Source organism: Xylocopa sonorina, chromosome 10 (assembly GCF_050948175.1).
Source record: "Xylocopa sonorina isolate GNS202 chromosome 10, iyXylSono1_principal, whole genome shotgun sequence".
Lineage (NCBI taxonomy): Eukaryota > Metazoa > Arthropoda > Insecta > Hymenoptera > Apidae > Xylocopa > Xylocopa sonorina.
Window position 1 is genome coordinate 1,489,257 of NC_135202.1, and position 66,464 is coordinate 1,555,720.

Below are 66,464 nucleotides of genomic sequence, written 5' to 3' on the forward strand. Positions count from 1 at the left end.
AGTATTCATTGCGAAGTGTTATGTATACATATTATTCACTTCAAAAGAATGTAAATGCGACACTTCCTTACAAGGAAATAGCGTTTGCAGATGTCTACGTATCGAAACAATAGAGTTCAAGTGCTTCTTAAAGCGCGATATCGCATCTCATTTCTATGTTTCATGGTTAGATATAATATGATTTGCGAAGTGTTATGTATTCCTCGTCTACAATTCAAATGAATGTAAATGCGACACTTCCTTCCAAGGAAATAGCGTTTGCAGATGTCTACGTATCGTAGCAATAGAGTTCTAATGCTTCTTAAAACGAGATATCGCATCTCATATCTATGTTTCATGATAAGATATAATATTCACTGCAAAGTGTTATGCATTCCTCGTCTACGATTCAAATGAATGTAAATGCGACACTTCCTTGCTAGGAGATAGCGTTTGCAGATATTCACGTATCGTAGGGATAGAGTTCTAATGCTTCTTAAAACGCGATATCTCATCTCATTTCTATGTATCATGATAAGGTATAACATTCATTGCGAAGTGTTATGTATACCTCATATTCACATCAAAAGAATGTAAATGCGACACTTCCTTGCAAGGAAATAGCGTTTGCAGACGTCTACGTATCGAAGCAATAGAGTTCAAATGCTTCTTAAAGCGCGATATCGCATCTCATTTCTACGTTTCATGACAAGGTATAGTATTCATTGCGAAGTGTTATGTATACATATTATTCACTTCAAATGAATGTAAATGCGACACCTCCTTACTAGGAAATAGCGTTTGCAGATGTTTACGTATCGTAGGGATAGAGTTCTAATGCTTCTTAAAACGTGATATCGCATTTCACTTCTATGTTGCATGATAAGATATAATATTCATTGCGAACTGTTATGAATACCTCGTATTCACTTCAAAAGAATGTAGATGCGACACATCCTTGCTAGGAAATAGCGTTTGCAGATGTCTACATATCGTAGGGATAGAGATCCAATGCTTCTTAAAACGTGATATCGCATCTCATTTCTACGTTTCATGACAAGGTATAGTATTCATTGCGAAGTGTTATGTATACATATTATTCACTTCAAATGAATGTAAATGCGACACCTCCTTAATAGGAAATAGCGTTTGCAGACGTTTACGTATCGTAGGGATAGAGTTCTAACGCTTCTTAAAACGTGATATCGCATTTCACTTCTATGTTGCATGATAAGATATAATATTCTTTGCGAAGTGTTATCAATACCTCGTATTCACTTCAAAAGAATGTAGATGCGACACATCCTTGCTAGGAAATAGCGTTTGCAGATGTCTACGTATCGTAGGGATAGAGTTCTAATGCTTTTTAAAGCGCGATATCGCATCTCATTTCTACTTTTCATGACAAGGTATAGTATTCATTGCGAAGTGTTATGTATACCTATTATTCACTTCAAAAGAATGTAAATGCGACACTTCCTTGGTAGGAAATAGCGTTTGCAGATGTCTACGTATCGAAGCAATAGAGTTCAAATGCTTCTTAAAACGAGATATCGCATCTCATTTCTATGTTTCATGGTAAGATATAATATGATTTGCGACGTGTTATGTATTCCACGTCTACACTTCAAATGAATGTAAATGCGACACTTCCTTGCTAGAAAATAGCGTTTGCAGATGTCTACGTATCGTAGCAATAGTGTTCTAATGCTTCTTAAAACGCGATATCGCATCTCATTTCTACGTTTCATGACATGGTATAGTATTCATTGCGAAGTGTTATGTATACATATTATTCACTACAAAAGAATGTAAATGCGACACTTCCTTACAAGGAAATAGCGTTTGCAGATGTCTACGTATCGAAGCAATAGAGCTCAAGTGCTTCTTAAAGCGCGATATCGCATCTCATTTCTATGTTTCATGGTAAGATATAATATGATTTGCGAAGTGTTATGTATTCCTCGTGTGCACTTCAAATGAATGTAAATGCGACACCTCCTTACTAGGAAATAGCGTTTGCAGATGTTTACGTATCGTAGGGATAGAGTTCTAATGATTCTTAAAACGTGATATCGCATTTCACTTCTATGTTGCATGATAAGATATAATATTCATTGCGAAGTGTTATCTATTCCTCGTCTAGACTTCAAATGAATGTAAATGCGACACTTCCTTGCTAGGAAATAGCGTTCGCAGATGTCCACGTATCGTAGCAATAGTGTTCTAATGCTTCTTAAAACGCGATATCGCATCTCATTTCTACGTTTCATGACAAGGTATAGTATTCATTGCGAAGTGTTATGTATACATATTATTCACCTCAAATGAATGTAAATGCGACACCTCCTTAATAGGAAATAGCGTTTGCAGATGTTTACGTATCGTAGGGATAGAGTTCTAACGCTTCTTAAAACGTGATATCGCATTTCACTTCTGTGTTGCATGATAAGATATAATATTCATTGCGAAGTGTTATGAATACCTCGTATTCACTTCAAAAGAATGTAGATGCGACACATCCTTGCTAGGAAATAGCGTTTGCAGATGTCTACGTCTCGTAGGGATAGAGTTCTAATGCTTCTTAATGCGCGACATCGCATCTCATTTCTATGTTTCATGGTAAGATATAATATGATTTGCGAAGTGTTATGTATTCCTCGTCTACACTTCAAATGAATGTAAATGCGACACTTCCTTGCTAGGAAATAGCGTTTGCAAATGTCTACGTATCGAAGCAGTAGTGTTCTAATGCATCTTAATACGCGATATTGCATCTCATTTCTATGTTTCATGATAAGATGTAATATTCATTGTGAAGTGTTATGCATTCCTCGTCTACAATTCAAATGAATGAAAATGCGACACTTCCTTGCTAGGAAATAGCGTTTGCAGATGTCTACGTATCGTAGGGATAGAGTTCTAATGCTTCTTAAAACGCGATATCGCATCTCATTTCTACGTTTCATGACAAGGTATAGTATTCATTGCGAAGTGTCATGTATACGTATTATTCACTTCAAAAGAATGTAAATGCTACACTTCCTTGCTAGGAAATAGCGTTTGCAGATGTCTACGTATCGTAGCGATAGAGTTCTAATGCTTCTTAAAACGCGATATCGCATCTCAATTCTATGTTTCATGGTAAGATATAATATGATTGGCGAAGTGTTATGTATTCCTCGTGTACATTTCAAACGAATGTAAATGCGACACTTCCTTGCAAGGAAATAGCGTTTGCAGATGTCTACGTATCGAAGCAATAGAGTTCAAATGCTTCTAAAACGAGATATTGCATCTCTTACCTATGTTTCATGGTTAGATATAATATGATTTGCGATGTGTTATGTATTCCTCGTCTACACTTCAAATGAATGTAAATGCGACACTTCCTTGCTAGGAAATAGCGTTTGCAAATGTCTACGTATCGAAGCAGTAGTGTTCTAATGCATCTTAATACGCGATATTGCATCTCATTTCTATGTTTCATGATAAGATGTAATATTCATTGTGAAGTGTTATGCATTCCTCGTCTACAATTCAAATGAATGAAAATGCGACACTTCCTTGCTAGGAAATAGCGTTTGCAGATGTCTACGTATCGTAGGGATAGAGTTCTAATGCTTCTTAAAACGCGATATCGCATCTCATTTCTACGTTTCATGACAAGGTATAGTATTCATTGCGAAGTGTTATGTATACCTTATATTCACTTCAAAAGAATGTAAATGCGACACTTGCTTGCAAGGAAATAGCGTTTGCAGATGTCTACGTATCGTAGCGATAGAGTTCTAATGCTTCTTAATGCGCGACATCGCATCTCATTTCTATGTTCATGGTAAGATATAATATGATTTGCGAAGTGTTATGTATTCCTCGTCTACACTTCAAATGAATGTAAATGCGACACTTCCTTGCTAGGAAATAGCGTTTGCAAATGTCTACGTATCGAAGCAGTAGTGTTCTAATGCATCTTAATACGCGATATTGCATCTCATTTCTATGTTTCATGATAAGATGTAATATTCATTGTGAAGTGTTATGCATTCCTCGTCTACAATTCAAATGAATGAAAATGCGACACTTCCTTGCTAGGAAATAGCGTTTGCAGATGTCTACGTATCGTAGGGATAGAGTTCTAATGCTTCTTAAAACGCGATATCGCATCTCATTTCTACGTTTCATGACAAGGTATAGTATTCATTGCGAAGTGTCATGTATACGTATTATTCACTTCAAAAGAATGTAAATGCTACACTTCCTTGCTAGGAAATAGCGTTTGCAGATGTCTACGTATCGTAGCGATAGAGTTCTAATGCTTCTTAAAACGCGATATCGCATCTCAATTCTATGTTTCATGGTAAGATATAATATGATTGGCGAAGTGTTATGTATTCCTCGTCTACATTTCAAACGAATGTAAATGCGACACTTCCTTGCAAGAAAATAGCGTTTGCAGATGTCTACGTATCGTAGCATTAGAGTTCAAATGCTTCTAAAACGAGATATTGCATCTCTTACCTATGTTTCATGGTTAGATATAATATGATTTGCGAAGTGTTATGTATTCCTCGTCTACACTTCAAAAGAATGTAAATGCGACACTTCCTTCCTAGGAAATAGCGTTTGCAGATGTCTACTTATCGTAGCAATAGTGTTCTAACGCTTCTTAAAACGCGATATCGCATCTCATGTCTATGTCTCATGATAAGATATAGTATTCATTGCGAAGTGTCATGTATACCTCGTATTCTCTTCAAAACAATGTAACTGCGAGACTTCCTTGCTAGGAAGGAGCGTTTGCAGATGTCTACGTATCGCAGCAATACATATCTAACGCTTCTAATAGCGCCATTGGGCATCGCATTTCTATGTTCCATGATAAGATATAACATTCATTGCGAAGTGTCATGTATACCTCGTATACACTTAAAAAGAATGTAAATGCGATTCTCTCTTGCTAGGAAATAGCGATTCCAGATATCTACGTATCGTAGCAATAGAGTTCTATTGCTTCTTAAAACGCGATTGCTCATCTCATTTCTATGTTTCATTGTAAGATACAATATTCATTGCGAAGTGTCAGGTATACCTCTTATTCACTTCAAATGAATGAAAATGAGAAACTTTCTCGGGTAGGAAATAGCGTTTGCAGATGTCTCCGTCTCGACGCAATAGCGTTCTAATGCTTCTTAAATCGCGATATCGCTTTTCATTCCTATGTTTCGTGATAAGGTATAATATTCATTGTGGAGTTTTATGTAAACCTCGTATTCAATTCAAAAGAATGTAAATGCGACACTTCCTTGCTATTAAATTGCGTTTGCAGATGTTTACGTATCGTAGCAATAGGGTTCTAATGCTTCTTTTAACGCGATATCGCATCTCATTTCTATGTTTCATGATAAGATATAATATTCATTGCGAAGTGTCATGTATACCTCGTATACACTTAAAAAGAATGTAAATGCGACTCTCTCTTGCTAGGAAATAGCGGTTCCAGATATCTACGTATCGTAGCAATAGAGTTCTAATGCTTCTTAAAATGGGATACCGCATCTCATTTCTATGTTTCATGATAAGATATAATATTCATTGCGAAGTGTCATGTATACCTCGTATTCACTTCAAATGAATGAAAATGAGAAACTTCCTCGGTAGGAAATAGCGTTTGCAGATGTCTCCATCTCGAAGCAATAGCGTTCTAATGCTTCTTAAAACGCGATATCGCATCTCAATTCTATGTTTCATGGTAAGATATAATATGATTGGCGAAGTGTTATGTATTCCTCGTCTACATTTCAAACGAATGTAAATGCGACACATCATTGCTAGGAAATAGCGTTTGCAGATGTCTACGTATCGAAGCAATAGAGCTCTAGTGATTCATATAACGAGATATCGCATCTCGTTTCAGAGTTTCATGACGAGATGTAATATTCAGTGCAACGCACGGTGTATATCTGGTCTGCACACTAGCGAGATGTAAATGGCACACGTCCTTGTTACGCAAGAGCGTTTCTATTTGTCTACGTATCGAAGTAAAAGTGTTCTAGCAAGAACTAATGGACTTCGCAACCCGGGGAAACCTTGGGCAGAACAACCATCGAAACTTAGAAATGCTCCTTCTTTGGGCTACGTCTAGCCGAATGCACAAATTCGGGTCGCGGGATACTGAACTTACGGCTTCTCTTTATATTGCCTCTACGCGGAATTATTAATAAGGACTACTAACTATTACGCGGTTCGCCGCAAATGACCGGGGATCACGACCCGTTATACGATATAAAATACAATACACAATATCAAAAATGCGGCAGGAAAAATGGGACGCTTTAGCGTATAGAAACTCACGCTCTCTTTTCCAGGCTTCTGATCCTCTCTCTCTCTCTCTGTCTCTCTCTCTCTCTCTCTCTCTCTCTCTCTCTCTCCTTTACTTTCTCTCGTTCTCAAAACCGTTCGCTTATCAAATCCGGCTCGCCGCTTGCTAACTTGCTCGCTCAATAAATCCGCTGGTGGTCCTTGGATCTCCTGTATCCTCCTTATGTCTCTTTGGTGGAGTAGGCTGTACGCTTCGGTATTGTTCGGGGCATCGATCAGTGGATTTCGGGGATCTTCTCTTCTCGCTTCCTTGGGTGTCTCTAGGGGGGGGGGTTCCTCCTGATCATTTGAACTGCGGCGCATATCGCACGCTGCGCTTTCCACGGCTCACCTGCAAGTCCGCTGTACTCTTGAACATCTCTTTTAGTGTGTTCCGCCCCCCCCCCCCCCGGGGGGAGGGGAGATTCTTCTCACACCCAAAAACCATCCTATGCGTCTCCATGGAAGACGGCAGCGGTCATATCTTCGCAGGGCCTTGGATAATATCCCTTGGATTTTAGGGTCTTCTTCTCTTACTCACTATCCGATTCCTGCACCGTTGAGCCCGTCCTGCTACCTTGGCGCTCAGCCCTTCCGCGATCCCGCGATCTGCTTATCCGAAGGGGTGTCTTCTGGGTCGTTTCTTCCATCAGCTCGCCAGTCTAATCCTTAAGATAGAGAGAGAGAGGAAAAAGAGGGGGGAAGGGGAAATGGTTATACCATCGCGTACCTCACACTTCTCGCAAATATAGCTATCGAGATGGTCCGCTTCACGCTTCTCGCATGGATGGTGATCAGGGAGCTAAGCTAACCGAAGCTGAGGGGGGGGGGGTTAAGGGAGTCTTGTGACGTCACCACATCGCAATATATTCCTTATAATATATTTGGTTTTCTGTAATTTAGGCAAAAAACAGTGTTCACGATATCGGCAGATGAATGTATTATATTTGCCTTAGAATTACAAGAGCCGACAATATCGAAAGTAGAATATTTTTTTGCTCTGCTCACCGAATCACTGGAAACGTTAAGTAAAGTGCGTGCCTTTCAAAACAGTCACATGCAAATTACGATACAACGTTTCCAAGAAATGGTACATTTCACTCTTTTTTCATGTCCGTTTTTTTTAATCAAAGCAAATTTAATTGAAATATCCGCAAAATTTGAAGACAAAAAAGTTACTATAATCTTATGCAACATATATGATGGTGATAAAGGATAAGTATATGGAACTGAGAATAGAAAGTAGCAAGCAGAAAAATAAACTGATAGAACTGCAAAGTACATCGATACATCCCTCAAATGATGCTTCTACGTCTATAAAATCTGTTAAATAAACAACTATTGTAAAAATCAGGTATAATCAATATTATTCCTGCTCAAAAGCTATAATAAAATTGGACCGAGATGGATATAAGACAGGCATTAATATCTATACGTTCCATTCTATGCAAAGGCAAATATTTCAAAGAGAAAAATTGTATTACTTACAAATTACTTCTGTTCGCAGAGATCTCACTAATTCAGGCTTCTCGTCTTCCAGATATAATCATTCATTTAACATGGAAAGGGGCCGAGGAATAGTAAAAGGTTTTCATATTTCATAATCTCACTCGATACGTCGAATGGATCACGTAAAATATCGGACAGTAATTCCACCTACACCTTTAGACCTTAAATATATAATTGCAAGAACATATTTAATACCGTTTTGATAACATTTTTCTAATTATTTATAACTATTCCTAATAAATATATGTTAATCGAATAAGTTGCTTTACCAAAGAATAAAAGAATCTATGGATTACAAATTTGAGTATTGCATAACAAAAGTGCATTACATATACAATGTTACATGTAACAAAAGACGAAGACCAAAATATCATACGTAAGTAGAATCCATAATGCGGACATAGAGATACAGAAACGGCAAAAATTCCAAACAATAGTTAGCAAAATTCAAAAAGGGGGGAGTGAAAATTTATCTCCTTGACGATGATAAGAAACAGGTCTGCCTCATGCACTACAATCTCCCAAACAACCAGCGATTGGCACGTCAATGACAACAGATGGAACGAATTCCGAGGCATAACTGTGCTAAGACGCTGCACCTACTCAGCTCTCGTAACGGCATACTCTTAGTACTGAGGCGAAACTCGTATTACGGCACTATTAATGCACCGCGATATAGCACACGGGCTACATGGCCGTGGCAATGACACTATTCGCTCATCATAGCTACACGTGTGGTAGTGGCGTAGGCTGACATTTACTAATAGGGAAGCTGTTTCCACAAAAATTATAAGCGAATATGAAAAATGACTAAACCAAGCAATTTATTTATTTTGATTCCAGAATAGATACACCGGCACGAAACTAAATTGTAAGAACTCGATTTTATTATTTTCTGTAAACTAGCTCAATACGGCGATTTTTTCGATAAAGTTGTTAATTACTTTATCATAAAACTATATACATTTATTTTATATGTATTTTTTTCAATTGATCGTTACAAATTCATGGAATTGAGGGTTATATTAAATACGATGACAACATGTTACTTAAGCAACTGCACAAGATGATACTAGGGACGCAACAGCATGTATTTTTATTTTATAAGTAATATTTTATTTTATAAATTATGTTTTTAGTTTACGACAGGTTGAAAGAAATATATATGACTCTCTCAATAACTATAAATATTGGAAAACAACTATCAAAATGTCTGTGAGTACTGATATGTTGAACATCTAGTGACATCTAACGGTTTTAATTTGTATGAAAGCACAGATTCCCCATTACCAAATGTGATCCAACGTCATTGCTGAGCAGATTCATGAATTGAGCGATGACACGTGTGTCACGATGGTGCTGGCGCTGTGCGATTCACACGGCGTGTTATGTTAGTCCAGGACGTGCTGGTTACACGTTCTCACATTTTAACTAACGAATCCGGTCACAGATGGTTACGGATCAACTGACATTCCTCGGAAGTGACAATATAGTGCTGGTATGGTGTCGCCACCATTTTCCCGTTTGTTATCTTGGATGCTTTTTAGAGCATTACTCGGAATTAAATTTGAACACATAGCTACTTAATCGCGAATTTGTACGAATGCATACAATAAAAAATGACTATTACATGGATAAATTGTGGAATTCCATTTGTAATTGATAAGTAGATTATAAACATTTATATGCTTTTATCAGAAATTTAAATAAATCAAGATTGCAGCACGCAGGTGTGTAAATATCACATTGCGATCTCGTTTCATTTTGGCCGTTATACTTATATATAAGCATCCATCCAGGCATAAAGCTTGATAATCTTTCAACTATAAAATAATTATAAAACATTAGACCTTTTCCTGGCATTGGTCTATTTTATCATTTTCGGAACTTGTGAAGCAGCTACAACTATAACAACAAAATACTATATATCTTTGCTCATTGTTTCAAAAAAAATATTAAATATGAATAACTATGTTCATTTTATTATAAATATATGAAGTAAAGATCAATCTACATAATAAAATATTTTCAAACCTAATTTGTTCAATTTTTATCATTTAACGTTACAAAATATATTAGAAAAATGTATAAAAATATATTTTATTTTAGTTTTTTTAGTATTTAAAATATTTAATATTATCATATTACACTTTTACGAAAAGTAATAAAATTTTTATAAGTAGGAATGATTTTTCCTTAATTAGTTAATATGTCAGTTTTTTTTAAGAAGACGGTATTCAATTTTTCAAAGTAAGTTTCGACTTTAAATTGACCATTAATTTCTCTTATTTCGTTGCTTTTCGTAGATCACCGCTAATTTTCAACTTTTCCATTACAACTTTGCTGATGAAAGTATTAATTCTCCGAAAGATATATAATATTATATTACTAGTAAACTTATTTTGCAATTCTAATTAATTTGAACGTAAAAGATATATTTCTTTCATGAGAAAGCATTGCGTGAAAATTTTGAGAATCCATTGTTAATGTTGTACCTAGTGGTTGACTAGGTTCTCCTCTCCCTGCCGCACCTTTTTACCATTTTTAAGATCCACGAACCGTGTACCGGCTTCGTCACCTTTAAAATTTACGAAATTTACATATTGTAAATTTTTGCAAATGTGATATTAATAAGCTTCTGAATTATAGTTGCTTGGACAATAAATCAGACTGATCTATGACACGCTGTAATGTACGAAGACCAATAAATTTTTTTAACATAATGAACAATAGATAATATTTGAGCTTATAGTTTTGTTAACGAACTAGCTGTTTAAATTAATTTGAATGACAATTAATATTTGCATGACCATTTCCTCTGATTTATCTGTACAATTTGTTTGTTCTTTTAAATTTTCATACATAATTATCCAAATCTATCTGTTTCAAATTCTCCTTTAGGAAGGAATCAGGCATCAATTTATCTTATCAGTAATATTTATATTCTGGAAAATAAATTGATTTGTTTACTAAAATATAAATTATACATTCATATATTAATTGTAAACCTTTATTTAATTATTCACATCTAGATTACACGCATAATGGATAAAATCAGACATTCCTTCAGTCTTTTGATATCGCCTCATCGATTAAAGACTGATTAGTAACAGATTTACTGTCTTCGCAAAATAAAAGTGTACATTGCATCACCCATTATTTCCAGCTTCCTACTATAATTTTGTGATTCTTGCTGGTGTTGCTCGCAATTAATAATCCATAAATTATCAACGACTGGAGTTACCAACAACCGATAACGTATGCTATCACACACGAGTGGTGTAACCAATAGTAGGTAACTCAAGACTTATCAACGACTGGAGTTTCCTGCGGTCTATAACTCACGATATATCAACAGTAGGTGATGCGTGAGGTCGATAACTCATGATATTATAACGGCTGGTACTACCAATAGTCGGTAATTCAAGAACTATCGACGGAAGACATTGCCAGCTATCGGTAATCCATCTCTTACTTGGCATAACTTAATCTATCATCCCCTAAAATTAATTTAAACCAAGCTAACCCCAGTTACACCTAATCTGACTTAACCTGCCTTCACTCAAATCTAACCCAACCTAACACAATCGAACTTTCCCTCCTTTAAAAATAAACAAATCAAACCTACGCTTTCTTAAATCTAACCCAACATAACCGAGCAATCTAACAATCATTCCTAAACATAACCCAACCTAAACTATCCTAGCGTAACTTAAGTAAATCTAACGTAACCACACTTTCATCTCGGGACGGAAGCAACCTTCGGAACTTTCCCAGGGATGAGACTATGCAGTAAGCCTTTCGCAGTTTTGGAGTGACAGAGATCCGCTCCGATGGAATGCTTATTCACGTAACGTAATGTAATGATCGGTGGGTTCAATCGGAGCGGATCCGCATCGAATACAGGAGCGCCTTCGGCGAAATGAAAACGAATCGTCGGAATGGAATAAAACTTTACTAAAAAAATCGTACGGAAATCCGATATTTCGAAGCGTTTCTAATATACATCTAACTAAAACGTAATTCGAAAAATACAAAGGATAAGAGGAAATATTCTCCAATATTTGACATATATATATATATATATATATATATATATATATATATATATATATATATATATATATATATATATATATATATATATATATATATATTAACGGATGCAAGGGAGAACACTCGATCTCGGGATAGCGAGGCCGGAGCGCCATCGTGAAGTAATCGTATAACGCCGTTTCCGGGGTGTAGGAAGGGAATGTGGAGGGTGGAAAACATAAAATAACAACAATGTAACTAAAGAGAAAGAAAAAGAAAATCTGCGGAAACATTGCATTTATTAAGAGGAAATCCTAGTAATGCTAAACAACAAATTATATACCATACCGTAAGGGCAAGGTATAACGAAATAGACGGTATCGTGAGAAAAAGTAAAAAAATCGAGAAACTTAAAAAGAAAATATTAATTTAGATTGAACGAATCAATATCACTCATCGCGACAAGCTTAATGGAAAACGCGTGACTACGAATCTGTTGGAGGATAAGATAGATGCTGGTCGCGAGTCGAGTGGCCCTACGAGTTCCTCGCCCGCATCAGGGCAGACAGTAGGATGACAGAGGGTCTGCAGCCCTCACCCCCGTCGTGAGCGAGGCTGCTGGCATATGCTGCTGAATCGTGCTGCTGGCTCGAGATTCGGAATCAGCGCCCTCGGAGCCTGGCAGAATATTAAAGGTTGGGCAGGCGGTTCGGAGCCCCCTGTCGATGACACAAAAGGATGGGGAAATAGAAACGAATACGAAAAGTGTATATAAAGGAGAAAAAGAAAACCTCGAAAGGAAGCAAAGACATGGAAGGAGAAGCATGAGGAGCCGAAGTAAGTGCAGGATAATGGAAAAGCTACCGATAAGAATAACGCTTACGCTTTTAAATAGCAGAATAGGCAGCCACGCATCAGACGTAATGATAGATATTCTGAGCAAGGATACGGCGAAGCTAATAACATATTAGAAAACATATTAGGAATGATATGAAATTAGATAGGATTTTAGATGTAATGGAGTATCTTAAGGAGATATTATATTTACAATTAACTGAAATATAAAATATGTATTAATATTTATACCAATCTGAAATATTTACTGGAGAAATCATGAAAGCTTGTGATCCAGCGAGTGGGGGACTAACGGATCGTGGTGGGACTAGAGGCGCGTATTTCGCGTTGAACTTATGAAATAGAGTAATGAAGTAGTATAGCATGATCTTACAATTACGTGTGTGTTGTTCCTGTCTTGCATTCATAACGTGTGTAACTTGGATTATATATATATATATATATATATGTGTGTTTAAGAGGCTTAAAAGTGGAATACAGGTTCTGATAAAGTTGGCTTCCTGAACTGGAAGAGTCCACATTGTGGTGCGAGGTAGACAAGGGTGTTCGTTTTTGGTTCGAGCGAGGTAGATATACTCGTTAGTGGGAGTGAGGCAGTAGTGCTCGTCGGTGAGATTGAAACAGCGATGACTGGTGTGAACGAGCCATGTATACCGATCGGTTCGAGTGACACAGCGGTACTTGGTGCGTGTGAGCGCGTGCAGGTGTGCGCGCGCGAACGCTGCGATTGTCGGTGCTGTATGCGAGCACGGCAGGTTCCCTGAATCCAGAGATTGATGATGGAAGCGCGAGAAGGCTCGTGTGTAGAATGGGTGGCAGGAGCTACGCACGGCATTACACTTGGAAGCGCTATCCAATTGCAGGAATTTGTAGAACTCACATTCCTTTCAAGAGTAGATGCAGATAAGTATAATGCAATGCATGGAACATTACAAATAACTTACCTTGAAACATTGAAATGAGATGGACTCTCGCTTTGCATAAAGCATTAGAACTCTCTCATGCATTGGCATGCAGACACTATGAAACACCATCACATTGCATGTAACCGTAGGATTCATGGGATTCGGAAGTATCGAAGAAATAGAGTTCTAACGCTTCATGTATCACGACGACACATTTCACTCCAACGTTTCAAAGCAAGTAAGTTGTAATCTTCTAAGCATATTATTATGCTTATATATTCCTACACTTCAAAGGAAAGTGAATTCTACAGTTTCATGCAAATCCATGTATAGCATTATGCTTATCTACTTGTATACTGTGAAATTTTCTTTTCTTCCAAAAACCAACTGGCCAGGAAGCCTTTGTCAGAGAACGAACTGAACATTTTTATTGGTGTTCTGCTTATATTGGTTGTAGCGCCTCTTCCTGAAATTAGATTATATTGGTTTCAAAAGGAAATGTATACAAACGATCGAATAAAAGACGCGGTGAAGCGCAATCGGTATATACCGATACTTAAATATCGATACTTTTCATTTCAGCATTATTTCCACGGCTAGGACTGAGGATCGTTTGTATAAACTTAGAATTATTGTTAATGCAATTTTCTACACTTTCGAAAATACTATTAACACATTGAGTGCAACGGCGATCTTGCTGTACTTCTCGCTCAGGCGGCAGCGCGTGAGCACTTGATGCCGAACGCTTGACTAATGGGTATAAACAAACGTTAACTTTGATACACTGTATCCGTTTCGTTTGGACTATCGGAATTACATAAGCAATGAATTTGTATACAATGTATGAACATAAAATAATGGGACAGGAATGCCAGAGAGGCAAAAAAATAACTACAAAGCGAGTGTCATTCTGAAAAAGTCACAAAAGTACAAAGACCTATTGCAACAGAGAGAATTCAGTTTTATAGTGACTATTATGAAAAGGTTTTGGTATCCATCAACTAAAAATATTGAGAGGACGAACAGATAGTGACAAGTCGACTGAGCCATTTGTACCACGCAATTGTCGGCGTGTAATACCATTACCATCTTCAGATAGTGACAATTCACCTAGTAGTTCACTAAGGAATACTGAAACAAGTGATCCAAATGATTGGTTTGATCCGCGAGACAACCCGCCAAACATTATACCTTTCTCAAGTCCCCATAGTGCCAAACTCGCTCGTGAAGAAATGCAAAATTGTAGCACAGTGGAAGATTTTTACGGCCTATATGTGACGGATAAATTATTTTAACATATAAACGAACAAACAAATATTTATGCGACACAAAGAACAATCGCTTCCAAACGTGTTGAAAAGTGGGTGCCAACAGATAAGGACGAAAGAAAAAGGTTTTTTGGAGTGGTTTTGTGGATGGGATTGGTAAAGCTTCCATCTTTGTATCTGTATTGGTCTAAGGATCCATTGTGTATTCAAACATTCCCGCGGAAAATTATGAGTAGAGACAGATTTCACATTCTGTTGAGAATGTTGCATTTTCAATAAATGTGAATTTTTAATGAAAGAATTAAATATAAATTTTAAAAACTATTATGATCCCGTTGAAATGTTATGCATCGACAAGATGGTAATAGCATTCCGTGGGCGGATCATACTTAGACAGTACATGAAACAAAAAAAATCATAGATGTGGGATAAAAATACTTAAATTGTGCTGTGATAATCATTACACATATAATCTTTGCATTTACATCGGCAAATCATTGGATAAAAAAAATACAACAAATGTTGTCATGAATTTGTGTGAAAATATGTTTCACGAAGGCCATACTTCATACACAGATAATTATTATACGAGTGTGGATTTAGCAAACAAACTTATAACAAAAAATATGCATTTGGTTGGTACTCTTTCACCAAATCGAAGAGGCAATCCAAGTAAAGTTGTGACAGCCAAACTGCAACGCAGAGAAGTCATTGCCCAAGAGAACAGTAAAGGGATTACAATCAGGAAATGGAAACACAAGAGGGATGCTTTAGTTCTTTCGATAAAGCATTCTGACGAAATGAAATCCGTAATAACAAGAACAGGGGTATCCTACAAACCAAAAATTATTATTAATTATAATAAAGGTAAAACAGCGATTGTTCTGTCTGATCAAATGGGTGCTTACAGCAGTCCACTGAGAAGATCACTAAAATGGTGTAGAAAACTGGCATTCGACCTTCTTTTGAATATTGTCGTCGTGAATGCGTTACGCATGTTCCACAATGTAAGAGGAAGAAAGATGTCAATTACAACATTCCGACAACATTTGGTAAATGCTCTCACACGACATTCTCACGAGGAAACCTCAATTAGGGCCGATACAAGTAGACGAATTAACAAATTTCATAAGAAGGAAGGAAAGGCGTATGAAGTACGAAAATATTGTGTTGAATGTTACAGCACAAACACAAAAATGGTCGGAAGCCAGTTAGCGAGGGAAATGACAAAGAAAGCTACTACATACTGTAAAATGTGCAAATCGCAGCCATATCTTTGTTTAAAATGTTTTAATAAACTTCATTAAATATTAGCATAAATTTTTTAATTGTCATTATTAATTTAACCCTTTACAATGTCGGACTGATGCACCGATGTCGACCAAACAAGGAGTTCGCTGTCAGTCCCTAGAATCCACGTTGTCCAAACGAAAAGTCGATTGTCTGTCCCTGGGGACTGACGCCGCCTGAACGGAAAGTTCACTGTCAGCTCCTGGGGACTGACGTAGCACTCAACATGTTAAGCCCGGTAAAAATATTGTAATCGACGAAATCATGGTTCCATGGCGAGGACGCCACAGTTTTGCCCAGTATATCCCACGAAAGCGGCATAAATGTGGTACAAAACTTTGTAAACTGTGCCTTCCGGAAGGATACACACATATTATTCTTATTTATGTAGGCAATAATGCAACCAGAATAGCGAAAGCACATGCACATGCTGTAGTTATGACGTTGGAAGGTGAATTTTTATTCAAAAGCCGCATATTATAGGCAAATAGTTTATATACTTGTGTCTCTTTGGCCGAGAAACTTCTGCAAAAAGTAACATTTATTTATGGTACAGTAAAGGTTAATACAGAATTTCTTCCGCTGCTTCCCAAAACAGGTACTGCAACGGGGTAGCTTTATGTATTTTCAAAATCGGAGCGGCTTTAAATTTTTAAAGTGGACGGATAAGAGGCAGGTATGCATGCTAGCCACTTCTGAAAACCACAGGTGTATTATTGTCCAGGGCAATAATAATAAGTTAAAGCCAGACATAGTGTTCCTTTATAACAATGCTAAGAAGGGGTTTGACCATCCGACCAGATGTCTTATTATCACAGTTGATTACGCAGAACAGTAAAGTGGTATAGAAAAATAGTTATCGAATTAGTATGCGGGACTTCTCTCGTCAATGCCTGTTATATACATAGAAAATGGAGTACCAAAGGTATGAAAAAATTTAACTTCCGCGAAAAAATTATTAATTATCCCCTCAGTACAGTGGATCATTGCGGTGAACAAACGTCATCTGAAACTGAAGCAGTGCCCAAGGAACGTACACATTTTTTGCGATCGTTGCAAGGACGCGCGAGAAAAACTAGACAGCGATGTAAAGAATGTTATAAACGTATATCTAGAATAAATGGTAGACAGTATGCCGCGAATAAGGCGATAAACGTAAAAATCTGTTGTAACCGATGTAAGGGCCAACCGGAACTCTATCCAACATGTTTTGAAAAATTACATAAGAAAATTGAATAATTAAGTTAGGTTATTAATATTGGTTTGTTATGTTTTTAATATAGAATGTCTGTTTATTTACATTTCTAGAATTGTGTACTAGAGCTCTATTGTTTCGAGACGTAGAGATCTTGAGAAGCTATCCCGTTACAAGACAGTTCGCGATTCACATTCATTTGAAGTTTAGAAGCAGATAACCATAACGTCTTGCAATGAATATTAGATCTTAACACATACCACAGAAATGGAATACGACATCGTGTTGAATACAGTCTAACAACTCCATTGCTTCATCACGTAGAAATCAAGAAAAGCTATCCCTTTACAAGGAAGAGTAGGATTACATACTTTTGAAATGTAGAGCCGACAAACATAACTGGTTGTATTGAATATTACATCTTATCATGGTACATTGAAATATGATGCGATATCGCGTTTTACGAAGAATTGAATCTCTATTTCTTCGATACGAAGATATCTATAAACGCTATATCGAAGCAAGAATGTGTGGCATTCAGATTCTTTCGAAGTGTAGACGAGATATACACAACGCGTTGTATTGAATATTTATCATATCATGGTACATAGGATTAAGATGCGATATCGCGTTTTATGATGCATTAGAACTCTATTGCTTCGAAACGTGCACTTCTAGAAACGCAATGCCGTAGTAAGGAAGTGTGACATTTACATTATTTGGAAGTGTTGACGAGATATAAATAACGCGTTGCATTGAATTACATCTTATCATGTAACATAGAAATGATATGCTATATCGCGTTCTATGAGGCATTAGAACTCTATTGGTTCGATGCGTAGACATCTAGAAACCCAACCACGTCGCAAGGAAGTGTGAGATTTACATTCCCTTGAAGTGCTGACGAGATATACATAACTCATTGCATTGATATTACATCTTTTCACGAAACATGGAAATGAGGTGCAATATTGTATTTTATGAAGAATTAGAACTCTATTGCTCCGAAACGTTGACACCTAGAAACGTCAATCCGTAGCAAGGAAGCGTGGTATTTACATTCATTTTAAGTGTAGATGAGATACACATAACGCGTTGCATTGAACACTACATCTTACAATGAGATATAGAAATGAGATGCGATGTCTAGTTCCATGATGCGCTACAACACTATTGCTTCGACACGTAAACATCTAAAAACGATATTCCGTCGCCAGAAAGTGTTCAATTTACATTGCATTGATGTGTTGAGGAGATATACATAATGCGTTGCATTGAATACCACATCTTATCATGAGACATAGAAATGAGCTGCGATATCGCGTTTTATGAAGCATTAGAACTCTATTGCTTCGATACGTAGACACCTAGAAACGCTATTCCGTAGCAAGTTAGAGTGGCATTTACATTCTTTCGAAATGTTGACGAGATATGCATAACGCAATGCATTGAATTACATCTTACTATGTAACATAGAAATGAGATGCGTTATCGCGTTTTATGAAGCATTGGAGCCCTACTGATTCGAAACGTAGGTATCTAGAAACACTATTCCGTAGCAAGGAAGTTATGTGTCATGATAAGATGTAAATCAATGCAACCCGTAACGTATATCTCGTCAACAATTCAGAAGAATATAAATGCCACATTTCCTTGTGATGGACCAGTGTTTCGAGATGTTCACGTATCGAAGCAATAGGGTTCTACTTCTTCATAAAACGGTATATCTCATCTCATTCCTATTTTCATGATAAGATGTTATTCAATGCAGCGCGTTAATTGTATCTCGTCAAGATTTCAAACGAATGTAAATCCCACACTTCCTTTCGATGGATTAGCGTCCCTAGATGCCTACGGATCGAAGCAATAGAGTTCTAATGCTTCGCAAAACGCGATGTAGCATCTCATTCCTATATCTCACGATAAGATGTAATATTCAATGCAACGCGTTATTTTTATCTCCTCTTCTCTACAGAAGAATGTAAGTTGCACACTTCCTTGTTACGCGATAGCGTTTCTAAATGTCTACGTGTCGAAGCAATTGTGTACTAGTGGTCCATAGAACAAGATATCACATCTCATTTCTTTGTCAAGATGTAAAATTCAATGCAATGCGTTATGTTTATCTGCTTCTACACATCAGCAGAATGTGAATCCTATACTTCTTTGCCAGGTAATTGCGTTTCTAGGTCTGTACGTGTCGATGCATTTGATTTCTCATGCTTCATGCATCGCGATATCGCATTGCGTTTAAACTGTTCATCGCAAACTTTAATCGCATTTAAACTGTTCAAAATAAGTAAGTAGCTTGTAACGCTCTTGCATTATGCTTATCTGCTTCTACCCTTCAAAAGAATGTGAATCCTGTATTTCATTGCAAAGGCATAGCGTTTCTAGATATCTATGTGTCGAAGCAATGGGGTTATAATACTCAATTCATCGCGATGTGGGATCTCATTTCACTGTTTAATGTAAGATGTAGTATTCAATGCAACGCGCAACGCTTATCTCTTGTATACTCCAGAAGAATGTGATTTCTACACTCCCTTGCAAAGGAATAGAGTTTCTAGATGTCTACGTGTCGAAGGAATGGTTACCAATACTGCATTAGACGCGATGCTCCATCTCATTTCTATGTTTCATGATAGTATGTAATACTCAATGCAACGCGTTTTGTGTATTGTCACGTCCTGTAGTCGCGAATGCGCTCGTCACGTTGACACTAATCGTAGCCGTTCGCGAAATCGACGCGAATTGCGCGGAAGTGGGTTCGTCGTCGGACAGGACTCGACTTACCGTGTACAAAAGCATGTAACTTCCCTTTCGATGCTTTTAATTCATTGGTATGCTTCTCGTTCCAGGTAGCGTAGGTGCCAAGGTTCAGTGACCCGAATAGCAGCGGCGTACGACTGGAAGGGCGAATCAGTGATTGGAAACAGGAGCCAGGTAAGCTGATCCTGTCTAGCGGGTATCGAAGCTGGAATCGGACGATCATTAGCTCGCAGCGAAGACTTTCATGACAGGAACGGGAAGAGATCTGCTATGGTCCGAATATTCGGGTGCACCAGCCACGTACTCACGCGCAAGTCGTCGGATTCATTCCTTCCTCCCCGCGCGTCGTGTACGCTTTACCCGAGAAGCGAAGCTTTTCAGAAGTACTTGCACTTCGGTAAAGCACGGCACGACTAAGCGCTGGTTCGCTTTAGCTTATTGGATGTACCTAGGCGCTAGACACCTTGACACAACAGAAATAAAGTAAGAGCGGCTAAGCGCCGGTTCCTTCTAACCATCCAGCTTTAAGACCGTTGAACTTGATTTGTTAGGAATAGTAGTTAATCGTAAGTGTACCCGTGGAATGAAATGTTAAAGGAAATTGTATTTGAAATAGAATAAAGACTTTAAATTTGGTATAAACTAAGATATATTCTTACTTGGATATCCTAATACACTAATTCTAAGTTACTAAGTACTATATAATAAGAAAATGGAAATAGAATAGAATAAGCACTCCACTATGGTAGATGCGAATGAGTCGGATACATTGAGCTGATAGCTCGTACACCTGAGAGACAACTATTCTGTTCGAGTCGGAGATCGAGACTCCTTAGAGCCAATTGCTCTGCTCGAATCGGTGAATGAGACTGAGACTGGATCGACGCGTCCGTGACCCCCTCGGGTCGCGCGGCAAGGGAGTCGCTGGGCCCCAGAGTGGTGATGGCGCATGTACCGATGAGCGGGGAGACCGCACATGGTGGGGTCGACCGTGTTACGCAGTGAGCAACGCGTGTCGGCCGAGCGCGTCGGGCGCGCGCTCGAGCGTGAGCGCGTCTTAAACTATACCGTATTTACAAGTTCATATTTACAAATAATTACTTAATTCTATGAGTGTGCGGTTTGTGTATATACACGAATGTATCGTGTGCTGGAGGCGATGCGGATGCCGACCTGGGGACGGTGGCAGGCGTCTGGGCGTGGCAGGCGGTACGTCTGATGCCACAGTTCACATTCTCTTTTGCAGTGTAGAAGATATAAACATAAAGCATTGCATTGAACATTACATCTTGTCATGAAACATTGAAATGAAATGCGATATCGCGTCGATGGACTAGTAGTGTTAGAACTAGTAGTGTTACACTACTACATTGACACGCAGAAATTATGGGGCGCCATCTCTTTGCATGGGACTGTATAATACATATTCTTTTGAATGGTAAAAGCAGATAAGCATAAGCTACAGATAGAAGATTGCATCTTACTTTTTTTGAGACGTTAAAGTGAGATGCGATCGCATTGCATAGAGAATTAGAACTCCGTTGCACTGTTACATGGGCACTATGAATCCGCATCCCGATACATGGAACTCTAGAATTAACATGTGTCATGGCAATGCATGGAGCACTAGAATTCCAGTTTTTTAACACTCAGGCACCATGAAGCGCCATCCCGTTTGAAGGAACTGTAGAGTTCACATTCCATTTGATTTGTAGCAGCATACAAGCTTAATGTTATTGAAGGATAATTAAATTATCTTAATTTAAATATTAATCAATTATTCATGTTTCAAATGCTATGTACGTGGAATATTCTAGATTGCGAGCGAGACCCACTGTGCGGAATAAATGAGTTTTTCGTGTGAATATTTTAAAACGATGAAGCAGTTGTTCATTAGCATTCATTCCAGTTGTATCATAGTTGAGAAGACCTATATAATGATTTAAAAAATCTTGTAGTTGTCTTTAGTTAATAGGTTTTCTACGGTTTTTGGGCTCAGGCGTGGTAATTATCAAGAAGACATTCAAGAATTAAATCGGATACGTTCTAAAGATTGGAATATTATCGAGTATTTAAAGACAGAACGTTGGACAAAGTGACTTGACGGTCTAGAACGTTGAAGAAGTTATTCATGCGACGCGAGTTCAGTTTTGAGAGATATTGCGAGGACGAAAATTAAACTTTCATGTAGAGACAATTCGAGTTTATACGCGAATGTTGAGTATAAATTTTGATCATGAAAGATTAGAGTAAAATTACAGTTACTGCGCTAAAAGAAATATTAATGCTAAATTAATTTCCCTTTTGATGGATATTGAAGCAGACGGAACGTGGATAGATGACAAGCAGAAAGAAGTACGTGAAGATAATGAAGGGTTGTGTGCTGATATATCATCAAACTTGCAGTTCGCAATGAATCTACAGCAACGAGAAACTGATTTTTCTTTTAAGAAAAAAGAATTAGCAGAAGGTGAGTTAGCCATGCTGTGCCTTGAGTTAGATGCAATACGAAGGACAATTCATTTAATTACAGGTTGAGCAAAATTTGGAAAATGAGCAGCGACAATCGACGCGTAATTTTGGGAGCGAACAATATGATGTTGTTAGTGGCGGTGACAATCTCTTGGCATTGAATAATGGCAATGAATGCAATGTTATATCTCAATTCTGTTAGCCGCAAACGAATATTTCGGCAGTTGCAAATTTACTTTTTAAATTTGTTGGCAAATCTAGTGGTAGTGAAATTTGGAAGAAATAGATCAAATTGTTGAGGACGATACATAAATTAGAAGATGACATTGCACTATTAATTATGGGTATGCGACTGAAGGGAAAAGCACTTGAATCGTTTCATTCTAAACGAGAATATATAACTATTCCATTCAACCGACTGCTGGAAGAATTAAGAGTTACGTTTTATCATACATAAAACAAAATTGAAATAAGGAAGAAATTTAAAATACGATTATGGAAGAGGAAACAGCCATTTCATGAATATTTGCACGAGAAGATCATTCTCGGAAATCGAGTACCAATCAACGACGATGAAATACTTGAATATCTAATTGACGGCATCCCCGATTAAATGCTCCGGAACATGGCGCGTATTCAACAGTTTACAACAACCGATCAACTTTCGAAAGCGTTTGAAAAGGTAATTCTTCGAGATCAAGATTTGTCGAGTGTGCAAATGTCAACAGAGTTTGAAAAGTGTGAAGACAGTTTCGTTAGAAATGAACGAAAAGAGGTGGTCAATGTTGATAAGATGAAGGAGTTCACGGATAATATTGTACGATGTTATATTTGTGGTGGGCACAATCATATTAGCGTGAATAGTCCAACGAAAGATTGCGGTGTAAAATGTTTTACATGTCAAGAACGTAAACATATTGCGTCGAAATGTCCCAAGAAATTTAAAGCGAGTGAAGAGAGCTGCGCGACATTAGGAGTATCGTACCGAAAGTATCTAAAAAATTATTTACTTAACGAATACGGGATCGAAGCATTAGTGGAATCAGGAAGTGATTTTAGTTTAATTCACACAGACGAGTTTATTAAGCTCGGTTTCCGCAATTACGACACAATGAATTACATTTCGATGGTATAGGTTCAAAGAATGATACAACATTTGGTGAATTTCAAGCAGAAATTACCGTAGATGGGCACTGATATCCGATTTGTATAGAAGTAATCTCTGATACCATTGTTCGACACAAGCTGTTGATAGGAACGAATTTCTTAAATGTAACGGATGTCAGCATTAAAGGTGGTAAAGTAAACATTCGTCCATTATCGAAAGTAACGCGCGAAATTGTTGAAAGTGAAAATATTGTACCGGAAATATTTTAAATAGATGTAACGAGTGACATGTTATAAGTAAATCAAGTTGATGTTTCTCATGTATTAGATCCTAATCAGCGAGTGACGATAGAATATCTGGTTAGTAATTACAAGCCGTGAAAAACCTTTGAACGTGAAATTGCAATAAAATTAATAATGACAGGCGAATAGTCCGTATATAAATCGGCGAGACGATTGTCAGCGTCGCAAAAAGAGATTGTTAATGTGTAGATAGAACAGTGGATTGCGGCTGGAGTTGCTCAGTTATCTACTTCTGATTATGCGAGTCCGGTTGTTCGAGTTTGGAAGAAAAATGATTCGTTTAGATTATGTGTGGATCATCAACAAATTAATAAGAAGAGTATTAAATGTAGATATCCGTTACAACTGTTTGAAGATCAATTAGATCTGTTACAAGTCGCGCGCATTTTCAGTACTCTTGACTTGAAAAACGGGTTTTCTCACGTGCGACAGGATAAATTAAGTCGAAACTATACAGCATTTATTGTACCAGATGGTCATTATGAATTCTTACGAGTCCCTTTTGGTTTATGTAATTCTCCAGCAGTTTTTCTAAGATTTACAAATACCATATTTAGAGATCTTATTCGTGAGGAAATAGTTTTAGCATACATGAATGATTTGATTATTTCATCAAATGATACTGATCGTGGGATCAAAAATCTTGAAAGGGTTTTAATTGTAGCGAGCGGGGCCGGTTTAATATTTAGCTGGGAAGAATGTTGTTTCGCATAAACTTCTGTCGAATTCCACGGACACAATCAACAATGGTTGTGTTTGCCCCTCACTGAAACTGATGCAGTCTGACGATTTCCAGAGCCGGCAAATGTTAAACAAGTACAAAGTTTACTTGGACTCATCGGGTATTTTCGTAAATTTATCCGTGAGTACCCTGTAATTGCGTGACCTTTGCCTAACCTTCTGCAAGCGAATGCTAAATTCTGTTATCGAGTAACTTAAATGGAAGCATTCAAGTAGAAGTTGAGATGGAGCTGCATACAAATGCTTCTGCGTTATGGTACAGAGCGATTTTATTTCAAAGAAATAACGAAGATCAACCTTTTCACTCTATATATTATTTTCTAGTGGTAAGACAACTTCTGCTGCATCTAAATACAGTAGCTCCGAGTTTGAAGTTTTAGCAATAGTAAAAGCGTTGAAGAAATTTGGAGTTCATTTATTAGGAATTTCATTTATTATTGTTATTGATTGCCGAGCTATTACTCGTACAATGAATAAGAAAAATCTTCGTGTATGTGTTGCATGATGAGCATTATCGTTCAAAGAATTTGATTACCGGATAGAGCATCGTCCACGGAAGGACATGATACATGTTGATGCGCTTAATAGAAATCCTCTCCCTACGAATTTCCTAATCGATGGATCTGATGCAAGTCTCACAGCGCGTTTGTGGAAAGCACAGGAAGAAGATAAGACTGTATTGAAACTTCGAGATTTGGTTCTTCAAAACAAGACGAATGATTATGTTCTTCGGGGAAATTTTCTGTACAGAAACTCTGGAGGTAATATTCAACTAGTAGTGCCATGTCGGATGCAGGTACATAAAATATGGCAGGCTTATGAGTGTGGACATTTTTCTGTGGTCAAGACCAAAGCTATCGTACGTAAAGATTATTAGATTCCAAACCTTCGGCAGCAAGTTGCATGCACTTTAGCCGAAAAGATGCACGGGTAGCAGGAGTGTCATTTAAATCCGACTGAAAAGGGGAGTATTCCTTTTGATACATTTCATATCGATCATCTTGGACCACTGCCATCGACAAATAAAAACGTATCAGTATATATTTGTAGTAGTACATGCTTTTACAAAATTTACATGGCTTTGTGCTACAAAATCTACTACTACAGATGAAGTTTTGTCACTCCTGAAGAAGCAAGCTACTATTTTCTGTAATCTGCGTCGAATAATTTCTGATAGGGAAACGGCTTCCACAGCAAATGTTTTCAAGCAATATTCTCAAGAAGAAAATATAGAACATGTTTCAACAACAACAGGAAATCCTAGAGCTAATGGTCAAGTTGAACGTCGTAATAGAACATTCATACTGTTGTCAGCAAAATTAGCTACACCTAAGCCCAGTGAATGATATAACTATTTAGAAGTAGATCAGCAATGTTTGAAATCAACAATACATCGAAGTATTGGCACGTCACCGTTTCATCTTCTCTTTGGGATACATCCTCGACTTAGAGGTTATCTTGACATCCGAGACATACTTGAAAAGGAATGAATCGCACCTTTTCAAGATAAACGAGATAAAGTACGACTTCAAGCAAGTAAAAATATATCCAGGATCCAATAAGAGAATAGGCGAACTTTTAACAAAAGTAGACGAAAAGCTAGAATTTATCGTGAAGGAGATCCAGTAGCAAATAAACGTATGCAACAGAGTCCTGGTCTAAATATATCTCATAAATATTTTGAACCGTATGAAGTTGCACGAGTTTTACGCAATCAACGATTTGTAGTTTGAAAGGTAGGGGAAGGAGAAGGACCCCTATAAACATCGACGTCAACAGATTCTATAAAATTGTGGATCGAAGAAATCTATGATATTTATCTAAAATCGAAGATGGCATAAATGAAGACATTCGGAACGATTGTTCATGCAGGACGGCCGAGTGAAGAATAACGAAATTATCTTAATTTAAAAGCTAATCAATAATTCAAGTTTCAAATGTTAGGTGCGTGGAATATTCTAGAATACGAGCGAGAGCGAATGTGCGGAATAAATGATATTTCGTGTGTATGTTTTGAAACGATGAAGCAGTTGCTTATTAGCAGTCCTTGGAGTAATATCTCAGTTGAAAGGAACTATTTAATGATTTACAAAACCTTGTAATTGTCTGTAATTAATGAGTTTCCTACATTATGCATAGAAAATTACAGCTTACTAAGATCGATACGTACAAATTGAAATGCACAGTCGCATTGCATGGAGCATTAGAACTCCATTGTTTTGACAAGAAGACACTATGAAACGCCACCCTGTTGTATGGAAGTGTAGAATTCACAACCGTATGAAATGTAGAAGTAGATAAGCATAATGCTATGCATACACGATTACACCTTACTTTGAAACGTTGATATGAGACGTTGGCATGGACTACTAAAATTCTACTTCTTTGACAGGCAGACACTATGCAGACGGACCCCGATGCATGGAACTGTAGAATTCACGTTCTTATGAAGTGCATATGCAGAGAAGCATAATACTATGCATAGAAGGTTACAGCTTACAAAGTTCGTAACGTTGAAATGAAATGGCCCATTGCATTGCATGTAGCATTAGAGCTCTATTGTTACGACACGCAGACAATGCGGAGCGCAATCCCGTTTCAAGAAATTGCAGAAATCACATATCTTTGAAGTGTAAAAACTGACAAGCGTAATCTTATGCATATAATGTTTCAGCTTACGTACTTAGAAACATTGATGTGAGATTCGCCACCGCATGTCATGGAGCATTAAGAACCTGTTGTTCCAATAGGCAGACTGTATGAAGGGCCATCTTGTTGCATGGACATGTGGATTTAACATTCTTTTGAAGTGTTGTGGCAGATGAGTATAATGCAATGCAGAACAGCTTACTGCTGTTGGATTGTTTCACAAAATGAATCTTGAGTTAAGAAATAGAATCCAGTATATAAACTGTGAAATAGTTTTGCCGGTTCAAGTAGGGTTCATGACTGTTTATACCTAGTGGCTTGAAAGGCAAACACGTGCAGACTTTGCGTCGTCTATTTCTTTAGGAAGGAGGACACTATATTTCCTATGCGGAGTCCTCACAATTATTAGAGCTTTTAAAGTGTAAAGACGTACCTTCAAACCTTAAGAATAAAGTTACAGACTATAAAGAACTTTGGATGGTTTTTCATTTATATTTACCCATAATTCAATAGGTTATGGGCCCAGTTTACGTATTTTAATAGTAGTAACATTTTAGTAGATATTCCTTTTAGTGATAACTTTTGCGTATGTGATTATGTGACTATAAGTGTAATATCAGAAGTATAAATAAGTGATTAAACTATAAAAGAAACATTGTTAGTGAATATAAACCTTTCTTTAAGAAAAAGAAAGAGAAGTATGGAAAGTACAAAAATCAAGAGGAGCATTAAACAATTTGATGGTGATCGCTACAGTATGTGGCAATTGAGAATTGGTGCACTGTTAAGCGAATTGAATAATTATTGATAAACTCGTTCCAGTAAAAATACCTGAAGATTGGAGGAAAGCAGAGAGGATTGCGAAAGGTGTCATTACTGAATATTTGGCAGATTCTTCTTTGAGCCTTGCAAATAATGCGAATACTGCTACTGAAATTTCGCAGAAATTGGATGCCACATATGAAAGGGAGAATTTAGCCACGCAATTGACTGTTAGAAAAAACTATTAAGTTTAAAACTACAGGGAGAGCAGCCCATGATCAAATATTTTACAACACTCAACGACATAATCACGGAACTCTTAGCAGCGTGTGCAGAATAAGAAGAAACGAATAAAGCTTTCCATTTACTGCTAACTCTTCCAACGTGCTATGGCGAGTAATTACCGCGATAGAACGTTTTCCGAAGAGAACCTAACATTAGCGTTTGTAGAAACTCGTTTATTGGTCCACGATGTAAAATTACGAACAGGCTGCTTGACAAGCGCGAATGTATTACATACTCAGAACATACATACAGATAGAGACAATTTTAATCCAAAAGTACATAAAAGACAAACCAGTAGAAACGACAAAATGGGATAATTTAAATGGCCAAAGAAACTATGAATATAAAATGCCATCATTGTGGACGAAAGGGCATAAAATAAAAGAACGTTTTTATTATAAAAGAACGCTTCAGCATGCGGAAAAGAGAAAGGTGATCGCCCAGGCAGCTCAATTAACAGAAGAATTGGATATAGAAAAAGTTCGGACATCCTCGTTTGACTTTATGACGGGGTACAATGAAAATGGGGAAGACGATAAAAATGTGACAATGTCTTTTCGACATTTGAGGAGATGAGTCCACCCTTGAAGATTTCGGTGGCAGAAAGTTGCTGTCCGTTAGAAGGATGCAAGAAGCAGGAATGGACATTGTATTTGTGACAGAGAAACCTTGAGGCAATGAAAACTGGTCAGAAAATAATGAAAGGTAAGGGAAAAAATAACTTCTTCATTACTGCTTCTTAAATGGAAAATGATGAAAGGTTGATTAATCACCAGATTCATAGTGCAGTAAATAATGACTATGAACTGTAGCATCAGCGTTTGGGCCACATTGGAAGATCAAAATTCGTAGAATTGAAGAATAAAAAAATGGTCAATGATGTAAATCATATTGAAATGATAGTGCCGAATGATAAGTTATGTGAGGTTTGGGTTAAAAGTAAACAAGCACAGTTATCATTCGAAAAGATAAAGAATATGGAGCATGAAAAGCGACCATTGCTTATTATTTTTTCAGACGTATGTGGTTTTATTATTCCTTCAACTATTAACGGAAGGAATTATTTTCTCCTGTTTGTGGACGAATATACACTTTACCGTGTAACATATCTGATTACGTATAAATCAGAAGTATTTTCTGCATTTAAAGATTTTGTATCTAGAAGTGAGGTTCATTTTAATTTAAAAGCTGTTCACTCGTATAGCGATAATGGCAGAGAATATCTGTCAAATAAGTTGAAAGATTATTGTGTAGAAAAAGTTACCATCTGACAGTTCCACGAACCCCCCAATTGGTGTTTCTGAGAGAATGGTCAGAACCATAACAGAAAAGTCACGCACGATGATAAGTGGTGCCAGTTTAAATGAAGTGTTTTATGGGGGGAAGCAGCTTTAACTGCGACGTATTTAATAAACTTAAGCCCAACAAAGGCTTTAAAACAAAGTAAAAGGCCATTTGAAATATGGCTTGATAAATAGCCAAAAGTAAAGTATCTACGAATTTTCGGTTCCACAGCTTATATTCATGATAAAACCCGAAAAACCATGTTTGATGAAAAATCTTGGAAGGGCAACAGAAATCATGGCCAAAAGATAATGTTATGCCTAATGATTGTGAATTCTACTAATCCATGCAACGGGATGGCGCTGCACAGAGTCTGTTTATCAAAATAGAAGAGGTCTAATAATCCATGCAATTCAAAGGCGCATCTCATTCTAAATTTTCAAAGTAAGTAAGCTAAATCTTATAAGCAAAGCATTATGCTTATCTGCTTCTACATTTCCAAAAATTGTGAATTATACATTTCCATGGGACGGAATAACGCTTCATAGTGTCTGCGTGTCAAAGCAGTAGAGTTCTAAAGCACCATGCAATGCGATAGCGCATCCCTTTTAAACGTTTCAAAGTAATTAAGCTGCAATCTTCTATGCATGGCGTTATTCTAAACTGCGTCTACATTTGTAAAGAATGTGAAATCTACAGTTTCATGCAACGGGTTGGCGCTTCACGATGTATGCATGTCAAAACAGTAGAGTTCTATTGCTCCATTCAATGCTATGACGCATCTCATTCCAACGTTTCAAGGTGAGTGAACTGTAATCTTTTATGCATCGAATTATGCTTGTCTGTTCCTACTCGTCTATAGAATATGAAGAATATAGATACATGCAAAAGGATGACGCTTCATAGTGACTGGATGTTAAAGCAATAGAAATCTAATGCTCAATGAAATGCGATGGCGCACCTCATTTCAACGCTGCAAATTATGTAAGCTGCAATCTTCAATTAATAGCATTATGCTTATCGACATCTACACTTCCTATGAATGTGAATTCTACAGTTCCCTGCAACGGGATGGCGCTTCACAGTGTCTGCATATCAAAGCAACGGAGTTCTATTGCTCAATGCAATGCCATGTCGCATGTCATTTTTTCGTTTTAATGTCAGAAAGCTGGAATCTTCTTTGCATAGCGTTATTTTTATATTCTCTTACACTACAGATGAATGTGAATTCTACAGTTCTGTGCAACGGGATGGCGCTTCAGTATGTCTGCGTAATAAGCACGTTGTTTGTGTATCCTTCCGCAAGGCACCTATAAACGGTCCTCAGTCGTAGCCGTGAAAATGACGGTGAAATGAAAATATCTAAATATCGATATAAATCGATGGCGCTGCATTGCGCTTTTTATATGCGCGTTTGTATACATATCCTTTTGGGACCGATATAATCTAATTTCAGGCAGTGGTGCTACAACCAATATAAGCAGGATACCAATAAAAATGTTCAGTTCGTTTTTTGTCATAGGCATCCAGGTTAGTTGGTGTCTAGAAAAACAGAAAATTTTTAAGTGTAAAAGCAAATGAGCATAATGCTATACATGGAAAATTACGAATTACTTACTCAGAAACGTTGAAATGAGATGCTCCATCGCATTCCATGGAGCATTAGGACTCTACTGCTTTGACAAGCTGACACTATGAGGCGCCATCCCGTTGCATAGAACTGTGGAATTCAGATTCTTTTGAAGTGCAGAAGCAGATAAGCATAATGCTATCCATAGAAGATTACAGCTTACTTACTTCGAATTGTTGACATCAGGTGGGCCATAGCAATGCATGGTGCTTTTGAGAACACCGTTGATTTGCCAGGCAGACACTGTGAGGCGCAATTAAGTTGCAAGGAACTCTAGCATTTACTTTCTCTTAAAATGTAGAAGCAGATAAGCATAATGCTATGCATCAAAGTATACTCTTTACTTACCTCGATACGATGAAATGCTATGCACCATCGTATTGTGATAACGCGGGTTTTTGAGTATGTCACTTGAGCGCCGGCCCCGCGAAAACGTGGGTTTCTGAGTCTGACGCTTGTGCGCTGATCCCACGATGATGTGCCATTTTTTGCTGGTTTGAGTATCTTGTACATCGATTTGTATGTACTTGCCATGGTTATATCGATCTTCAATTTTTATACCCAAAATATAAAACTTATACGATAGTTTAGAAACAATCAAAGCAAGAATTATTCTGGAACAGTTCATTCCATAGTCATTTTCTGTTTCGTACGCTTACGATTCTAGTTTACCAGTATAACAAGGCTTATTATTTTGTAACTTTTTACCCACATAATATGAGTGATATTATTGATGAGTTTATTGCTGACTCTCTATCGGATTATTCGATATACTCAGAAGATTCTGATATAAAAGTCGAGGACAGCGACAGTGATGTGGGTTCAAGGATAAAATTAAGAGCCATTTCACTACAGCATTCAAGCGATTCCGATGATTCCAGTGATTGTGTCAGATATCGATAAAATTCCTACCACATGTGTCAGGCCCAACAATTTTTCCTATTGATAAGAAAAGCGTAAAAGAAATCGTCGAATTGTTTACTGGCAATGATTTGTTTCAATTAATGATCAATGAATCCAACATGTATTACCAGAAAGATAAGGACAAGATGAGTGAGAGGAAAAAATATCAAAGTGATGTGATATTACTCTAGCCGAGAAGAAAAAATTTCTTGGTATAATTATAATGATGGGTTAGGTAAGGAAAGGTGTAAAAGATAATTACTGGTTCTCTAAATTTTACACGAGAACACCATCGTTCTCCACAATAATACCATGCAAGAGATTTCGCCAGATTTGTAGGACGTGGCATTTTTCAAAGAATCAAACAATAAACGATTCTAATAAGCTCGCTAAGATTCAGGCCATTTTGAGCTATTTATTAGATAAATTTAAATCTGTATACACACCCAGGAAAGAACTTTCGCTTGATTAATCCATTATTCCATGGCGTGGAAAATTGTCTATAAAAACATACAATCCGGCAAAAATAATAAAGTACGGCCTACTTTGCCGTATGCTTTGCGAAGCTAGAACCAGATATGTTACCAATATTGAAATGTACTGTGCGAACGGCAATAAATTGGACCAGATATATTATTAGTATTATGTCATTATTAAGTATTATGTCATTATTTGATAAAAATATATATTTGGGACACCACTTATACATGGACAACTATTATAATAGCATTAAAACTGCAGAATTGCTCATGATAAATGGTACAGGAGTTTGTGGTACAATTAGAGCAAATAGGGGTGTTCCTGAGTCTTTACTGCATTTCAGATTGAAAACTGGAGATTATAAATGTAAAAGTATGGGTGAAGTTTTAGTACAGGCGTGGAAGCCGGAACAGAATGTCGTACACATGGTTTCCACGATACATTCGGGAAAATTAATTAAAACAAATGAAATACACTGGAAAACAAAACAAGAAATTATAAAACCTTATTCCGTCATAGAATATAATAAATATATGATTGGTGCAGATTTGGCAGATCATTATTTATCATATTATTCCATCATGAGAAAAACGGTGAAGTGGACAAAGAAGACAGTCTTGTTTCTTTTAAATTGTGCACTGTTTATTGCATTTAGATTATATATTGAATTGAATGGCAACATTATAAAATATAAACAATTTTTACATATTGATAGACGTTCTTGGATCGAGGAAAACGCAAATGTACAAGATGTACTAAATGATACCTCTATTACTACTCTTTCTAACAATTCAAATACTTCTGTACATGTTCCTACACCTCGCACACCAATATTTTATAGCTCCAGAGACTTTCGGATCATATGAAGAATAATAAAGTTACCAGAATTTTTGGATAAGGGAAGAAACTGATTCGTACGACGTCCTTTAAAGTTTGCTCTGCTGGTAAAAAGAGAAGCGAAAGCAGCTTTATGTGTGCTGAATGCATAATACCTTTACATCTTGGACATTGTAAATACTTGCTTCAAGTATTAAAACATTTGCCTTCTGTTTACGTTATGTATATGAATTAATCCACCATGAAATAAGAAACTGTACTTTTCTCCATTAATATAAATTAAAAATTTCCATCCTCTTTTTCTAATTACCGTTAAATTGTATATGATGAATATACAAATAAAATGTTCTATTTAACGAAAATATATAACGTTTTAAATATTTTATTTCGCTATTCAGTGACCTAAAACAAACGAATATGACCGGCGGGGAACTGGGATTTAAGATGCCAATACGTTACAGGTGCTCAGGCTTTAAATGTCTCTTAGGTCGCCGGTTATCAATGCGTTAAGCATAATGCTATGCATAAAAGATTAAACCTTTCATCCTTTGAATGGTTGGAATGATATGCACAATCCCATTGCATGGAACTGTATAATTCACATTCTTTTGAAGAACTGAAGCAGATAAGCATAATGTTATGTATAAAAGAATGCAGCTTACTTACTATGAAACACTGAATTGGAATGCACCATGGCATTGCGTGCAGCATTAGAACAGTACAGTATTAACAAGCAGACATTGTGAAGGGCCAGCCTGCTGCATGGAAGTATAGATATCACAATCTTATCAAATATAGAAGTAGATATGCATAGTGCTGTGCATGGAACATTACAGATTACTTATTTTGAAATAATGAAATGAGACACGCTATCGCATAGCATGGAGCATTAAGCCTCCATTGCTTTGACACGAAGATACTGTGAAGCGCCGTCCCGTTGCATATAACTGTGTAATTTACATTGTCTTGAATGTGTAGAGTTAGATAAGCTTAATTTGTTGCACAGAACAGCACAACTTATTTATTTTAAAATGCTGAACTGAGATGCGCCATCGCATTGATTGGAACAGTAGAACTATATTGATCTGGCACGTAGACACTACGAAATGCAATCCTGTTGCAAGAACCTGTGGAATTCACATTATTTTGAAGTATATAAGCAGATTAGCTTAATGAATGTTATGGAACATTACAATGTACTTACTTTCGAGTTTTAAAATGAAATGCGACATCGCATTGAATAGACCATTGCAAGGCAATCATTTTGACAAGGTGGCACTTAGAAGAGCAGTGCAGCTACATGGAGCTGTAGAGATTGTATACTTTGTAATGTAGCACCAGATAAGCATAACTGCGTTGTATAGAATCTTACAACTGACTTGCTTCGAAACGTAGAACTAAGGAGCCCCATCTCGTTGCATCGACCTTTGGAAGTCATTTACTTTGTCCAGTTTACAGTTAGAAGAGTAACTAACTATTACATGGACCTCACGAAATTGCATGCAAATGTAATGTGGAACCAAGAAAGCATCGTTGTTGTTTGCATAAAACCTTACTAGTTGGTTATGTGATGTCAAATACATTCTCAACTAGAGGTATCAATAAGTAAACTAGCGTCACGTTACTAGCACGCATCCTGTTGATACTATATTTTCAAGAAATAAGATTAAAGATATTATTCCCAATTAATAAGATCAGAGTCATCACCTCACTGGCACGCATCCTGCTGACACCCTGATTCCCAATAAATAAGATTGAAGTCTTTGCCCCACCACCTAACAACTACACAGTCCTGGCAACTAGTCTTCAGTCTTGATTAATCTTTCGGTCTATACTGTGAAACTCTGCATAAGTGTCGTCGCGATATTGTAATAAACTTTATATTTCAAACATTAAATGAAGAGTCGAGTGAATAATTGCTCACTCGTAATTTTTTACGCCACTTTATAATATTTTTCGTGACGCTTACATTGAAACATTAAACTGAGAAGCGCCATTCTGTTTTGTGGACCTTCGGATGTTAATTACTTCGACAAGTTGACACTTAGAAGCACGGTACAGTTACATTGATCTGTAGAAAATACATACTGTATAATGCAGCACAAGATAAGCATGACTGTGTTGTATAAAACCTTACAACTTACTTACTTCGAAACGTAGAACTGAAAAGGGCTATCGCATTGCATGGACATTTGGATGTCAAGACTTTAACAAGTTGATACTTAGAAGAGCTATATAATAACGTTGATCTGTATAAATTACGTAAACAGTAACATAGAACCTAGTAACCATAATTGTGTTGCATGAGACCATATATTTTACTTACATTGAAACGTGGAACTAAGATGCGCCATCTAGTTGCATGGACCTTTCGAAGACAATTCTAAATGTTCACTTCTAAGTATAAACTTGCCACTGTAATTGACATCCAAATGTCCATGCAACCCGATAACGCTTCTCATTCTATGTTTCAAGCTAAGAATGTTGTAAGGTTCTGTACAACGTAAATATAGTTACTAGGTTCTATGCAACTATTAAGGTATTGCAATGAATGTAATTTCTACATATTCATGTAATTGTATGGCGCTTCTGAATGTGAAATTGTCCATGTAATTGATTTCCAATGGTCCATGTAACGCGATGGCGCTTCTCAGGTCTGCGTTTAAAAGCAGTTCTACATTACTATATATTTAATTTTTACAGATGCATGTGACTGTATAGTGCTTCGAAGTGCCAACTTGTCCAACAAATTGACTTCCAAAGCTGTACTTAGCTTAGCGTAGGTACTACAAAACGCCGTTGTAAGGTCCTGTGGAATTCACATTCCTTTGAACTCTATAAGCAGGTAAGTATAATGCGTTGCTTAGAACATTATAACTTACTTATGTTGAATCTATGAAACGAGATGCGCCACCACATTTTATGATGCATTAGAACTCTAATGTTTTGAAAAGTAGACACAACGAAGCGCAATCCTGTTGGAGGGAACTGTTAAACTCACATTCCATTGATGTGTAGAAGCAGATAAGCATAATGCAATGCGCAGAAAATTACAGTTATTGACGTATTTATAATATATGAAGAGTGTAAGTATACGTACTAATACGGAACATTTTCTTAGAACGTCATTAAATGGTGTAAAATTAAATAGAATTTTGGATATAATGGGTTATTTGGTGAAGGCAATCTATTGACAATCATCTAAAATATATAATAAGAATAAATATATATGCCCATTTGAAATATTTACTTAGAACATCGTGAAGTGTGATTTCTGTTGATACTTCTAATTGTGAACTTTGAATAGTAGAACTGAGATACACCATCGCGTTGCATGGATCTCTGGAATCCAATTGCTTTGATAAGTTGACACATACAAACGCTATACAGTGTGACAGAAACCCGTCTATAGTAAGTCGAGGGAAGCTCGATGAAAGGATTATTATTTAGCACGGTAAACTGAAAACGTATTTTTAATACAGGATACACAATTTAATCGATCACGTAAAACTCTTCACAGGCTCACGATCGCAAAAATAATCGACGGAAGGGAGGGTATTTCGAAGCTGCGAGTCTAGAGTTTCTTGGGCGCTAGCTACTCACAAAGGCGCAAGGAAATGGATTACACGATCCGGGGGACCCGAGACAGTACAACTGTCGAAATGCTCCTTCTCTCGACCGCGTCCAGCCGAGTACGTAAATTCGGTTAGCGGTATACTGAAGTCACGGCTTCTCTGTTTATAGCCTCGACGCGGGTTTAACAAATAAGAGCTAAGGGAATTACGCAACACGCCGGAATGAACAGGCGTCACCACCCGTTTCGCGATACAAAATACGACATATCATACGCAACAAAAGAAATGCGGCAGGAAAATGGGACGCTTTAGCGTATAAGAACTCACACTTTCTTTTCCAGGCTGTCCTGGCTGGCTATTCCTCTTGCACATTTTCACAATCGTTCATTGGGTATAATCGCTTGCTCTGTTCGCTCGCCAATTCGCTTGCTAATTGATCTTTCTGCGGTCCTCAGGCTTCTTGAATCCTCCTCCGGAGCTGCTTGATGGGGTGGGACTGTACGCTCCGGTATTGTTCGGGGTATCGATCAGTGGATTTCGTTGGATACCTCTTTTCGCCCCCCCCCCCCCCCCCCCGGGTGTCTCTGAGGGAGGATCACCTGATGGTTTGGATTGCGGCGCGCCTAGCGCGCCGCGCTCCCGTTGCTTAACTGCAGGGCCGCTGGACCTTTAACTTTTCGTTAGGGGGTTAGGGGGGCTGAAATTCTTCTTACATCCTAAAGGACATCCTCTTCATGGTAGTGGACGGCGGGCAGCGGTCACGTCATTGCAAGGTATATTCTAGTGTTCATCTGATTGATGGGTCTCCTTCACTGTCCAATTTACCGGATCCACCACCGTTATGCGTTATGTTTATATCGGCTACAATTCGATGGATTGTAAATCCCACACTTCCTTGCTGCGGGATAGCGTCACCAGATGTCTACGAATCGAAGCAATATAGTTTTATTGCTTCATGAAACGCGATGTCGCATCTCATTTCTGTGTTTCATGATAAGGTTTAATATTCATTGCAACGCGTTATGTATATCTAGTCAAGACTTCAAGAGAATGTAAATCCCACACATCCTAGCTATGTAATCGCATTTCTGGGTGTCTGGGTGGCGTCCTCCCAAAGGCATAGTTTCTAGATGCACAGCGAGGCGATGCAGTAGAGTTCAAATACTTTATTCAACGCGATGTCACAACTCATTTCAATGTTTAATGTATGATGTAATATTCAATTCAACGCGTTATGCTTATCTCTACACTTCAAAAGAATGTGAACCCTACACTGCCTTGGAGTAGCACTGCATTTTAAGATGCTCCTATTCTTCAAAAGAATATGTATCCTTCACTTCCTTGCAAAGCCATAGAGTTTCTAGATGTACAACGCGACGATGCAATAGAGTTCGAATACATCATTCCACGAGATGTCGCATTTCATTTCAATGTTTAGTGTAAGATTTAATATTTAATTCAACGCGTTATTTTTATAACTACTACACTTCAAAAGAATGTGAACCTTACTCCCCCTTACAGAGGGATGGCGTTTTAAGATGCTTCTACCCAGCAAACGAATGTGGTTTCTACACTTCCTTGCAAGGGGATAGCGTTTCTAAATGTCAACGTGTCGAAGCAATAGATTTCTAATACATCATTCGATGCGATATCGCATCTCATTTCAATGTTTCGTGAGAGGATGTAATGTTCAAGGCATCGAATTTTGTGTATCTGCATCTACACTTCAAGAGAGTGTAACTCCCACACTTACTTGCAATTCTTCATAAAACGTGATGTCCCATTTCATATCATCAGTGCAAAGTATGTAAGTAGATTTTAATGCTCTGTACGTCCCATTGTGCTTTTCTGCTTCTGCATTTAAAAAGAATGTGGATTCTACTTATCCATGCAACGCGATGGCGCTTCATATTTTGTGCATATCAAGGCAATGCAGTTTTTTTGCTACATGCAATGCGATAGCGCATCTCGTTTCAACATTTCAAGGTAAGTAACCTGTAACCTTCTATGCATAGCAATATGCTTATCTGCTTCTATGCTTTATAATGCTTTGGGATGTGAGAAAAACCTCAACCCTCCTTTAACCGTCTAAAGAGATGTCAAAAGTCCAGCGGCCCTGCAGGTGGGCCATGGGAGCGCGGCGCGTGAGGCGCTCCACAATTTGAATGATTAGGAGGACCCCACTCAGAGACACCCGAGGGGGCGAGAAGAGGTGATCGCCGAAATTCACTGACCGATTGCCCCAAACAATACCGAAGCGTACAGCCCACCCCACTAAGGAGCACCGAGGAAGATTCAGGAGACCCAAGGACCACCAGCGAATTCAAGGAACCTGAAGAAGAGAACGTGAGAGCTTATTCGCTGAAGCGTCCCATTTTCATGCCGCATTTCTTATATTGCACAATATATTGCACATATTCTATCTTATATCGTGAAGCGGTTGGTGATCCCCAGTCATTCGCGGCGTGTTGCGTAGTTTCCTGTAGCCCTTGTTAGTTAAACCCACGTCGAGGTCACATATAAAGAAGCCGTGACTTCAGTATCCCGCGCCCCGAGTGTATGCACTCGGCTAGGCGTAGTCGGGAGGAAGAGCATTTTGAAGTTTCGAGGGTTGTTCCGGCCCAGGTTTCCCAGGGTCATGTAGTCTATTTCTTTGCTGCTTTCTGAGCAGCTGGCGCTCAAGAAATTATAGTCTGGCAGTTTTGAAATACCCCCCGTTTCGATGATTATTTTTGCGATCGCGAGCCTGTGAAAAGTTCTACGTGAGCGGATACATTGTAACGATAGATCGCTTTAGATTAAAGTACGTTTTACACCTTAAAGCATTTGAATAATCAATCCCTTCGATCTTCCTTGACTTACTGTAGATAGTTTTCCATCACACCTGATAAAGACCATCACTTTACATAGATATATAGAACACACATAGCTTTAAACGGAGAACTGAGAGTTTGAGAACTTACTTTGAAACGTTGTTAGTGAGGAGCTCCATCGGATTTCATGGAAGCTCAGAACTTACTTTCTACGAAACGTAGGTAGATAAGGGCCACCGTGTTGCTTAGAACTTTAGAACTTGCTTACTTCAACAAAGATTTCTATTGGCGTCTTCCTTTCTTTTAGAAGAGTTTTTGATGAACCACTTACTTTTCACGTCTGCAATGTTTTTAAATGTATGCGAGGTGTAATCGTTTAAGTTTTAAAATGATTACTTAGTGTTGATTATTATTTAGTAACTCGGTTATAACCGTGTCTGCATAAGATTTAATCAATATGTTCAGAAGCCTGAAATTTATGCAGTTATTCGTTAGTCACTTATTGCTCAAACGGCAAAGATTCTGATCATTTGAAAATGGTTGACTTTCATCAATTTTCTTAGAAATTGAAATACTGTCTAACTGCTTGCATTAAAGACTGTAATTAAAATTTTCAAAATATTTTACCTCTTATAGATGTGTCACGTCTCGGGTCATGGAAAATTAACCGTTTGCCGGAGCAACACGCAGCCTCGAACGGTTCGGCTCGCACAATTGCGTCGAAGACCGGGTTCTATTTGGAACGCGGAACACTGCGCGAAAGTCACGGACGCGAGTATATAAAAAAGGGGACTTACTTTTCGAAGCCTTGGAAACCAGTAATTACTAACCTCGTTCCAGGTATAGTCGTCGGCGAAGACGGACGATGGAGTAGCTGCTTGTATCCATGTATTGGCGCACTAGAGAACGCAGGAAGTTCTTCCACGCATCGAGTTCGTTTATTCGTAGCAGAACGGTGCATTCAAATCGGATTCCAAAACACTAGATACGGGTCCACTAGCGGAGTGGGCCGCTTTAGTTTGCCGATCCAGAGATGTGGAAAAGGATGGTTATCTTCTCCTTAGTCGAACTGTGGAACAATGCAGGTAAGCGGAGGGCCACTCTAACTGGTCGGTAACCAAGCGCAACTAAGAGTCAAATCTCCTTGAATGATATTGGAAGGCTACTGAACTCGTGGAAGACTTCGTACCGTAATGAATTTAATTTTTTTTATAAGGCAAGGAATGCTTTGAGAATAATGAGAATTTGTAAATACTGGTAAAAATAAAATATATTCTAAGTAAAACCTAAGCTTACACTTTACTGCCCTATGCTAAGAATGACTAAGTACTGGAATCCTTGTTTTAGAATAAAGTTAAAGTTAGAATTGGAAATAGCAACTTGAATTCTGAGTTAGAATAGAAACGAAATAGCAAACACCTCCAAGTGAGGTGGAGTAAGGCCCGGAGGCATGAGAGGTAGAATCGCGATGAGCGCTTGGCTCGATCTGTACTCATCGAGTGCTGGGCTTGATCTCTCGGTTGATTCGCGGCTCCGCGTCCTCCTCGGATCGCGCGAGTCGCTGGGCCATGGAGTGAGCGGACACTCGACCCTCGCGGTGCTCTACACTCGCAGTGGGGCGGACGGTCGTGGTGGAGTGTACGCGGTCGGCGTGAGCCGCGCACGTCGGGCGCTCGCTCCAGCGCTTCGCTAATACTCTAGTTATGAATAATACGCTTTATAAAATTATGATTACACATGAAGTGACTTATACTATGCTTGTGTGTTATATCGTGCATGCACATAGAGTGTCGTGTGCTTAAATACTAGAATTTGTTTGGTTATAGACATGAGTATAATACGAATATGTGTGCGTAGCTGTGGGCGACTCATCGTGGTGCGTGGAATGGTCCGCGTGCGGAGGCTATGGTTGGTGTCTGCTCCAACTGTCTGATGTATGCGCGTCTAGGCACGATCGTGTGGTCCAACTCCTTGGTACGAGAGTGGCTGTCTTAGCTCGGCGATCGGACTGTGTTATCGTGTGCCGGTGTGCTCGCCACTGCAATGGTGGCAGGCGACGTATGCGGCTCAGCCGGGGGGTGCAGAAGGTACCGTGAGGTTCGGCCGACGTCACAGATGCGATCTGGAATTGAAATTGAATGTTTGAATCTTCTATCTACTGTTTAGAACATCTCTCTGTTGGAATGTTCAAAAATTTTTCATATTCGTAAATATTGAAAATGTTTTGCTTGGTACTCTAATTTAATATTAAGAATTTCCTGAGAAATTCTTATCTAATTCTTATAAATAATTTTTTATCGTAGTGAACTATATAATGGGCAATTAGAATTCTTTATGAAATAATAATAACAGAGAGGTATGTAGTTCCTCCATTCTTGCAGTTTTGTAAAGAGTATTTTATCTTACTATTTAAAATGAGATATTAAGATTTGTTTACAATTTAATGGAATTTAATTACCTTTTGATTCAATTTCACAATGATAATCATCCATAGTTCAATAATTTTGTGATCTGTCCTCAGGAATCCGCAGCTCAGTACTTGTAAAGTGAACGGAAAAAGAACAGCCTAACCAAACATAATCGAACCGATTTTTCAATACTAATCTTAGCATATTTAACTTATCCTGCAAACTATTAAAATGCCCTTCGAACAGTGTTTTTTCACAGTGAAGTAAACGGTAAACATTATTAAATTAAACGTATGTTTCATTTACTATCAAAACCGTAAACCGTTTTGATAGCCTTCAATGGCTTCATGTTATAGGTCGTTGAACTCGTTCTAAAGTACTCTATCGTATTACGGAAGAATGATTATACCAATTCATTTTAAAAAATGAAGGTAACCTTCAAATGTCCAACATACCTCCAGTTACAAAAAAAGTATTTTCATCAACGGATGGACCCTTCGTATTATGCAATTTTATATCAGTAGAAATTTCTATGAAGCTTATAGCTTCAAGGATATCTGAGGTGCTAGTTATTACTGCCCCACCCTGTATATTATTATGGATGTGTCCAACCAGGCAACGATGAACAAAGTTAAATTTAATATTACCATGTTTATTGTATTACTTATAATATATTTGTTTTTCTGTAATTTAGCCAAAAAACAGTGTTCACGATGTCGGCAGATGAATGTATTTGCCTTAGAATTACAAGAGCCGACAAGTTCGAAAGTAGAATATTTCTTTACTCCGTTGACCGAATCATTGGAAACGTTAAGCAAAGTGCGAGCCTTTCAAAACAGTCAGATGCAAATTACGATACAACGTTTCCAAGAAATGGTACGTGTCACTCTTTTTTAATTCCGTTTTTTTTTAACAAAGGAAATTTAATTGAAATATCCGTAAAATTTAAGAACAAAAAGTTATTACAATCTTACGCAACATATACGATGGTGATAAAGGATAAGTACGCGGAACTGAAAATGGAAAGTAGCGAGCAGAGAAAAAAACTGATAGAACTGCAAAGTAGATCGATACATCCCTCAAATGATGCTTCTACGTCAATAAAATCTGTTAAACAAAGAACTATTGCAAAAATCAGGTATAATCAGTATTACTTCTGTTCAATAGCTATAATAGAATTGGACTGAAATGGATATAAGACAGGCATTAATATCTATACGATCTATTCTATGCAAAGGCAAATATTTCAAAGAGAAAAATTGTATTACTTACAAATTACTTATGTTCGCAGAGATCTCACTAATTCAGGCTTCTCGTCTTCCAGATCTAATCATTCATTTAACATGGAAAGGGGTCGAGGAATAGTAAAAGGTTTTCATATTTCATAATCTCACTCGATACGTCGAATGGATCACGTAAAATATCGGACAGTAATTCCACCTACACCTTTAGACCTTAAATATATAATTGCAAGAACATATTTAATACCGTTTTAGTAACATTTTTCTAATTATTTATAACTATTCCTACTAAATATATGTTAATCGAATAAGTTGCTTTACCAAAGAATAAAAGAATCTAAGGATTACAAATCTGAGTATTATATAAGAAAAGTGCGTTACATATATAATGTTACATGTAACAAAAGATGAATATCAAAAAGATCATACATAAGTTGAATCCACAATGTGGACATAGAGATATAGAAATGGCAAAAATTCCAAACAATAATTAGCAAAATTCAAAAAGGGAGGAGTGAAAATTTATTTCCTTGACGATGATAAGAAACAAGTCTGCCTCATGCACTACAATTTCTCAAACAACCAGCGATTGGCACGTCAATGACAACGGATGGAACGAATTCCGAGGCAGAACTGTGCTAAGACACTGCACCTACTCAGCTCTCGTAACGGCATACTCTTAGTACTGGGGCGACACTCGTATCACGGCACTATTAATGCACCGCGATATAGCACACGGGCTACATGGCCATGACAATGACACTATTCGCTCATCATAGCTGCAGGTGTGGTAGTGGCGTAGGCTGACATTTACTAATAGGGAAGCTGTTTCCATAAAAATTATAAACGAATATGAAAAATGACTAAACTAAGCAAGTTATTTATTTTGATTCCAAAATAGATACACCGGCACGAAACAAAGACATAAGAACTCGATTTTATTATTTTCTATAAACTAGCTCGATACGGCGATTTCTTCCATAGAGTCGTTAATTACTTTAGCATAAAAATATATAAATTTAATTTATATATATTTTTTTCAATTAATCATTACAAATTCATGCAGTTGAGGGTTATATTAAATACGATGACAGCATATTATTTAAGAAATTACACAAGGCGAAGTTAGGGACGCAACAGCATGAATTTTTATTTTATAAGTAATACTAGCTGTACCCGTCCACACGTTGCTGTATTTGAACGAAAAGGCAGTTTTGATACCTCAAACATAATTTATTAATGGTCAAATGTATACAATACATCAAAATGAAAATTAACAATAAAATTATCCCTACATATGTGTCATTTGAATATAATATATGTACAAAACATAGATATACATAGTTGATGGTAGATTAAACATGCCTCTTCACTTGTGATATTAAACAATATTGCAAACGAATTTTAATTGAACAATAATATAAGTAATTATTAAATATCATCATGAAATGAATGATATTTGATGATTAATGGTGAACTTTACCTTGTAAATATACAACATTATTTATTTTCCTATCTGGTGCAGGAATAAATAAATTTGATGGTTTTCCAACTCGTGAACACCATCGTACAAGGTGTCCATGTGACTCACAACGTACGCTGTCCATGTGAGAAGCATGGATCCAATCTAATCCACATACTTGCAATGATTGTCCCTGTACTTCGTTAATGGTCATTGCGAAGGCTAGTCGTACAGGAACCCCTTGGTGTTTTCCCTTTAAAATGGTTGCCTCAATTATGTTATTCATTAATTTTTTTACTGATAGCCTAGTCCCATTGCATAGTCACGGTGGATTTATATTTCGTAGAAGGATGATTGGGGAACCAATTTTCAAAGATAAAATATGCGGTGGCATTCCTTGTAAATCCAATGAATTAAAATATTCTGTTGGATAATTAACTGATTCATCGTGATTGACAACAGTATCTATGGATTTATATGTTGTTTCTTCATCAGGTATTTCATTTTGAATTGTGTAGTTTATTAAATTCACATCAATGTTTTTGGCTGCCAATATAGCACGCTCACTAACCCATTGATTATTTTTATAATTCTGCGATAAATTTGGAAAAACTTTGGCAATCAATTCATCAGTGGATTTTACAATGTGACAAAAGTCTTTTGGTAATGTAATACAGTGTGCAGATTCGTCTATTTCTATTTTACCATTCCCAATATCTAACAATTGTTTTGCAAATCGTTCAGAAGATTCATCTTGTTGTAATTGAACACGCATATTGGTCTTTAAAGATATTTTCTCTACATACCGCCATAACGCTGATGATTTGAGACATGCATTCAATTCATCTGCAGGTGCTGAACGTGGTATAACTGGTAGAGTTTGTCGAAAATCACCAGCTAGCAAAATGAATGCACCCCCAAAGAGCTGTTCATTTCTCTCAAATCTTTTAATGTGCGATTGAGTGCTTCCAATGATTTCTTGTGTGCCATGGTGCATTCATTCCATATTACAAGCTGACATGATCTCAGTACATTTTCCAACCCAGAATATTTGCTAATATTACATGTTGGAGTTTCAATTACCTGCATATTTAATGGCATGTTCGACCACCATCCAAAAGAGTTGCTGCAATATCAGATGATGCAATAACAAGTGCAATATTATTTTGTGATATTATAGTTGCCAGAATAATTGAAATAAGAAAAGTTTTACCAGTGCCATTAAGTGCATCTAAGAAATACAAACCACATCTCTTGTTAGATATTGCAGTTATAATTGTGCCATTTGCTGTTCGTTGTTCTAATACCAATTTCGGCAGATTAATTCGAACAAATGTTTGTAATTTATTAACATCGAAGTGCGTTTCTCGTTGTACATCACGATCGAAAATGTCATTACCAGATCTATTTAGAGTAATCATTCCCAATTCTGTCAGTGACTTGTTGACTATTGTCAAACATACATCCTCAATTAAAATCAATACCGCATTGTATGTATTTGATGTACATTGAATGTTGGGATTAGCATTTATTCTGCGCATGCGATGTAAAATGTCTTCACTCATATAGTCTTTATATTCTTCCCAAAGATCCTTTGGATTAGCAGGAAAACATGTAGTTAGTATGATGGAAAATAGTGTACGTATCTGCTGTGGTTGAGCTGTATTAGAAGCATCAGCGAGTGAAATATCCCAATGAGCATCGTTTTCTAAGAGATTTAATTTCTGGCAAGCCTCACAAAATGTGGCACACACATGGCCATTGACCGTTTTCAATTCTTGGAAAGATGTTGGTCCACAAACATTGATTAATAATAATCATAGGTAAAAGCATTCTGCGTTATTTGGATGTACAGTGTACAGACGACCCAATGCATTTGCGGAATATAAATTTAGGTGTCCTTGTACTGCTTTACCTTTTTCAGGACGCTGAAATTTTCTTGTTGATGTATTCCACGTAAAATAAATTGATACTTCAGAATACAGTAGTGTCCTTGCAAAGGTATCATTTCTACATAATGTGTAAAATTCAGTTAATGTTGTTGGCGGTGGCGACATTGCTCTTACACGTACATTTTCTAATGTAAAATATACATGCTGTCCATTTTCAAAGTGTACTGCTAAATGAACAACTGTTGGATATCGCTCATGAATGGAAAATGATAAAATACGCCATGCAGCCTCATTGTTACATATGTAGCGTCCCAGTTGATACTGGGTGACTTCATCGTTAGATGCAGTTGTATTTTTCACTCCAAACACTGCCATATCGCTTCCTTTGTTCACATATTTGCAAATATATTTTATAGCTTTCACTGACTGCAGTACTCAACATTTATGTGTGCGTTATACGTTTTTAGTAGTAATGGAGAATATGGTACTACGCAACGATTATCAACATCAATAGTATTGTTGAGTACTTTTAGTTTAATGGATTTTCCACCATCTTTGGTAGATCGTCGTCGATAGAGTGGATATCCATCATTGCCTGTAATAGTTTCAGCAAGTAAGTTTCTAGGATACCGCTTTGTGCACTTTCCATTTGACATGCATGGTGAATTATTATTTAGTGAGCGACATGGACCATGAATCATATTTTTTGAGACAATATCGTGAAAGTCTTTATCAATTTCAATGTCTGGTATTTCTGCAGAGATGATTTCATCAATTCTGTTTGGTGTTATTTTTCCCATCATCTATATTAAAATATGCGCATGTGGTAAACCATTATTTTTGCCATTCAATGGAATACATCCAACAGCGCGTCTCTCCAAATACACAGTGTTTGACAATAAAATCTATTAAAGGTTTTAATTTTTGTTTAAATACACGCCCAGAAATATCATGACGATCTTATGGTTATTGTCCAATTAATAAAAGCTTCTTCATTTCATCCCATGCTCGGTTGCGTGTAAATGTGATGAAAAAATCTGGACGACCATATGCACGAACATACGTCATTGCATCTTGTGCATATTCATGCATGTGTCTTGGGCTGCCTGTAAATATGGATAGTAAAATGACCATTTTTTCCAATTCACTAAGATTGCCATCATTTACAACTGCATGGAACTGGATGTACTCTTCAGAATGCAATTTGACTTTATTTAGTAGTATGTAGAGGAGTCTTTCACTTTCTATTTTTACATACATGTCAACAATGTATTGATGAAATAACTATCTATATTTCAATATATGATTATCAGCATTCTCACAAATCATAGTTCGATATGCATAATAATTCATAGCACTGACCTTTTTGTTAATGTCCACATTAGTTGTAGGATTTCTCATATCAATATTAAAATGATATCCATCCTCTCCTTGTAGAAATAGAATGGGATATTGTAATGCATCATATGAACGATGCGTTTCTGATACTTGACGCTGAACGTCACCATTTCTACGATGAAGAATTATATCGCGAGAATTAAATTCTTCATCAACTATGACAATTGCCACTTCATCGATCGTTGGTGCGTTGAAATGTCTTCGATGTTGACCAATAGGTGTTTTATCTGCCTTTATTATTACTTTGTAATCGTCAGATGGCAGTTGTTCAATGGCAGTTTTAAATAATTTAATTAATTCATTACGTTATACAAACAAATTTTGTAATTCAGCGACAATCTCTCGCTTAGTATTCATATTCAATTGAAACCGTCTGTTGATTTGTTCGTCAGTATTTTCCATAAAATATATCTGAAGATATTTGTGATCAGCATTTGGCAAGGGTAGTAGTGATCCAGCATGGTGCTAAATCTGCCTTTGTACTTTAAATGTTGGCATATATTTTGCGCTAACGATATTCGTTGCTCCGAACAATGTCATTTGGAAGCATGAATTGTACTTGGGTATATTATTCAAATAATTTTTGATTGAGTTGTTTCACCTGATACTAAAGTTAGTAATGGTTCAGGTGGTGAACGCAAGTCTGGTAACTTTACTTTTCCACCAGCCCAGCACATACCTGGTGTTTCATTTTTAAATTTTTGAGCACCACAACTTTTTATCCATTTTTCCAATAATTACACTTGGATGAAGACTGTTATTGTAAAGGGGATTGTAATTGAGACCACATAAATTCAAATCAGTATGTATCGTTCGTCTTGTCTATGTCCTGCGAATTTGATTCCTTTGCTGCCTTGCTTGCCTCTGTTCGCTCGTTTCTAGTGATCGAGCAAGAGCAGTGTGAACTAGATCTCTTTCTTGCTTTGCTTGCCTCTGTTCACTCGTTTCTAATGATCGAGCAAGAGCAGTGTGAACTCGATCTCTTTCTTGTCTAGCTTGTCTCTGCTCACTTTGTTCTGAAGCTCGTTCTTCTTTTCTCCTTTCTGCTTGATTTGTAGATCGACTAGTGACACTTCGCTTTGATGGCATAATTGTGGGGTTAAATAAAACGTATTTCCAATTATTTTCTTCAGCAGGAAATCAATAATATTTTTATTTATTCACGTATTAATAATTTATTCTCGTATTAATAATTGCAAAAGTTTTTTGACTGAATTTTTGTATTTATTAGAATTTTCTGGCGAAAAATCGAACGCAGAACGCATTAATGTTGTTTTTTGTAATTAAAATTAATTTGTTGAAATCTTAAAGGAAACATAATTTATGTATTTAAAATATTTTAAATTTTAATATAATTTATAATATTCAAACAATAATTGAAAAATATAAATAACACAATTCAATATTTTACTTACCTTGTGATTTATATTTTTATTTTTATTACAACTGTTATTATGGGTATGTTATTTTGTAGTGTGTCGTCGACATTTGTGTGTAGTCGACACATTGGAAGAAAAATTCTTCCAGTGAAAAATGCTGTATGAAGTGCAATAGCAGCTTCCCATCCCGTTGATATTCTACAGAAATTCTTATGCCATTTTACTCGATTTACTAGAATCGAAACTACGAAACTTATTAGGTGGTATTTCTGCAACTGCTACCTCAAACACACACACACACACACACACACGAAATCCATCAAGATTAAAGATACTGTGTATGTATAGGAGGATGCGTACAATAAGAAAGGACTATTACATGGATAAATTGTAGAATTCCATTGGTAATTGATAATTAGATTATGAACCTATATATGCTTTTATCAGAAATTTAAATACGTCAAAATTGCAGCACGCATGTGTGTAAGTATCACTTTGCCACCTCATTTCATTTTGGCAGTTATACTTATATATAAGCATCCATCCAGGCATAAAACCTGATAATCTTTCAACTATAAAATAATAATGAAACATTTGACCTTTTGCTGGCGTTGGCTTATTTTATCATTTTCGGAACTTGTGAAGGAGCTATGGTAACAAAGTACTTTATATCTTTGCTCATTGTTTCCAAAAAGAATGCTAAATATGAATAACTATGTTTATTTTATTATAAATGTATAAGGAAATTTCAATCTACATAAATAAATATTTTCAAACGTAATTTATTTAATTTTTATCATTTGGCGTTACAAAATATATTACAAAATATATAAAAATATATTTTACTTTAGTTTTCTTAATATTTTAAATATTTTATATTATCATATTAAACTTTTACAAAAAGTAACAAAATTTTTATAAGTAGGAATAATTTGTCCTTAATTAGTTGGTTCTTTTTAAGAAGACGGTGTTTAATTTTTCAAAGTAAGTTTCGACTTTATATTGATCATTAATTTCTCTAATTCCATTGCTTTTCGTAGATCACCGCTAATTTTCAACTTTCCCATTACGGCTTTGCCGATTCAAGTTTTAATTCTCCGAGAGATATACAATATTATGTTATTAGTAAAATTATTTTGCATTTTTAATTAATTTGAACGTAAAAAATATATCTTTTTTAATGAGAAAGCATTGCGAGAGAATGTTGAGAATCCACTGTTAATATTGTACCTAGTGGTTGACTAGGTTCTCCTCTCCCTGCCGCACCTTTTTACCATTTTCAAGATGCAAAAACCGTGTATCAGCTTCGACACCTTTAAAATTTACGAAATTTACATATTGTAAATTTTTGCAAAAGTGATGTTAATTAACTCTTGACTTATGGTTGCTTGGGCAATTAATCAGACTGGTCAAAGATGTGCTGTAATGTACGAGGACTAATAAATTTTTTTTAACATAATGAACAATATAGTATTTGAGCTTACAGTTTTGTTATCAAACTCGCTGTTTAAATTAGTTTGGATGACAATGAATATTTGCATGATCTTTTTCTTTGATTTATCTGTATAATTTGTTCGTTCTTTACAATTGTCATATATAATCATCCAAATCTATCTATATGTTCCAAATTCTTCTCTAGGAAGGAATCTGACAACACTTTATCTTATTAATAATATTTATATTCTGTAAAATAAATTGATTTGTTTACTAGAATATAAATTATACATTCATGTATTAATTGTCAACCTTTAGTTAATTATTCACGCCAGGACTACACGCATAATGGGTAAATTCAGATATTCCTTCAGTTTTGTAATGATTTTTTTATGTAATGAATTTGCCTCATCGATTAAGGACTGACTAGTAACAGATTTACTGTCTTTGTAAAATAAAAGCGTATATTGCATGACCCATTATTTCCAGCTTCGCACTATAATTTTGTGATTCTGAACCAACTAACATCTCTTTCGCAGCCATATGTATTCCTTAAACAACGCGTGCGTAAGGCAATCTTGAATTGAGAGTACTATTTTTCCTAACAATGAAATTAGAAATATATATAAATTACTTCAGTCTTTGAAAAGACTGCATTCACAACAATACCATCATTTTCATATTCATCGGTCCGTTCAAGAGCACACACTAACATTCCAAACTTGGATATTGTATATTTGACACGAGCTTTAAACCATATCTGTTTAATTTTTATACTTAGTGGTGGGCAGATATTTATTATATTAATATTTATGCCTTTCTTTAAATATGATAAGTATATCTTGGACCTGAAATAAGTATAGTGTCATATTAGTGAATTTTATTCCTACAACTAAAACAGAACTTTTATACTTTACACTAGAAATGTTACTCTAGAATTGATATTATTCACAAGATTATAATTTTTCATACCTATGGATTCTATGCCTGGTTAAAGTACTAGCGCTAGCATTATTAACCCTTTCAGCACTGAGTTGTGTGGCAAATGGTTTTGTGAAAACCCATATGTGGCATTCGTTGTTGTCAGACCGGTAAAATCATCTTTGTGAAAACTGCTCAAGCTGTTCGCAATTTTGCTTCAGCAGTGATTGAAGAGATGGCGAAACGAGTCAATACATGCCTACGAATGGGTATTCCCATTAAGAATAATTTATAACTTACCGATGGATGGTGCTGCTGGCGGTTGGTTACTCACAATCGACCGATGGCTGGTGTTGCTTGGGCTTAATAATCCATAAATTATCAACGTCTGGTGTTACCAACAACCGATAGCGCATGCTTTCACATACAGCTGGAGCAACCAATAGTTGGTAATTCAAGACTTATCAACAACTGGTGTTGTCTGTGGTCGGTAACTCACGATATATCGACAGTAGGTGATGCCTGCGGTCGATAATTCATGACATAATGACGGCTGGTATTGCCAGTAGTCGGTAATTCAAGAACTATCGTCGTACGGCATTGTCAGCTATCGGTAATCCATATCTTACATGGGTTAACTTAATCTAACATCATCTAAACTTAATTTCAACCAAGCTAACCTCAGTTACATCTAATCTGACTTAACCTACCTTCATTCATATCTAACCCTACCTAACACAACTTAACTTCATCTCCTTTAAACAAAAACCAATCCAGTCTACGCTTCCTTAAACCTTTTTTTTAATGTGGGGAAATCCTCATGGATCCCTCGGAGCTGGGGAACTCCGAGTGTATGCCGGACCCTTACCGGCTAAAACCCCACAGTGACCGTCCTCAGCGCTGCTGGGAGGGAACCGGGAACTATGGACGAACGCATAGCCCCCCCCCCCCCCCCGGGTGCCGGTGTCCACTGTAGTAACTTAGAAGACCCAATTCCCGGAAGGGAGTGTAGTCTCATCGAGTCACACTCCCCCGTCAGAGCAATGAGTGGTGGCTGGGTCACACAAGCATTACTCCCACCCCGGCAAACGCGTGTAGTGGTCGATACGTTTCCCCCAACGTACTGACCGTGCCCATCGGTCAACACCTGTGCAGATACGTGAGGTACGACTGCCAAAGGTGGTCCACCCAGTACAGGTGTTATCGACGCTTCGGGTCAGGCGTGACCCGGACGGACTGGAAGCCCCGGAAGATTCAGACCCGACAAACGCTAAGTCGTGATCCCTGGGACATACTCGCCACCATCGTGGCCCGCAGGTGCGGCAGAGGTGGAGAAATCCTAACCCCCGAAGGGTTCTAAAGGGTGACTCTAACCCTAAGGTGGTCTAGGACACCGACCCTGTAGGCGACGTAGAATAGGTCGGGCTTGCTCGCTAACATGCTCGGCGGCCTCCTTCGCGAACATAACCCCCTGACTAAAGAAGACCATGGCCTGCCAGACACTCTCGCGACCATCCCAGACAGGATGCTCGGCAACGAGAGGTCCGGTCCCACCTCCGCCGCTAATGCCCAACGCGGCTCCTCCCAGGGAGGACACTCCGGGAGAGTGTGCTGGGCCAAGTTCTCCGCGGCGCCACAATGGTGGCACATGAGGTTCTGTGGCAATCTGTCCGGTGATAGCATGGTTGAGGTTGGTCTGGATGATCTGGCCACCGGGAAGTGTGAACGTTATGCCCTGTACATCACCTCCGCCCGACCAGCATCATGCACGAGAGCGTGTGTAGTTGCGCGCTCAACCTTATGTTCAGTGTTCATTCGACGATCTGAACATCTCACGGTGGTGAGTGATACCGATGCACCACCTCCTTGATGGACACTGGTGACTTGTTTCTTGTTTCCCCCTGTCAATCCTCCCTACTTCTGGGAAGCTGACGACGGCTGTACCCCTTGCTGTTACGGCGGGTCTTAGGTGGGAAACAAGGCTTGCCCCCCGTTGGATGGTCCGCGGGCCGCCCTGCCTCCTTGCAGTCGAAGCATAACGGCGCAGCTGCGGAACAAAAGCCCGCCTGGTGGCCGGTCTCGCCGCACCTGTAGCACAGGTGCGACTGGACCACCTGTGCAGTGGGCCGCTGCTGGACATTCCCAAGAGCCCAGCAGCAGTAATACTGCTCCGTGCGTACTTTCAGTGTCACTACACGGGAGTCACACCACCTCAACCGGATGCTGCCGGCCGCGGCTACTTCCTTGGACACCGCCAGGGGGCACTGGCCCCAAGGGGTGCCGAGTTCTCTAGACGAAGGATTGAGCCGGTCTTCATTTCCTCCACCCGGCACTCTCCGATGTCGGCAACAGTGTCGGCCACTTGAGTTGAGGTGACCTACTCGTCCAGGCCGAGCACGCGGAGATCCACCTTCTTGCTCGGCCTGGATACCATGACGCCGTCGCTGGCCAAAGCCTCGCGCAGTGTTTCAGCCAAGGCAATTGCCTTGGCCTCTATCTGTGGACCGGCAATTTGAAGAAGGAGCCCGCTGATCCGTGCCTTCTTGGGGCGAACACTTTTCACCCCAACGTCGGCCAGCGTCACCCTCTGCCTGGCAGCAGTCATAACGTCCCTATACGTGGACTTACTGCAAGGCTGGAGGGGCAGTGCTACGGCCGCTGCAAGCGGCAACCGACCCAACATCGGCCTATCTTCCGCCTTCTTTTTTTTCTGGGCCTTCGGCGGTGGGGCAGGGGCCGATTGGGCCTTCTTGGCCGCCCATGCGGCCTTTGTTCCCACCACCTGGGTCCATCTATCCTCCTTTGCAGCACTAGATGAAGTTGATGCGGCTCGTGCCGCGGCAGCCAAGCACTTCATTGCCTGGCGCGCCATCGCCAGCCGTCTTGAAGCCTCAGATGGGGCACTTTTGACGTCAGAAGATGATGAGGAAATGCACGGCTGCTTGGCTTTCGAAGCCACAGTCCTCTTTCCTTTCTTCTTCCTGTCCTGATTCTTCGTCATCGTCTTGCCTTCGGTGGCCTGTCACCGGACCATTCGAGGTCATGTCGTCCCTTTCCTTTGTAGGAAGGATCTCCCTACGGATCTTCTCTATTTTGGTGTTAATCAGGTCCGCTGCCTAATCGAGTAGTGCGGACCCTGTCTCCTACTCGGGTGTCGAGACACCATTGCGTGGGGACAGAGTCCCCACTTCCTCCAAGGGCGAGGCTCGTGATAGCCTTGCGTGGCTCTCGATCTCCAGGCTCGCCATCATTATTGTTGGCGGGCCTGGAGATCGCCTCTCCAATGCACTTACTTTCCGCCTGCAAGGCCTCTAACTGCGCCTTCAGCGCAGCAATGTTTTCATCCGGCGGTGGTGCAGCCGAACGTTTCACCCTCTGTACCAATTTGATGGTGGCAGCTCTCAAGCACCTGGCACCAAGCCCTAGATCCCTCTGAATGGTGCACTTGAGGTTTCTCGATTTGGCCGCAGCCAATTCGATTTTATTGGCTTCCTCAAGGGTCCAAGCTCCGAGAGCCTCCAGGGGCTTATCCCTTACCTCCAGAAGGAAGTCCTCCATTTCCGACACACGCGATGTCAACTTTCCCGGTGGTGGCGAGATGTCTGTGCCATGGTGGATTTCCAGCTCAAGATCCACCATATCCGCCTCACGTTGCGCCTGAACGTAGGCCCTCTTTGTCTCAGCGAGGCCGACATAATCCCCTGTAGTTGGGGGTCTCCCATGCTTTTTTGATTTCGGGCAGGATCGCTGCACCAAAAAAGTGGATCGAACCGATCCCACAGACGTATTAGAGTCGTAGAAGGCATCTCCCGATTCTTCAGGGGCGCCCTTCTCCAGTGCACTACGCATCTTGTCCGAGACCACAGCTGGCCTCAAACCACTCGGGTACTCGGACCTTATTAATCCCCGCCTTCTCGTCCTATTCCCAGGTTTTTTAAAAGTTGAAGAATTATCCATATTGTTCCCACGAGCATGGTCGGAAAGGAGATCACCCCTGGCAGGGCCGCCATGCCAAGGTAAGGTTTGTACACATGCGGGGCGCCAGTATCCCCTGGGATGGTCGCTAGACACAGGTGCACCCATCAGCCTCGCCCAGCCGCGAGGACTGGGCGTGCTCCATCGCCGCGTAGTGCATCTTAAGCTAGGAAATTTTTATAGAGATTTATCCGCTCCCTGGCCGGCCAATTAAGGCAAGCCCCCCGTTTCGGCGAAACATGACCACCGATTTACGATTTCTGCTCAACTTATTTTTACTTTTAGTTAATCAAAATTTAATGAAAAATACAAAAAATAGATTATACACTGTATATTTTATTTAAAAATTTATTTTAAACTTATTTTATACATACTTAATACCTATATGTAGAAATATATCGGCAACAAACATATAATATCTTATAAGTAAAGGTTTCATTGTAATGAAAAAAACGAAAATATCATATTTTTAATGAAAATATACTTTTCATTAAAATAGATACGTATTATTATTTTATATATATTTTATAATATATATAATTAATATATATACAATTATATTAATATTAATGTATATAATTATAAATAATTAATTATATTATTATATATGTTATAAAATATATTAATATTAATATAATTATATGTATATTAATTATATATATTATAAAATAATTAATTATTTAATATCTATCTATTTTAAGGAAAAGTATATTTTGATTAAATATATGATACCTTCGTTTTTTTCATTGCAATGAAACTTTTACTTTTAATATGTATATATATCCTTTCATATTTCAGCTACCCGATGCAAATAACTGCAAAGTACGGATTGAAGTAATGCCATTGGTTTTTGTAATTCCTTGTAAGTTCGTGGGCTTGAAAAAAATAATGACAAGGCAAATTTTTTAGACTGTGAATTATGTCATCTGCCACGTTTATTTTTACATTATGCGCCTATTTGTCTAGTCATTAAAATCTTCTGGTAATAACTTGCGACCAAATTTCCTCAAATTGTTATATTCATCTTGTCTACTCGTGGTGACTGGTTTTTCCTTCTTTTCTTTCACATGTAATCGCCGAATTTGTTCATGCAATGCTCTATTATGCGCTGTTAATTTTTTAACTTGTTCGCATAATTTTTTTATTCCGAGACTATCATCTAACAATTTCTTTGTACGAGTCGTCACCAGGCTCATTTCAGGCTCCTCAGCCTCTGTATTATTCAAATCTGTCAGATTTATAAAAAGGATTTTTAAGTATATGATATACAATTATATAATTATAAATTAGCTGACACAAAATAAACAACAAAATAAAATAAAATAGAGTAAAGGTACAAACTTACGGTTTCATTACTACTATCAAAATTACTAACAGCAGAATGGCAATTGGCGAAATATTTTAGAGGTTTTTGTATTCCTGAAAACAATTTAGGTATAATTTATAAATTTATTAATTAAAAATATAAAAATTCATTATTCTATTAATATATATTACCTATTCTCTTCTTCAACTTTTATAGCCTCTTCTGCACATGTATTACTACAACAAAAGAGATATATATTATAGAACTATAAAATTGTATATAAAATTATAACAAAAAAATATAAAATACAATTTCAATCACATACCTACATAGTTCTTTTTCTGTAGCTACATTTTGTTCTGTAATTTCATTTGTATTATCTCTGAAAAGAATTTATTTATTAAATTTAATTATGTCAAACTAATAATTATTATTAAACTTACTGTTGTTTAGTATTACGTCCCAATAATAGTGTTGGAACAGCATCTGGATGAAGGCTAGCTCTAACTTTATTAATTCTGAATAATTCTTCCTCAAAATGTAAATGGCACATACGAATATGGTTAGATGAATATTGTGGACTTTTAGATAGTAGATCATATCTTTTACATGCTGTGACGTGGTGACGTCACAAGGCTCGCTCACCCCCCCCCCCCCCTGCTTCGGTTAGACTAGCTCCCAGATCACCACCCATGCGAAAAGCGCGACACAGACCATCGCGATAGCTGTACTTGCGAACAGCGTGAAATACGCGATGATAGAACCTTCCCCCCCCCCCCCCCCGTTCTTTTCCCCCTCTCCGTTTGACGGATAAGACAGGCGAGCTGAAGAAGAAGCAACCCAGAAGACGCCCCTTCGGCGGATACGAAGACCGCAGGTGCGCGGACGGGCTATGCGCCGAGGTAGCGTGACGGGCTCGACGGTGGAGGAGTCAGGAAGCGAAACAGAAGAGACCCTGAAGCCCGAAGGATACGATCCAGAGCCCTGCAACGATAAGACCGCTGCCATAGTCCATGGAGACGAACAGGATGGTTCTCGGGTGTGAGAAGGACCTCCACCCCTCCCCTGAGCCCGTGGAGAGGAAAACTCAAGATGCGCAGCGGAATTGCAGGTGAGCCGTGGAAAGCGCGGCGCGCGACACGCGCCGCAGTTCAAATAATCCAGACGATCCCCTGTAGACACACCAGAGGGGGCGATCAGGGAAGATCGCCGAAATCCATCGATCGATGCCCCGAACAATACCGAAGCGTATAGCCCTAAGGAGGATCTAAGGGGATCCGAAGACCACCAGCAAACCTATATAATGAGCTAGCCAGCACTTAGCGAGCAACCGAGCAAGCGATAGAGAGAGAGCGAGAGAGAGAGAGAGAGAGAGAGAGAGAGAGAGAGAGAACGGGATCCATACGTGTTGGAAACGAGAACGTGAGTCCTTATACGCTAAAGCGTCCCATTTGTTCCCTGCCGCAATTGTGATATCGCGTATTGTAATTTGTATTGTATAACGGTTGGTGATCCCCGGTCATTCGCGGCGTGTCGTATACCCTTTTGTAATACCGCGTCGAGGCAATCTAGAAAGAAGCCGTGAGTTCAGTATCCCGCGACCCTAATTTGCGCACTCGGCTGGAAGTAGTCGAGCGAAAGAGTATTTCGAAATTTCGAGGGTTATCTTGCACCGGGTTTCCCCGGACTGCGTGGTTTACTAGTTTTCGCTACTTCTTGAGTAGCTGGCGCCCAAAAAGTCCCAGCCTCGCAGTTACGAAATACTCGCTGAATAGGCAATTTATAGTTCTGTACTTCGCGTCGTCGAATCACGCGGATATTTTGTACTCTGATATTCTGTACCCCGGATTAAACTACTGTATACCCCCGTTAGTATTAGTTCTATATACCCCTTTCTTGCGGATTGTAACGGGAAAACCCGTCACAATGCATCTTCCCATTTCAACCATCTATAATATAAAATTGTATTAGTTTTATCAATAACATATCAATTTATATATTACATGTATTTATATTATACTACTCAAAAGAAGCATGGCATCAAAAAATTATAAGGCATATTATAAGACATGTCATACCTGTCTTGTTTCTTTGGAAATTTAAAATAATGTCCCTTCACGTTGAATTGTTTCAAGCATTCCAGTATTGCACAATTTGACTTCTTTTTTATGTCTATTTCTTAATTATTAAATTAATGCAGCAACATCTGAAACAAAGCTAAGATCAAAGTGCTTCCAAAGAGAATATATAATTTAAAATATTTATATAAATTAACAATTCTCTTAAATTATTTATCAAAATACTTCTAGAAATTAACAATTATTTTAAATTGATTCTTTTTCGCTTTCTTTCCGTTTTCTCCCAAAATCTTCGAAATAGCTTGAACGTGGCTTCAACGCTTCAAGCAAGTGAGGCAGAAGTACAAATGACACTGCGATTCGGAGCCTATTGACGCGCATGCGCATTAAATTTTGTAACACATAAAATCGTGCGACCTTCGCCACTGTATACTGTACTATTGGATCCTGGGGTCGCAACTCGCCATACGACGAACAGAATTGGCCGTGGCCCCTGGGAGGGAGACCGCTTCAACCAATAACACTCCTCAACTGTGGGCCTTACCGGTAAGAAAGGCCCTGTCAGGATCCGAAGATCTCGCCGGCATCGACAAGCAGTATCACGGAGGCTACAAGGTATCTACGATCCCCGAAAGCCAGAGCCTCATTAGCCACCGGAAAATTCCGGTGCTACCATGTTCCACAACGAGAAGGTGGGTATGGCACATGTTGTTGCAAAAATGCAACAATTTTAGAACCCAAACCCAACCTAATCTAACGTAACCTAACTAAATCAAACATAACCACACTTCCATCTCGGTTCGGAAGCAACCTCCGCAACTTTTCCAGGGATATGAATTCCAGCGATTGAACGTTTATTCACGTAATGTAATGTTATGATCGGTGGGTTAAATCGGGCAAGTTCGCGTCAAATACAGGAGCGCCTTCGGCGAAATGAAAACAAACAGTCGAAATAGAATAAAACTTTACTAAAGAATCGTACGGAAACCGACATATCGACGCGCATCTAATATACACCTAACTAAAACATAATTCGAAAAATATAAAGGATAAGAGGCAACATTCTCCAATATATGAGATCGCGGCATCATCGTATAACGCCGGTTCCGGGATGGTGTAGAGAGGGAATGTGAAGGGTGGAAAGCATAAAATAAGAACACTGTAACTAAGGAGAAAGAAAAAGAAAATCTGTGGAAGCATTGCATTTATTAAGAGGAAATCCTAGAAATATCAAACAACAGATTATATACCATACCGTAAGGACCAGGTACAACGAAATAGACGATATCGTGAGAGAAAGTAAAAAAATCGAGAAACTTAAAAAGAAAATATTAATATAGATTGAACGAATCAATATCACTGATCGCGGCAAGCTTAATGGAAAACGCGTGACTACGAATCGGTTAGGGTAAAAGATAGATGCTGGTCGCGAGTCGAGTGGCCCTAAGAGTTCGTCGCCCGCATCAGGGCAGGCAGTAGGATGACGGAGGGCCTGCAGCCCCCACCCACGGCGTGAGCGAGGATGCTTGCATATGCTGCTGAGACGTGCTGCTGGCTCGCGAATCGGAATCAGCCCCTTCGGATCCTGGTAGAAGATTAAAGGTTGGGCAGGCGGTTCGGAGCTCGCTGTCGATGACACCAAAGGATAGGAAAATAGAAAAGAATACGAAAAGCGTATATAGAGGACAAAAAGAAAACTTCAGAAGGAAGCACACACACGGAAGGAGAAGCATCAGGAGACGAAGTAAGTGCAGGATAATGGGAAAGCTACCGATAAGAATAACGCCTACACTTTTAAATAGACGAATAGGTAGCCACACATCAGACGTAATGATAGATATTCAGAGCGAGGTAACAGCGAAGCTAATGACATATTAGGAGCAGGAAACATTCGAGGACAGGCAGTGAGATGAGGAGAAGTAGAAAAAACAACAGAAATACGAAAAGATGACGCAAGGAAATCGAGAGCGGGAGATATAATCTTAGAATTTAACAAAAAAAACAAGCACAGAGAACAAAGTAAAGGAGATAAAAGGAACTCTGGAAAAAGTATTTGAAGCAAAACATACGAGTGCGAGTATAATGCTCCAAATAAGGGACGTATACCCGTTAGGTGACCAAAGAAGAAAGGAAGGAGTACATAAAAGAAACACTGAAAATAATAGAAGAAAAGGATAGCGGTATACACGACAAGTTGTTAAAACAAATGAGGAGCGGCAGCCGAGTCGCGTTAGTTGAATTTGTACAGGAATACAGTAAAGAATTGGAGAAGGACAAATGACTCAGAATAGCATTAACAACTTGTCCCTGCAAAGTGCTATCGAGAATAGAGAGATGCTTCAAATGCCATAAACTGGCATCATGTATGGCGAAGACACATTTCATTCCAACGTTTCAAAGCAAGTAAGTAGTAATGCTGTATACAATGCAATATGCTCGTCTGCTACTCCTCTTGAGAAGAATCAGATTACGAATATTTTATGCAACGCATTCGCCTTTCATAGCTTCTGCATGCAAAGCATTACGGTTTTTAGGCATCATAGACCGCGATAGCGCTTTTCATTTGAACGTTTCAAAATAGGTGAGTTGTAACGTATTTTGCAATGGATTATGCTTATCTGCTTCTACATTACAAAACAATGTGAACCCTAACCTTCCTTGCAACGGCATAGCATTTCTAGATATCTACGAGTCGATGCAATAGAGTTCCAGTATTTCATTCAGCGCGATGTCTCATCTGAATTGAATGCCACATGATAAGATGTAATATTCAATGCAACGCGTTATGTATTTCTCGTCTGCACCTCAAAAGAATGTAAATGTCGCCTTTCCTTGCCACGGAACAGCGCTTTTAGATGTTTACGTATCGAAGCAATAGAGTTCCAACTCTTTATAGAACGCGATACCGTATCTCATTCCTAGGTCTCATGATAAGATGTAATGTCAATGCATCGCGTTCTGTATATCTCGTCAACACTTCAAAAGAATGTAAATGCCACACTTCCCTGCTACGGAACAGCGTTTCTAGACGTGCACGAATAGAAGCAATAGACTTCTAACTCTTTATAAGACGCGATATCTCATATCATTTCTATGTCTCATGATAAGACGTAATATTCAATGCAACGCGTTATGTATATCTCGTCAGCAATTCAAAAGTATGTTATTCCCACACTTCCTTGCCACGGGACTGCGTTTCTAGATGTCTACGCATCGAAGCAATAGAGATCTAATTTTCCATAGAAAGCAATATTGCATATCATTTCTATGTCTCATGATGAGATGTAATTCAATGCAACGCGTTATGTATATCTCATCGATACTTCAAAAGAATGTAAATGCAACTCTTCCCTGCTACAGAATAGCGTTTCAAGATATCTACGTATCGAAGCAATAGAGTTCTAATGCTTTATAAAACGCGATATCGCATCTGATTTCAATGACTCACGATAAGATGCAACATTCAATGCAATGCGTTATGTATATCTCGTCTACACTTCAAAAGAATGTAAATGCCACACTTCCTAGCGACGGAATAGCGTTTCTAAATGTCTATGTATCGAACAAATAGATTTCTAATTCTTCATAAAACGCGATATCGCATCTAATTTCTATGTCTCATAATAAGATGTAATATTCAATGCAACGCGTTATGTATATCTCTTCTACACCTAAAAATAATGTAAATGTCGCCCTTCCTTTCTATGGAACTGCTCATATAGATATCTACGTATCGAAGCAATAGAATTCTAACTCTTTATAAAACGCGATATCGCATTTCATTTCAATGTCTCACAATAAGATGTAATATTCAATGCAACGCGTTATGTATATCTCGCCTACACTTCAAAAGAATGTAGATGCCACACTTCCTTGCAACAAAATAGCATCACCAGATATCAACGTATCAAACGATAGAGTTCCAATGCTTCACAAAACGCAATGTAGCATATCATTTCTATGCCTCATGATAAGATGTACTATTCGATGCAACGCGTTATGTATATCTCGTCAACACTTCAAATGAATGTAAATGCCATACCTCCTTGATACAGCATTGCGTTTCTAGATGTCTACGTATCGAGGCAATGGAGTTCTAATGCTGCATAAAACGCGATATCGCACCTCATTTCCATGTTGCATGATAATATGTAATATCAATGCGACGAGTTATGTACATCTCCTCAACACTTCAAAATAAAATAAAGAGCATACTTCCTTATTACGGAAAGCAGATTCTAGATGTCTACTACTATGTTGACACCCAGATAGGCTATTCCGTCGCAGCAAGGTGTGGCGTTTACATTCTTTTGAAGTGTAGACGAGATATATATAACGTGTTGCATTGAATGTTACTCTTATCAAGAGACATAGATATGAGATACGATATCGCGTTTTATAAAGGGATAGAACTCTATTGCATCGATACGCAGACATCTAGAAACGCTTTTACGTCGCAGGGAAGTGTGGCATTTACATTCTTCTGATGTGTAGACGAGATAAACATAACGTGTTGCATTGCATATCACTTGTTATCATGAGACATAGAGATGAGATGCGATATCGCGTATTATATAGAGTTAGAACCCTACTGCTTCAATACGTAGACATCTAGAATCGCTATTACTTAGCAAGGTAGTGTGGCATTTACATTCTTTTGAAGTGTAGACGAGGTATACATAATACTATGCAATTAATATAACGGCTCATCAAACGAAACATGGAAATGATATGCGATATCGCGTTTTATGAAGCACTAGAAATCTATTGCTTCGATCTGTAGACATCTAGAAGCGCTATGCCGTTCTAAGGAAGTGTGTGATTTACGTTCTTTTGAAGTGTACACAAGATATGCATAACGCGTTGCTTTGAACTTTACAACTTGTCATTAGACATAGAAATGCGATTCATTATCGCGTTTTATGAAGGACTAGAACTCCATTGCATCAATACGTAGGCACCTAGAAACGCTATTCCGTCGCAGGGAAGTGTGGCATTTACATTCTTTTGAAATGAGGACGTGATATACGTAACGCATTGCATTGAATGTTGCATCTTATCATGAGTCATTGAAATGAGATGCGATATCGCGTTTAATGATGATTTAGAACTTTATTGCTTCGATGCGTAGACGTCTAGAATCGCTATTCCATCGCAAGAATGTGTGGAATTTACACAACTTTCAAGTGATGACGAGATATAGTTAACGCGTTACACTTAATTACATCTTTCCATGAATTATGGAAATGAGATGCGATATTGCGTTTTATGAAGCATTAGATCACTATTGCTATAACGTAGACATCTAAAAACGCTATTCCGCAGCAAGGATCTATGGCATTTTCTTTCTTCTGAGGTGTAGACGAAGTATGCATAACTCGTCGCATTGAGTATTACATCTTATCATGAGGCATAGCAATAAGATTCTATATCGCATTTTACGAAGCATTAGAACTCTATTTCTTCCATGCGTAGACATCCAGAAACGCTATTCCGTCATAAAGAAGTGTGGGATTTACATTCCTTCAAAGTGTAGACAAGATATACATAAGGCGTTGCATACAATATTACATCTTCTCATGAAGCATAGAAATGAGGTGCGATATCGTGCTTTATAAGGAATTAGAACTGTAATACTTCGATTCGTAGACATCTATAACCGATATTCCGTCGCAAGGAAGTGTGGGATTTACATTTTTTTGAGGTGTCGACGAAATATACATAACGCGTTGCATTGAATATCGCTTAAAAGTAAATTGAGTATTGTTCGTGTCAATACAATATTGTGTTGTGTAGAATTTATATACTAGGATTTAGAAATACAAACTTAGAATGTAGGAGATATTTACATAGTTCCAAAAATAGTATTTTGGGGTCGAAATGTCGGGAGCCGAGAAGTCGAAGAGCCTTCGGTATGGTGAGGGCTCTCGCCATTGACTCCTATAGGGGTTGATCCTGCTGGGATGTCCCTGGATTAAGCGAGACAGCGAGTTGTGGCTGCGAGTTGCCTGTAGTGTCGACGCCTGAGACTGGTGGTGGGTTGAGAGGGTGACAAGCGGTACGCCTGACATCATACCGTCCCCCTCAGAAAAAGTATTTTGTCCATGGCAGAATTTCTGGTCTGATGTCGGCTCGGTGTGGATTGCAGCTTGTCTCTTTTGTGGTGGAGGAGTCTGCTCCCCCCTGATGTTTCTCTGGTCTCTCGGATGCTGTGGATGCTGCGGGTACTGCGGATGTTATATGTGCACTATGTGTGGTTGCACTTTATATTTCTTCGTTGCTATTTGTTCGTTCCCTACTATCACTGATTCTATTACATTTAGTTTTTTTAAGATTTTCAGTTTTTTGTTTGCACTTTTCACTAATTTCTACATTCATTTTCATTTTCAGTCGTGGATTCATTGATTGCAAGCGTTTACCGTGTTTTAATTTGTTTTTATGCACAATCTTGTGCCATTTCTAAAAATTGATTTTGACATTATTGTTGGCTAGAATTTCCAAGATTTTGTAGTACCCTGTATACTGCGATTGGAATTTGTGTTTTAAATGTTAGAGGTGCGAATAAACCCATTGGCCTACTTGGAAATGCCTCATATTCCGTTTTTTGTTATAATCGTATTTGGCGCGTGCTTTTGTAGCATCTAGATTCGTTTTTACGATGTCCTGCAAAGTGCGTATTCTGTCGTTTAATTAGTTTAAATATGCGGCGTAGACTTCGTTCTCAGACGTATCTTTAAATGGAATGGCAGAAGAAGTTCTCGCTACTTTTCTGAAAACTAACTCGTACGAAGTATAATGTGGTCCCTCATAAGTGCTGATATTGTAACTAAACAACGCGTATGGCAGCCATTTCTCACATCTATTTCCGTTGATATAAACTACTTCAGGTATTCGGCTAACACGTGGTGAGATATTTATCATTGAGGAATTTAAAACGTTGGACCCTTGGTCAATTAATATT

The 66,464-nt window shown here is 38.1% G+C and overlaps 3 protein-coding genes across 3 annotated transcripts; all 3 read right to left on the minus strand.

Moving 5' to 3' along the window:
- Window positions 1-44,420: 44,420 nt before the first annotated feature.
- On the minus strand, window positions 44,421-45,406 carry LOC143428655 (uncharacterized). Its single transcript, XM_076903701.1, has 3 exons — window positions 45,142-45,406; window positions 44,826-44,879; window positions 44,421-44,461 (listed from the first exon to the last, which is right to left on the minus strand). The coding sequence occupies exons 1-3, from the start codon at window positions 45,404-45,406 to the stop codon at window positions 44,421-44,423; spliced, it is 360 nt and encodes a 119-aa protein (XP_076759816.1).
- A 36-nt stretch (window positions 45,407-45,442) lies between these two features.
- Window positions 45,443-46,209, minus strand: LOC143428656 (uncharacterized). Its single transcript, XM_076903702.1, has 2 exons — window positions 46,132-46,209; window positions 45,443-46,045 (listed from the first exon to the last, which is right to left on the minus strand). The coding sequence occupies exons 1-2, from the start codon at window positions 46,207-46,209 to the stop codon at window positions 45,443-45,445; spliced, it is 681 nt and encodes a 226-aa protein (XP_076759817.1).
- A 728-nt stretch (window positions 46,210-46,937) lies between these two features.
- On the minus strand, window positions 46,938-47,812 carry LOC143428657 (uncharacterized). Its single transcript, XM_076903703.1, has 2 exons — window positions 47,440-47,812; window positions 46,938-47,395 (listed from the first exon to the last, which is right to left on the minus strand). The coding sequence occupies exons 1-2, from the start codon at window positions 47,810-47,812 to the stop codon at window positions 46,938-46,940; spliced, it is 831 nt and encodes a 276-aa protein (XP_076759818.1).
- Window positions 47,813-66,464: the final 18,652 nt, after the last annotated feature.

Excerpts from the sequence above, each read along its gene's own strand:
- LOC143428655 (XM_076903701.1), bottom strand. The coding sequence starts at position 45,406 with ATGAATAACATAATTGAGGCAACCATTTTAAAGGGAAAACACCAAGGG. Across the intron at positions 44,880-45,141 it reads TAATGTTGTATATTTACAAG|GTATCAAAACTGCCTTTTCG; the intron begins GTAAAGTTCACC and ends ATTATGTTTGAG. Across the intron at positions 44,462-44,825 it reads CGTGTGGACGGGTACAGCTA|CCTACGCCACTACCACACCT; the intron begins GTATTACTTATA and ends AGTAAATGTCAG.
- LOC143428657 (XM_076903703.1), bottom strand. The coding sequence starts at position 47,812 with ATGGGAAAAATAACACCAAACAGAATTGATGAAATCATCTCTGCAGAA. Across the intron at positions 47,396-47,439 it reads CATAAATGTTGAGTACTGCA|GAAGCGATATGGCAGTGTTT; the intron begins GTCAGTGAAAGC and ends ATGTGAACAAAG.
- LOC143428656 (XM_076903702.1), bottom strand. The coding sequence starts at position 46,209 with ATGCAGGTAATTGAAACTCCAACATGTAATATTAGCAAATATTCTGGG. Across the intron at positions 46,046-46,131 it reads TACTGAGATCATGTCAGCTT|CTCTTTGGGGGTGCATTCAT; the intron begins GTAATATGGAAT and ends AGAAATGAACAG.